The sequence below is a fragment of the Brassica napus genome, chromosome C3 (assembly GCF_020379485.1).
Source record: "Brassica napus cultivar Da-Ae chromosome C3, Da-Ae, whole genome shotgun sequence".
In the NCBI taxonomy this organism is placed as follows: Eukaryota; Viridiplantae; Streptophyta; class Magnoliopsida; order Brassicales; family Brassicaceae; genus Brassica; species Brassica napus.
Window position 1 is genome coordinate 70,593,626 of NC_063446.1, and position 71,289 is coordinate 70,664,914.

General features: G+C 36.2%; 7 protein-coding genes, 1 long non-coding RNA gene and 3 other non-coding genes across 11 annotated transcripts; 8 read left to right on the plus strand and 3 right to left on the minus strand.

The window, feature by feature from the left end:
• The first annotated feature begins 16,013 nt into the window (after positions 1–16,013).
• LOC106388967 (F-box protein At1g31080) lies at positions 16,014–17,219 on the plus strand. Its single transcript, XM_013829145.3, has one exon. It carries the CDS (start codon positions 16,014–16,016, stop codon positions 17,217–17,219), a length of 1,206 nt encoding a protein of 401 aa, XP_013684599.1.
• A 12,371-nt stretch (positions 17,220–29,590) lies between these two features.
• Positions 29,591–31,071, plus strand: LOC106390087 (60S ribosomal protein L28-2). Its single transcript, XM_013830478.3, has 3 exons — positions 29,591–29,844; positions 30,000–30,163; positions 30,792–31,071. Exons 1-3 carry the CDS (start codon positions 29,697–29,699, stop codon positions 30,909–30,911), a joined length of 432 nt encoding a protein of 143 aa, XP_013685932.1. The 5' UTR covers positions 29,591–29,696; the 3' UTR covers positions 30,912–31,071.
• Positions 30,297–30,395, plus strand: LOC125584860. Its single transcript, XR_007321767.1, has one exon. It is a non-coding gene; the product is annotated as a small nucleolar RNA R24 (small nucleolar RNA).
• Positions 30,446–30,543, plus strand: LOC125584858. The gene has a single exon (XR_007321765.1). It is a non-coding gene; the product is annotated as a small nucleolar RNA R24 (small nucleolar RNA).
• LOC125584857 lies at positions 30,601–30,698 on the plus strand. Its single transcript, XR_007321764.1, has one exon. It is a non-coding gene; the product is annotated as a small nucleolar RNA R24 (small nucleolar RNA).
• A 615-nt stretch (positions 31,072–31,686) lies between the features above and the next one.
• LOC106390088 (glucan endo-1,3-beta-glucosidase 12) lies at positions 31,687–37,789 on the plus strand. The gene is made up of 5 exons (XM_013830479.3): positions 31,687–32,056; positions 32,579–33,415; positions 36,746–37,243; positions 37,316–37,358; positions 37,427–37,789. Exons 1-5 carry the CDS (start codon positions 31,999–32,001, stop codon positions 37,590–37,592), a joined length of 1,602 nt encoding a protein of 533 aa, XP_013685933.1. The 5' UTR covers positions 31,687–31,998; the 3' UTR covers positions 37,593–37,789.
• Positions 37,790–38,019: 230 nt separating this feature from the next.
• LOC106390089 (profilin-like) lies at positions 38,020–39,408 on the minus strand. Its single transcript, XM_013830480.3, has 3 exons — positions 39,073–39,408; positions 38,506–38,643; positions 38,020–38,380 (listed from the first exon to the last, which is right to left on the minus strand). Exons 1-3 carry the CDS (start codon positions 39,202–39,204, stop codon positions 38,246–38,248), a joined length of 405 nt encoding a protein of 134 aa, XP_013685934.1. The 5' UTR covers positions 39,205–39,408; the 3' UTR covers positions 38,020–38,245.
• Positions 39,409–42,459: 3,051 nt separating this feature from the next.
• On the minus strand, positions 42,460–45,439 carry LOC125583498. The gene is made up of 3 exons (XR_007320528.1): positions 42,865–45,439; positions 42,752–42,765; positions 42,460–42,687 (listed from the first exon to the last, which is right to left on the minus strand). It is a non-coding gene; the product is annotated as an uncharacterized LOC125583498 (long non-coding RNA).
• Positions 45,440–48,576: 3,137 nt separating this feature from the next.
• Positions 48,577–50,600, plus strand: LOC106390092 (acid phosphatase 1). The gene is made up of 3 exons (XM_013830481.3): positions 48,577–49,147; positions 49,773–49,982; positions 50,281–50,600. The coding sequence occupies exons 1-3, from the start codon at positions 48,744–48,746 to the stop codon at positions 50,456–50,458; spliced, it is 792 nt and encodes a 263-aa protein (XP_013685935.1). The 5' UTR covers positions 48,577–48,743; the 3' UTR covers positions 50,459–50,600.
• A 14,606-nt stretch (positions 50,601–65,206) lies between these two features.
• On the plus strand, positions 65,207–67,111 carry LOC125583311. The gene has a single exon (XM_048749965.1). The coding sequence runs from the start codon at positions 65,207–65,209 to the stop codon at positions 67,109–67,111; it is 1,905 nt and encodes a 634-aa protein (XP_048605922.1).
• Positions 67,112–68,585: 1,474 nt separating this feature from the next.
• On the minus strand, positions 68,586–70,587 carry LOC125583313. The gene is made up of 5 exons (XM_048749966.1): positions 70,386–70,587; positions 70,133–70,306; positions 69,485–70,056; positions 68,765–69,403; positions 68,586–68,720 (listed from the first exon to the last, which is right to left on the minus strand). Exons 1-5 carry the CDS (start codon positions 70,585–70,587, stop codon positions 68,586–68,588), a joined length of 1,722 nt encoding a protein of 573 aa, XP_048605923.1.
• Between the last annotated feature and the right edge of the window lie 702 nt (positions 70,588–71,289).

The following is a 71,289-nucleotide window of genomic DNA, read 5'->3' on the forward strand; positions in this document are numbered from 1 at the left end:
ACTTGTCGTTTTAAATAAAATTGCATGCTGTTTTTTCTCAAAATAAATGGCAAATTTGAGCTTAACTTGGTCCAAAAAGAATAGTCTTACTGGGCCGGAGGCCCTCCACCAAGACCCAAGACCCAAGACCCAAGCCCAAGCCTAGGGGTGGGCGTTCGGGTATCCGTTCGAGTTCGGGTCGGGTATTTCGGATTTTCGGGTATTTCGGTATAGAGGTGTAGAACCCGTTCGGGTATTTCTGTACTTCGGGTCGGGTTCGGATATTTTTAGTTCGGGTTCGGTTATTTCGGATCGGGTTCGGATATTTAGATTTTGAAAAAACAAAATTAAATTTTCATTTCTCAAATTTATTGTATTTAAAAATATAACTTTCACTTAACTAATTTCTTTATTTTTAATAGATTGAATGGTTAATAGATCTCGACATAACATTTTGAAACTAAAAAGACATTAATTTGATTATTGTTTTTAAATTTTTGATATAAGTTTTTGTTAATTCTTGAAATAAAAAGATTGAAATGCATTTTAAGTGAGTAGAAAATCATTTTCTCCGCAATTATATGTATATGATATGAAATTAAAATATGTGTAGTATCAATATAAATATTCTATATAAAATGAGAGATGTAAAATAGAAATATAAGGTTAATTATACATATGTTCGGTTATTTTCGGATATCCATTCGGGTTCGGATATCCAATCTCTCCTAATTCAATACCCGTTCGGATATTCTGCTACTTCGTTTCGGATTTTTCGGATCGGGTTCGGGTGCCACTTCAGATATCGGGTAAAGTGCCCACCCCTACCCAAGCCCAAGCCCAAGCCCAAGCCCAAGCCCACGCCCACGCCCACGCCGAGCCGAGCCGGCCGGACGGCGGCGGCGGCGCGCGCGTGGGGAGCTCTCCTCTCTCTCCAAGCTGTTTAAGCTTTCATGGTAAGTGAACATATATATATTGCTCAACTTATCTTCCTCTAAGCGATGTGGGACAAGTCCCTTTACATCAAAAATAATGATTCTTTGGGCTGTTAAATACGCAGGCCCAAGTCATTTGCTTTTCACACATTTCATTAAAGCCTAATGGCTATTAATGGATCCAACAATCCCTCACATGAATAGAAATGACTCTTCTAAACATATGCATACTCGATAGACTCTAAAAAAACTATACTTATTCTAATCCTTACTAGACTAGACAGACTTATCGAGAGTGTTTACGAAAAATTCACTGTGTTTGAGTTGGTGGCATTTTTAGGCCTTGAATCACTCATAGTTAATATCTGTCGGGTTTACTTTACCAGAAGGTGAACATGATGTCTTGAACCAACCGGTGTTTTATGTAAACCGAGACAACATGCATAACGCAGCTTCATTTTCTCGTAGAACTTAGTTCTCTATTGTGTGCATTGTGGCCCTGAACTATTCCTGGTTTTCATGAGTGAACTTAGAGAATACAGCCTTGCATTCATTCTCCTAGAAACGGCTTCATTTCACACTCATTAGGTGATTGACCATGAAAAGTATTGAGTAATACTCCGCTTAGAAGCTATGGAATCATTAAAAGCTTCTGCTTATCCTTCACACATTCATTAGCACTTTTATCATCTTAGGAGCTGGGAAGACTACTTTGTCTCAAGTGCTTTGGTTAGATTCTGTTTGATTTTGTTTTCCCTTTGAACCTACGTCTTGGGATCTCCAGTCATGATAGGTAGGGTTGCAATCAAGCATCCTCATTCGTTATAGGCTTCAAACCCATTCCTTTTGATGATTTAGCAACAACATCTCGTGGCAAACCTTTAGTAAATGGATCCGCAAGGTTGTCAGCCGATTTGATGTAGTCTATTGTGATTCCGCCAGTTGAGATAAGTTGTCTAATGGTTTTATGTCGTCTTATAATGTGACGAGATTTACCACTGTAGAGATTATTCTGAGCCCGAGCTATTGCTGATTGACTATCACAATGTATGCGTATAGCTGGCACAGGTTTCTCCCACATAGGAATATCTTCCAAAAAATTTCTAAGCCATTCAGCTTCTTCTGCTACTTTGTCTAAGGCTATGAACTCAGATTCCATGGTAGATCTGGCTAACACTGTTTGTTTGGTAGAAAATTTTCGTCGGGTTATTCGAGGAAATGTTCGTCGAAAATTTTCGAGGGTTCATTTCCTCGGAATTTAAAAAAAATTATTATTTTTTTTAAAATAAAATTTTTGAAATTTAAATTTGAAAATATAAAATTAAAATTAAAATTGAAAACATATTAGATAATATTCAAAGTTGTACAAATAAAAATAAAACATTCCGAGTTTTTGAAAAAAAAAACTACAGGTCTTGCACGTTCGGGAACACCTCGTTCGGGTACATCCTCTTCATCATCTCCATCATTTGCTGGTTCAGCCTCATCTGTGCCTCATAGCCCGCCTGTTGAGCCGCCATCTGGGTCTCCAACAAAGATATGCGATCATCCTTGTCGTTCAACTGAGCCGTAAGTACTTCTGGATCAACAAAGGGCGGTGGTGCAGCAAAAGGAGGAACCGACCGGGAGCGACGACCCAAACCGACCAAACGTCCCTTCTTCTTTGGAACCGACTGAAATAGAAAATAGCCAAATTTAAATAATATAAAAAGATGATAAAATAAAAATCAAGAAATAAATGAATTGAACTTTAAAAAAAAAAACTTACCGATTCAACGATTTCGTTGATTCGAACCCGGGACAAGTTGGTCGAAGCCGTCGAATCGTCATCCTCGGTTTGAAGCTGAGACACTTCGTCTTGCACCTGAGTTTGGACCAGGGTGACCACTTCCCTCACAAGACCATCATCAATCTGGCCGGTCTTCTTGTTGGTATACGCCCTCTTCATTAGGGCGAGATCATCAACCGGCTCGCCATCATTTTCTTCCGCCTTGAAAAAACATAAATTAAACAAACATTAGAAATTAGAAGAAATGCACAAAAAATAAAATTTCAAAACTTAAATAATTGAAGAAAAAGCGGCTGAACTTACCATGCGATCCCCCAGAGTGACAATAGATTGAGCACCCAAGTTATGCTTGAAGACGGCCTTCCCTTTACGCTCGCTCCTGCGGTTGGTGGAGTTGGTGGAAGAAGTTTCTTTCGTCTCTTCCTTATCCCAATGCACACACAACTTCGTCCAGACCGTGTTGTTCATCAACTTTGGGACATTTTAATAAAAAAAAATAGTTTAATAAATTAAAAAATTGTTTAATAAATTAAAAACAACCTTGTTTATTTCCCACTTCTTCTTCCACTCGTACATCTGCTTCCCATAGTTGTCCATAACTTTATGGACGAAGTGGTGATAGATAAAGAGCGTATCATCAGAATTCCAGTTGAATTCTTGCTGAAAAAAACACAATTAGTAGAAAATTTATATTAAAGATTAAAAATATAAGTAAAAAATTAGAATACTTACCGCAAACTGACGAAACCACAGATGCTGCTTGTCTGTAGGGAAGTAAGTGAAAGTCGGATGTCCCTTATCGAGGGTCGGGTACATCATACGGTTGATCCATGCGCTGATCCCGTTCCCGGATCGGTTGAACCTAATAAAAAGAACAAATTATTAATAATAAATCAAATTTTAATGAAAAAAAATACGTTTAATTAGCATGTTTGACCCCGTCCATGTGGATACGAAGTGAGATAGGGAAGATGGTCACGACCGGGCTGTCGAACCAACTCCGCAACACTCATCACTCCCGGAGGAGCAGGAGCGGGTGCAGCAGCGGGAGCGAGAGGAGCATGAGCGGGAAATGGAGAGGGAGATGTATGGTAGGAGTTGTGGGGCGAAGCGGAATCCTGAATCTGGCTGAAATCCCGAGACTGGCTCCCCGTACAACCACGACCACGACGCTGTCGAGGCCGGGTCTGATCATCATTAGACCTGTAAATTAAAAAAAACATATTTAAAAATTAGTTCTAATAATTTTAATAAATAAAAAAACATATTTAAAAAATGGTTTTTAATCACAAAAATATAAATAGTTTAATAATTACAAAAAATAGTTTTAATAAATAAAAAATAGTTTAATAATTACAAAAATAGTTTTAATAAATAAAAAATAGTTTAATAATTACAAAAAATAGTTTTAATAATATTAAAAATGTTTAATAAATATTAAAAAAAAAATCTCAAATAATAGTTTTTAATCACAAAAAAAGTTTTATAGATATTAAAAATGTTTAATAAATATATAAATGATTTTATAATGCAAAAAATAGATTTTATATACAAAAAACGTTTTCATATTATATATACATAATTATCAATTAGATTTTTATAACCACAAAATTAATAAAAACTAAAAAAAAAATTCCAAATCAAGTGAATACGATAATCAAACTCGATTTTACACAATCCTACCATTCACCCTAACAAAAATCTATAAATATCATTCCAAAATCATCAAATCTACTTAAAAACCTAACAAATCTAACCTAAGAGAGTGTGATAGGGTTCATACATGATGCAGTGACTGAAATTGAGGAGGATTAGGGTGGATTCGCCGGAAATCGTCGAGAGAGAAGGGAGGAAACGGCGGAGAGGAAGAGAGCTTCGGCGGAGAGGAAGAGAGAAATGGGGAAGAAGATCTGGTTCGACCTAATAAAATGAGGCGTCCGACGGAAAATGTCCGTCGGAATTTCCTCGGAATGATTAAATATTTCCGTCGGAATTTCCTCGAAAATCATTAATTCAATTTTCGCGAAATATTTGGCGGCTTGGTTTACCCGGTTAAATGAAAATATTCCGAGGAACCATGTTTCCTCGGAAAACCCTCGGTAATTACCGAGGAAATTCCGAGGAAACAGGGTTTGGGGTTTCAAAACATCGATTTTTTTGTCTTATTTCATTTCTTATACAATTGTAATGCATACCATTGAGGATTCTTTGTATAGATGATCATAAACCATGAAATAACAAAATTTCAAAAATAATTGTAAGTATTCTCTTTACCGTTTATTAAAGTGTATAAGTGTTTCTCTTATGTTGTGTGGTTTTCGTTCATGCAATCGTAAAAGTGTTTGTTATTGGGTAAAACACCAAAGTTTGACTTCATAATCTGGTTAAGACACTTAATGAAGGTTATATACGTGTTATTCAATCCGCAAAACGTTGTTTTCGGTTAAAAACCCCTAGTTCCTCGGAATATTCTGAGGGAATTCCGAGGAAACCCTTATCTTCCTCGGAATTCCGTCGGAATATTCCGAGGAAATTCCGAGGAAAAAGACTCTATAATCAAATCCCTAAATCGACAAGGTCTATTCTGAGGAAATTCCGAGGAAAACCTATCTTCCCTCGGAATTTCCTCGGTATTTCAATTAAAAAAAAAAAAGTCGATGCTAGTCTGTTTCCGAGTCATCATCACCAGATGAATCTGAATCTGGATCTTGGTGAAACTCTCCAATCACTGGTTCATCCTCTACATGAACGACAGCTTCCTCTCCGAAGTCAGTTAAATCGACTACAAGGCCAACTCCAGCTAAATCTTCTGCTGCACTTAAGTTGCCGGATGTGCTTGGTTGTAGTGGGTCTTCCAGCTCAGAACTTCCCTGAACTCGGCCTCTCGGGTTGAGTCTTGTAACAGTAACCCATGGATCATCTTTGTTCCTTACCCGGGGGTACTTAATATAACAAACCTGTAACATTTAAAAAATTATTAGTAAAATTATAAATTAATACACATGATGATGAATCATTCTGAATAATTAACATTTAATTACCTGATCGGCCTGAGAAGCAAGAATGAAAGGATCATAATATTGCAGCTTTCGCCTTGAATTTAATGATGTAATACCAAATGCATATGTTCTCACACCTCGATCTAGAGTGTTGTCGTGCCAATCACAATAGAAAACAGTACAACGCAATCCAACCATGCCCAAATACTTGATTTCCAAAATCTCATGTATGTGTCCGTAGTATACATCATATGCTGATGCAGAACAAACGCCAGCATCATAAGTCGTACTCGAACGGCTCCTCTTCTGAGTTGTGAATGCATATCATCGACTACAAAATCTCGGATATGACTTCACAACAAAGTTTGGTCCAACGACCATCTCGCGTATCCAATCGTCAAATGTTTCACCTCTGGCCAAACCAGCAGACACCTATTAATAGCACATATATATGTTATATCAATAAATGTGAATTAGTATAAATATGTGATAAATGATATTTTAATTTGTTTAAAGCACTCACATAAGTAAACATCCATCCAGCAAATTCTTTCTGCTTCATTTCTTCTAGTTCGTCCTCTGTAGCGTATCTATATTCGAACCGCTTTTCTGCCATGAAAATCCTGTACATATGATGACAATAATGTAATTAATTAAGATTTAAATTTCAACTTGTTAAAATAAAAATTTGTAAGCTAATTTACTTACCTCTCATATTGAAGAACATCTTCGCAGTTGGTGAGCAAATATGTTTGCAAATTACTGCGCTCCTGCTCAGTAAGTCGACGGTCCTTTGGTTTTCCGCTAAGTCGTCCAACATCTGTGAAAATGTCTGGAACCGTAACATGATATGTTTCTCGTTCACCTCTATCATCATGCCGAGCAGGTCTTCTGTTTTTGGTCTGAACTTCTGCTGGAAAGTAGTACTCGGCAAAGTTTGAAGTTTCTTCATTGATCATCTGTGCGACTATAAAACCTTCCACCCTACTTAAATTTTTCACCATCTTCTTCAAATGGAACATATACCGCTCATACAGATACATCCATCTATACTGCACAGGACCACCAAGTTCCAATTCTCTTGCCAGGTGAATAACAAGATGCTCCATAACATCAAAAAATGAGGGAGGAAATATCTTCTCAAGGTTGCACTGAATCACGGCTATGTTAGTCTTCAAATTTTCAATACCTTCAAGAGTCACTGATCTCGCGCATAAATCGCGGAAGAAACCACTTATCCCTGCAATTGCTTCATGAACATTTCGTGGTAATAATTCCTTGAAGGCAAACAGAAGGAGGCGCTGCATCATTACATGGCAATCGTGGTTTTTCAAGCCAGTAAACTTTCCTTCCTTTCTGTCGATATAGTTACGCAAATTAGATGCGTAACCGTCTGGAAATTCCACATCGTTTGAAATCCAATCAAAGAACGCATCTTTTCCCTCTACATCAAGTCGGTATATGGGAAAAGGAGCCCTACCATTCTCATCAACATGAAGTTCTGAACGAGCACATATATCGACTAAATCCAGTCTTGACTTCAAATTATCCTTTGTTTTACCTTGAACATTAAGGATCGTGTTCATGAGATTGTCAAAAAATTCTTCTCAATATGCATGACATCTAAATTATGCCTTAGCAGATGATCCTCCCAGTATGGCAGATCCCAGAAAATACTTTTTTTGTGCCAATTATGTAGGTCCCCAACAACATCTACCGGAAAACGCTCATGTCCACCGACGTCTGGCGTCCTTTCTGCACCAAAATCTCTTAGTTGTGTCTTCAAATCTTTTCCACAAATTTCCGGAGGTGGACTGTCAAACACCCTCTTGTTCTTCGTAAACAAATTCCTACTCCTACGATATGGATGATCAGGTGGTAGGAATCTCCTGTGACAGTCAAACCAACACGTTTTCCTTCCGTGTTTTAGTTGGAAAGCATCAGTGTTATCTTGACAATATGGACATGATAGCCTTCCATGCGTTGTCCATCCAGATAACATACCATATGCTGGAAAATCACTTATTGTCTACATTAGTACTGTCCGCATTTGAAAGTTTTCTTTACACGAAACATCGTATGTTTCAGCACCTTGAGCCCATAGTTGTTGCAACTCATATATTAGTGGCTGAAGAAACACATCAAGTGATCTCTTAGGATGCTCTGGTCCGGGAACGAGAATCGAGAGAAACAAAAACTCTCGTCGCAAGCACAAGTTTGGGGGTAGGTTGTATGGTGTAAGAATGACTGGCCATAGAGAATACTGTCTTCCACTCTTGCCAAACGGGCTGAAACCATCAGTACATAATCCAAGGTAGACATTTCTTCTCTCATACGCAAAGTCAAGATACTTTGATTGAAAATGCTTCCACGCTTTTGCATCTAAAGGATGTCTGATCTCACCATCTGTTGAGTGCTCCGTATGCCATCTCATTGGTTGCGCTATGCGTTCAGACAGATACAACCTCTGCAACCTTTCCGTCAAAGGCAAATACCACATCTTTTTATATGGCACTGGAACTCTTCCACTCGTATCTTTATAACGAGGCTTCCCACAAAATTTGCATGTAACCCGCTGTTCATCCGCCCTCCAATAAATCATGCAATTGTCGCTACATACATCTATTACCTGATAAGATAAACCAAGACCAGCTACGAGTTTCTGAACCTCGTAGTATGAACCAGGAGCTACATTATCCTCGGGTAGAATACCTTTTACAAAATCAGCAATCGCATCCACACAGTCTTCAGGAAAATTATAATTTGTTTTAATGCCCATCAATCTTGTAGAAGATGATAATGCTGAATGACCATCTCTGCAACCTTCGTACAATGGTTGCTTTCCAGCATCCAACATATCATAAAATCTCCTAGCTTCTGCATTGGATAAATCTTCCCCTCTAAAATGATCATTTACCATCTGCTCAGTACCTACACCATAATCTACATCCGTTCTAATTGGTTCTTCTAATCTAACCGCTGGCTGAGGTTCGCTAGTACTACCATGTCCATAATCAGTTTCCCCATGATGATTCCAAATTTTGTAACTTCGTGTAAACCCACTCAAATATAGATGAGTCCAAACATCCCACTCTTTAATAACCTTTCTATTTTTACAATTAGAGCAAGGACATCTTAACATACATGTTTTTGCTTCCGGTTGTCGCTGAACTAACCCCATGAATTCGGTTATACCTCGTTGGTATTCTTCCGTAAGCAATCTCGTGTTCGGATCCAAATGAGGTCGATCGATCCAAGAACGAAAATAATTTGAAGAAGACATGTTTTTTATGAATCAAATTCGTGTGTAAAGAGAGTAAGAGGGAGGATGAAGATATGGAGTGAATGAAGAGGAAGAGGGGTTCTTGTATTTATAGTTGAAATCCTGCCGACAGACCGAGGAAATTCCGACGGAATTCCGACGCCAACGGCTAGTTCGTCGGAATTTCCTCGGAATTTTTAAAATCCCCCAACGGTTCTCCAACTGCTCTCTAACGGCTATAATATATCCTCGGAATTCATTGGTTTTTTCCGAGGAATACATTTTTCCTCGGTATTCCATAAGAATATTCCGACGGATTGATATTTCCTCGGAATTCCGTCGGTATATTCCGAGGAAACTAAATTTTGTGTTTCCTTGGAATATCCCCGGAAATTCCTCGGGATATTCCGAGGATTTTATTTTCCGTCGGAATGTCCGTCAGAATACCGCTATTTTCTTGTAGTGATGAATGTCTGATATTTTGGATTTATGTACCAGAAATCGATAAGCATTACTATTATGTGCATATCCGATGAAGATGCAATCCACTGTTTTACGTCCAATAGTGACCTTTTTTGGTGGCGGTACCGCAACTTTTGCCAAGCACCCCCACACTTTGAGGTATTTATACGAAGGTAAATTACCTTTCCATAATTCATATGGTGTTTTGCGAGTTACTTTGTGAGGAATTTTGTTGAGGATATAATTAGTGGTAAGCAACGCTTCCCCCACATGTTCTGGGGTAACCCAGATTCCTGCAACATTGCATTCATCATCTCTTTTAGAGTTCGATTTTTGCGTTCAGCAACTCCATTAGATTCTGGTGAGTAAGGAGCTGTAGTTTGATGGATTATTCCATGTTCTTTACAGAATGCATTGAATGGACCATCACACTCGCCTCCTCTGTCGCTTCTAACTACTTTAATAGTTGTTTTAAGCTGATTTTTTTACCTCGAGTTTAAATTCTTTAAATTTTTCTAAGGTTTCGTCTTTGCTATGTAATAAATATACATAACAATATTTTGTGCAGTCATCTATGAAGGTCACAAAGTACTTTTTACCACCTCTAGTTTGTAAGTATTTTAAATCGCATAAATCGGTGTGAATTAAATCTAGAGGTTTATTAGTTCTTTCAACACGAGGTGATGGCGTTTTCGTGAGCTTAGCCTGTACGCATACTTCACATTTTTGTTTACTTGTTTGCATTTAGGAATTAGATTTAAATTCATTAATCTTTGTATAGATTTGTAGTTTACATGGCCTAATCTTTCATGCCATATATTAAAAGACTCAACCAAATAAACAACTAGCCCTTTCGTATTCATTGAAACTTTTGAAGCTACAACTTTCGGAGGGACTGTCATTACATTAAACTTGACAAGTCCACCCTTAACATACCCTCTTCCCAAATACATCCCATTTTTCCTAATCACGAGTTTGTCCGCCTCAAAATTTGTGGCGAATCCATTCTTGCTGAGCAAGGTTCCCGAGACCAGGTTCTTCCTCATGTGAGGCATATGCTTCACATTCGTCAGAGTGACCTCATTTCCAGATGTCATCTTCAAAATCACATTGCCGCGTCCTTCAATCTTGGAGACTGCAGTGTTTCCCATCTTGAGCTTCTCCTCAGTCATGCTATTCTGATAGGTGCTGAACATCGCCCTATCGGTGCAAATGTGGGTGGTTGCACCAGTGTCATACCACCATTCCTTGGGGTTATTGCTTTCAACCATGTTGGCTTCAGTCACCACAGCAACGAGATCCTCCTCAGTGAGATTTGCCTGAGCCTTCTCATCCTTGATCTTTTTGCGACACTCAAAAGTCTTGTGCCCCACTTTATGGCAGTAGTGACATTTCCCCCTGAACTTCTCCACATTCGCATTCGCATTGATTTCAATGCCTTTGTTCTTGAAGTTTTTTCCAGAAGCCTTCAGGGCTGCAGCAGTTTTGAAAGGCCTGACAGGAGAATGGGCGTGTGCCTTTCCTTTGCCTTTGTGCTCAGCCATGTTGACACTGTGCTCCTTAGTAGTGACCTTGTCAGCAATTCGGTTTCTGGATTCCATCTGAAGCCTCATGATGAGCTCCTCAAGCCCCATCTTCTTCTTCTTGTGCTTCAAGTAGTTCTTGAAATCCGCATAGCTTGGAGGAAGCTTTTCAATGAAGCTGAGAGTTGTGAATGTCTCGCAGATGGACATTCCTTCAGCAGTGATTTCATGGCAAATGAGCTGAAGCGCTTCCACCTGATCCATGATGGGTTTTGAATCCACCATTTTGAAGTCGTGGAACTTTGAGACCACATACTTCTGGCAGCCAGCGTCCTCACCTCTGTACTTCTTGTCCACTGATCTCCATAGCTCTTTCGCCGTGGGGATCTCACAGTAGACACGGTACAATGGGTCAATGAGACGATCCAAAATGTAACCTTAGCAGATGAAGTCGGAATGCACCCATATGTCAACAGTTGCAAGACTGTGAACATCATCAATCCCGTACGGAATCAGGGGCTTGTCCTCCTGAATGAACTTGTCCAGTTTCATCGTTGTCAGGAAGAACATCATCCTCTTCTACCACGTTTTGAAGCCTTTGCCATCAAACTTGTCTGGCATCAGTCCTTGAGTGGACACACTAGGGACAGCCAGAGGAGTTTGAACTGCCACCGGACCACTTGCAGTTGCTGAAACTGGACCCGTCTGATAAAGACCAGCACCGAATAGACTCCGGCGAGTGGTTTCATCAGCAGCATTTCCCGCAGGGAGGATAGTGCTTGTTGTTGCTGCAGCGGTTGACGCTGTGATGTTTCCAACGGTTGTCACAGTTGCATCAGTGGCTGCAACGTTGAGTGGAGTTGTTGTGACATCAATGGGGGTGTTGTTATCGTTCGTCATTTTTCTGTAGAGAAAACATGAAGACGGATTAGTACTCCAATCAACAAATAACATATTATTTTTAAGCAAAAAAATAATAGTCTAAAATCGATTTTCATTTTTGGTGTTTGAACCAAAACATATCGATATAAGTCTTGAGAAAAACGTTTTGCAGACTCGCTTAAAAGCGTTCGCAGAAATCGTTTTGTATAGACTTAGAATGTTTCACAAACTCGCTTAAGAAAGCGGTTATTGAAACGATTCATGTAAATAACATTTTGATAATGTATCAAAAACGTTTCGCGATAATGCTAGAAAGCAATCCGCAAAGCGTTATGAAACAAAATAAGAAACGTTTCGCGGAAGGGCTATAAAGCAAATCGCAAACTCGTTTTCAAAAAGAACATAGAAAGGTTTTGCGGATAAGCATATAGCAAATCGCAAACATCGTTTGAATGAAACCATAACAGGTTTGTATGAATCGTATATGAATAAACGTTTTTTTTTTTTTTTGGTAGTGCTCTAGAGCAAAACGCAAACCGTTTATGAGATAAGTAAGAAACGTTTCGCGGAAATGGTACATAGTAAATCGCGAACAGCGTTCTAAAAACTGTTAACAAATCTTTGTTGAACCGTTTTTCAATCCGATTAAACGCTTTAAATAGAAAGCGAAAATAGAGTTAAGATTGTAGAAGTCGGATAACCAGACTGAGATAAACGATATAACAAAATAACATGTTAAGGAAATTGACGATTTGTAAAGCGAATACAAGAACGATAAGAAATCGTATTCGCAAATAAACATGGAGTCAAGATATAATCTATTTCCTTAACTCTAAATATTCGCTCCGTTAGTGAGACGGTACTGTACGAATATCGAGTCCCAGGATACAACCATGGCAGACGATCACGCTTCACTCGTGAATCGCCCTATCGAACTATAAACTCTACGAAACACTCTCGTATTTACGACTTACGCTAAGGGATTTTTGCTGTTGGTTTCGATGCGGAAAAAGTTAAGAAATGAAGGAAGAGGAGAGGCGAAATTTAAAGAGACGGAGAAGACCCACTTCCCGCAACAGCTGCTGCACGTAGGCGAGAATCTCGCGGAGATCGAGGGAAGTTGAGTTCCGAAACTTCTTCCTCAAGACTCTCTCTTATCTCGTTTAAAACTTTCGAGAGGATAAAATGCATGTTGTTTTTATTTTCTAGACAAACTACTTGTCGTTTTAAATAAAATTGCATGCTGTTTTTTCTCAAAATAAATGGCAAGACCCAAGCCCACGCACACGCCCACGCCCACGCCGAACCGGACGGCGGCGGCACGTGCGAGGGGAGCTCTCCTCTCTCTCCAAGCTGTTTAAGCTTTCATGGTAAGTGAACGTATATATATTGCTCAACTTCTCTTCCTCTAAGCGATGTGGGACAAGTCCCTTTACATCATAAATAATGATTCTTTGGGCTGTTAAGTACACAGGCCCAAGTCATTTGCTTTTCACACATTTCATTAAAGCCTAATGGCTATTAATGGATCCAACATATATCTGGATTTGGAAAGAGGGAAGTAAAACTGGCAGGAGACAAACCGGACGTGTTGGATGTGTGCGTTCGGTATTCCTCGATATATCTCTTTTTCCCTGACGTCTACCAACTCTCTGCGGATCATATATAGACTTGAACGTTATTGAGATAACCTTCATTGACATAGCATTCTGTAAAGTAAACGCAACTTAGAAAATTCCTATTCCACCAAACACTCTGAACACATGTATAGATGATTACAACCTACGTTGCACGGAAGCTTCATCGGACGTCCGCTTCCCGCTTCGGAACCGGAATCGGAATCGGAATCGGAATCTTGCGGAAGCTTACGGAATCTCGCTTCCAAAACGCTTCCAAAATATTCTTTTTAAAAACACGTTAGAAGCTTATGATTCCGTTTTGGAATCACGCTTCCGTTCTTTAAAAAAAAAATACAAGGTTGAATATCAATAAAAATATAATCGTAGTTATTAATTTATGCAAAATCAAAATTTTAATAGTAATGAATAGAGAGGATATAAATATATAAATATTAAAATTAATACTATAAATTATCTTTATGTATTGAGGTTTTTATTAAACATATATCATATATTCAAATATATTGTGTCAATTATTTATGAAGCATTAACAATAATTAATATAATAATTTCTTTTAAACTTAACTAGAGATTTTTTCCGCGCTTCGCGCGGATTGTGTCTTATAAATTTATTTTATTTATAATATTATTTGTCGGTTTGTTTCTTTTACATTAATTTTTTGTTTTTCCAATGTTAGTTTTTCTTAATTTAAATTTATATGTTTATAGTTTTTCTTTTTTCTGGTTGTAGATGGAGAATTATATTTTTTATTGATGGTTTTTGTATGTGACATAAACTTTTTGAAATTTTAAAATAATGTTATATATAGTACAATTAACACATTAAAGAAGAGAAACATATTTAAGCACATTTTATACAGGTTTTATATACATAATTTTAAACATTATATATGTATATATTATAAGTTTGAAACATGTAAATGCTTTCTAAAGTTAAATACTTGTTTTGAGTTTACATAACTTATCGAAAGTTTTATCTTTTTTTAAATTTAAATCACAGAAAAAAAATCAAAAAGTCAGTATAGATGGGTTTTCTTGGGCTTTTAAATCAACACTGAAAATTTACATGAATCATATAACAACAGTTTTATAAACAACTCGATAAAATTTGACCGAGCCAAAGATTTTCACACAATATGTTCTTTCTTCTTCAAATTGCAAAGAGCCTATAGGCACAAGAAAAAAATCATAATTTTTGTTTTCACTTATATAACATTTTTTTTCCTTTACACACGGAATTTATTACACTGCTATAAGCAATTGAGAACTCTATTCATATAAGATTCACATCTATGCATTTTGACAAAGAAGAATTTTAGCCATCTTTAGTTTCGGAATGAATCAACTTCAGTCATATACACTATATTTTCTCTATGATTCAAATCTTACAATTTTAATATATGTGCAGATTTCCATGTGAAAAAACACGCACGCCATCTATCGTTCAACCTATTACTTTTTTCCAAAGTAAACACTATAATCCTCGTTTGGTTAGCTCCACAAACTAATCTCTTTGGATCAGTGTAACCTTTCAGAAAATGATAATCTTAACATCTTACAAAAAAAACAACAAATATTGACTTATTTATATGAATATATATTATTTTAAATCATTATAGTGGATGAAGAAAGCACCATAATTTGTACAACAAATTTTCTTAGATTCACTTCATCATATTCACCATTTTACCATTTTAATTACATAATTTTATATGAGCTTCTTCACCTTTTCCGGTTATTTTCTCTTTATTTATAACTACAATATAAAGTTATAAACTATATATATATATTATAAATTAATAATTTATTTACTCTTAAAGTAACGATTAAAAATAGAACATAATTCAATATAGATATATGATTCTATTAATAAATTAGCAGTTACAAATTTGAAATTTTTAGAAATATCAAAAGTTTTATATTAGTTAATTATCTTCTAAATGACATTTATTTTTAATTCTTTTTGGATGAGAATATTTTGGCTGAGGTGGATAGTCTCAAAAGCCTTGAATTTAGTCCCTTTTATATAGTGGGATTTATGTCTATTTTCACAGTTTTAATATGAAATCATTACAAAATTATTACAAATGAATAAATAATTTATTTAAATTTATAACATATAATTTTTATTCCTAATTTTTTTTTTAATCTTATATTTTAATATATATATATACATATATATACATACATATGGATATACGCTTCCAATACGTACCCGTTTCCTAATTTTTCAAAAAATCTCGCTTTTACGCTTCCATACGCTTCCGCTTCCATACGCTTCCGCTTCCACGTACCCGCTTCCACGTACAACTATATAAGAGTGTCTTATCAACCTAACAATTAATCCTCAAAATAAGATAAGGTATATATATATGTTCGACCGGTTATATGACTTTAAACCGATATTGCACTAAATCAAGCGAACGATGCCTGATTTGGTTTCGGTTCGGAATGAATGCCCTAGCTCGAACTCTATATAAGAGTAGAGATTGCCAACAATGGTTTGCATTGCATCCACACCTCTCTCTCTCTAAGTCTGATCATGAATTCAATCCCTCTTGATCTTTTGTACGAGATATTCTCTAGAATGCCAACCAAGTCAGTAGGGAGGAGCCGTTGCGTGTCTGAGCAATGGAGGTCCATACTTTGCAGTGCAGATTTCACCGAGTATTTCTTAACCAAATCTTCCACTCGTCCCAGTCTCTTATTCGCCATGGATAGCTTTAGAAGCAATGAGTTTCTCTTCTTTTCGTCGCCGCCTCAGATTCCGTCGAAGCCGTCGTCGTCGTCGTTGTCCTTAGCAGCGGCCTATTTTAAACTGAACATGCAGCTAGAATTTTGTGGTCATGCCGCTGGTTTGTTCTGTTTCCGTCGTATGCAATTCACAAGGAAGGATTGGGAGAATACAGTGCATGTGATATGTAACCCTAGCTTAGGACAGTATGTTTTCTTACCTACACTGACGACGAGTAGTCGGACCTTTTTAGGGTTTGATCCGATTGACAAGGTGTTCAAGGTATTGTCACCCGATGATGCCTTTTCATCATCTTTTGCTAATATTTTGACGTTGGGAACTGGAGAAAAGAGGTGGAGAAAGGTACACTTTCCCTTGGCCCATTCTCCTGTGTCTAAAGGGATATGCATCAATGGATCTTTATATTACTTGGCCCGAGAAAATACAACTTACTTTATAGTTTGCTTTGATGTTCGGTCGGAGAAATTCAAGCTTATTCAGGGAAGTTTTCTTGATTCGGATGCAAGATTAAAATTGATAAACTATAAGGGTAAATTAGGTGTGATCAGCTTGCCAAGGGAAAATTGGGATAGTAGAGTAGGCTTGAACATTCGTAGCAAGGAGGAGGTGCGTATATGGGTTCTAGAGGATGGCGAGCAACAGGATTGGTCGGAGTATGCCTACACTCTCCCTGGTGATAAGTTCCGTGACGTTGAATGTGATGTGTTAGAGGTTTACGTAGCTGGAGTGACGTCCGCTACAGGGGATATTGTTTTGATGAATCCAAACTATCATCATCACTCCAAACCGTTTTATGTTTTCTACTTCCATCCCGAAAGGAACGTTATCAAACGTGTTGAAGTCCAAGGTTTTGGGAATCATGGTAGAGTTGTGAACGCCTTTGTAGACCATGTAGAGGATCTTACGTTTGATATGAAATCTTGGCAGCTGGATTTTCTTAAGTTTGAAAGCATTAACAAATTCAATGCTCTGTGTCTTTTAGAGGATATATGAAATTTGTGTTCGGTAAAAGTTCTATTGTAATAAAATGCGTGTTCTCTCTCTCTGTAAACATCAAGTTCATCAAAGATATTTAAGTTTTCTTTAATTCATATCTGCTGAAATTGTCTTCCTAATTAATCTTTATAACATGAGCTTCACATTTTCAGGTTTCTATTTTTTTAGGTTATCATAAAACTGTTTCCTCTCAGCTATGAGATATGATATGCTTCTTTCTTTCCGTATGCATTTTATTATTTAGGACCAATGCTTTTAAATCTGACTCGGACGCTGAACCATGTTATATGAATCATCGGGTTACTAGATCGCAGATTAAGCCATGAATCAATAGTTTAATTAATTTTAATATATAATTATATATATTAACTGTTATTCAAAAACATATATATTAATGGGGTTTTTGCCAAAACTAATCCACAACTTAATTTTAACCCCAAACTTATACCCAAACTTGAATCAAATGCAAAACTAACCTAAAAGCCTAGTGAAATTACAGCTCAGCCCCTTGTGACCAAACAAAAAAAACAGAAGTCATTTTTACGAATATAGCCCTAGTAAATCGTCTGAGTCGTCTGAGATGTTGGAAGTCGTCTGGACGACTGAAGTGTAAGTCGTCTGGTACCGGTTTATTTTAAAAATAATTTATAAATCTTGTAAAAAAATATTTTGATGCGTGAAAAATAAAAATCAAGTAATTATAAACAGTTTTAAGTGATATAAATTAAGATATGATAAAATTGATTTGTCTTGAAGATAGATGAGTGGAAGTAGTGAATCATGAAATACTTTGGTTTAGGAGTTTGGCAAACATATGTTGTAGTATTGTATGTATTGTTAGGGTTAGATTTTGGAAAACTAAAATGTTTTTTTCAAAAATTAGTTTTCACCTATATGTGTTTATTTATGTGTATAGTAAACACTTTTCAAGTTTGATTTGATTTTATGAAGTCTTTAATTAGATAATTAAGTTTAGGGGTTATGTTTAGGGTGTGGACGACTTATATTTCAGTCGTCTGTTGAATAATTTACTCGGACGACGTATATTTTAGTCGTCTGTTGAATAATTTACTCGGACGACTTACATTTCAGTCGTCTGGTGAAGAAATTAAAACAGATGACTTACATGTAAGTCGTCCAAATATTCCCGCCTAAAATTTTTTAAAAAATTATTTTCCCGCTTAAATAATTTAAATCAGACGACTTACTTGTAAGTCGTCTGGAAAGTCTTCTATTTTAGTTTCCCGCTAAAAATATTTAATTTCCCGCTAAAAATATTAAACTCTTCTGGACGACTTACATGTAAGTCGTCTGTTTTAATTTCTTCACCAGACGACTGAAATGTAAGTCGTCCAGGAAGTCGTCTGAGTAAAAAATATTTAATCTAATTGGATTTTTTGTCTCCCTATATAAAGAAAAATTTACACATTCTCTCTCCTCCTCTCAAATGGCTGCAACAAAAATGTAATGTTCATCATTCTAAAACTCTCAACCTCTCTCTAATCTCTTTGACTTGAAAACACCAAACTTTATATGAATTTTTCAGTTTTGTCTCATGTATTTCTTACTAATCTATCTCTTTTACAGGTTTTTAATCAAATGGTACTCATCTTCCATTAATTTAAAGGTAAATCTATTAATTTTAGATATGTATTTTTGTGTGTTCTATAAATGTAGATTTATCTAATCTTCCACTCATTTTCTCTATTTTTAAGTCATTTGAACGTTTTTGGATATGCAGGTTTTTCAGATCTAGATTTGATATGCAGGTTTTTCAGATCTGGAAGACTTCTTGGATGACTTACATGTTAGTCGTCTGGAAGTCGTCTGGACTTCTTGGAAGTCGTCTGGACTTCTTGGAAGTCTTCTGACGAAGTCGTCTGGACTTCAGGGAAGTCGTCTGGACTTCCAGGAAGTCGTCTGAACTTCATGGAAGTCTTCTGACGAAGTTTCCCTTACATAATAGATCTGAGCGTTTTGGTAAGTTCTTATGTCTGATTTTTCTTCATTTGGTAACTTCTTGTTGTATAAAGTTCTTATTTTTTTCCCAAACTAAAACTCTCCAAACCCACTCTAATCTCTTTGACTTGAAAACACCAAACTTTGTATGAATTTTCCAGTTTTGTCTCATGTCTTTCTTACTAATCTATCTTTTTTGCAGGTTTTTAATTAGATGGTACTCATCTTCCACTAATTTAAAGGTAGATCTATTATTTTTAGATATGTATTTTTGTGTGTTCTGTAAAGGTAGATTTATCTAATCTTTCACTCATTTTTTCTGTTTTTAAGTCATTTGAACGTTTTTGGATATGCAGGTTTTTCAGATCTGGATTTAATATGCAGGTTTTTCAGATCTGGAAGACTTCTGGGACGACTTACCTGTTAGTCGTCTGGAAGTCGTCTGGACTTCTTGGAAGTCTTCTGACAAAGTCGTCTGGACTTCCTGTAAAGTCGTCTGGACTTCCTGTAAAGTCGTCTGGACTTCCTGTAAAGTCGTCTGGAAGTCGTCTGAACTTCCTAAAAGTCTTCTGACAAAGTCGTCTGAACTTCTTGGAAGTCGTCTGGACTTCTTAGAAGTCGTCTGGACTTCCTAGAAGTCGTCTGGACTTCTTAAAAGTCGTGTGGTCTTGTCTACTCAAGTGGAATCCAAGCTTGTCTTTGTATAGGAATGATCTATAATAGTTTTGTTTGTAGTCTGTTTTGTGAATTGCATGTCTACTCTTTTAGTTGTGAATTTTTTGTAAAATCAGTAATAATGTTTTCCAAGATGTTTTAAATGTGCTAACAATGTGTTTACACATTTACAAATCAATGAAATAATAGACTTCAGTAGCCTTTTTCTTATATTTGGATCTCTCATATGCAATAATAAACTCCAATGGCCTTTTTCTCATCTTAATAAACAAGAATGTTGGTAGCTTTATATTGATACAACATTTTAAGAAGTATTTTAACCCTTCTTCCAACTCATAACAATAGTCATCATTATTGTCTATAACAATAATACTTAAGAGATGGAAACAAACAATAGTAACTAGTCAAAGCATATCATATTTTATTATAAGTTTGCGTTGAAAAACTTAGTCAAATTTAGTAAAACTAAGGGAGAGAACATATTTTGTAAATATGAGTTTTACATATCTTGAAGTTACTTATCACTCTTAAAAATACAAGTTATTCAAAAACTAACGTAGAAGACTTAAAAACTAGCGGAGAAGACGCGGACGACTTCAATCTAAGTTGTCCAGACGACTAAACTATACGTCGTCTGGTCAACACAGAGGTTATTTTTGCAATTGACTTTGAAATCTGTTATTTCGGACGACTGAAAAATAAGTCGTCTACTATTGTTTGGCTAAAAAAAAACTCCAAAAAAGCTAGACGACTTACATTTCAGTCGTCATAGGTTAGTTTTGCATTTGACTGGATAATTTCAGAAGTTTGACTTTTCTGGACGACTTACATTTCAGTCGTCTAGTGAAAATTAAAATAATAATATTTTTTTTAAAGTAGACGACTTACAGTTAAGTCGTCATAGGTTAGTTTTGCAATTGAAAAAAAAAACTTCAAGATTTAATTATATACAGACGACTTATAATTCAGTCGTCCACGAGACGACTGAAATGTAAGTCGTCCAGGATTTACGAGGTTTGACCAGAATCTCAGAAAAAAATCCTGGACGACTTACAAGTAAGTCGTCTCGTGGACGACTGAAGTATAAGTCGTCTGTGTATAATTAAATTTTGAAGTTTTTTTTTCAATTGTAAAACTAACTTATGACGACTTAACTGTAAGTCGTCTACTTTAAAAAAATATTATTATTTTAATTTTCGCTAGACGACTGAAATGTAAGTCGTCTGGGGAAGTCAAACTTCTGAAATTATCCAGTCAAATGCAAAACTAACCTATGACGACTGAAATGTAAGTCGTCTAGGTTCTTTGGAAATTTTTTTGAAACCAAACAAAAACAGACGACTTAACTTTCAGTCGTCTCAGGTTACAGATTTCAAAGTCAATTGCAAAAATAACCTCTGCGTTGACCAGACGACTTCCAGGTAAGTTGTCTACAGCCAGACGACTTCCCAAGTAAGTCGTCTGACGAACAGATCTGGAAAAAAACTCGATGTCATACCTTAAATTGGTGAGATAAGTTCCTTAGCATACATAAGGCTTCTCCAAGCACACAGAATCACAAACGAAAGTAACCCACCCAGAATCGTTAGCTTCTATGACTCTATGAACCATAAAAAATTTAGAATCAAAATCTTGGATTTTTTTAGCTCATTGTGGAGAGAAAGTGAGAGATATGTTGTGTTTAGTTCACAAGAATGAAAAAAGAAGAAGGGTAAATCGATTTTGGGAGCATTAAAAGCTTCAAATTGGTTGTTCATGGTGGTTGTGGTATTGATGACAATGGCAATCTTGTAATTACTTGAAGATGATGAGGGTGAGAGAGTAAAAATGTCATTTTCGAAAAAAAAAAGAAAAAAAAATTGATGGCATTTTCGTAAATTATATAAACTTGTGGGGTGAATAGGGCAAAACCAATTTTCAAAAAAAAAGGAGGTTAGTTTTGTGTTTGACTTTAAGTTATAGGTCAATTCTGCAAAAAGCTCTATATTAATTATGAAAAATACAAGAGAAATTTCACGTTGAGAACTGTCATTCAAAAATAAAACATCTTTTTTTTTGAAACTCAAACTTCATTAAATTCATTACTCAATGTTAGTTGGTGCCATAATGGCAAGCTCAGCTGATAAAACAAGTTTTGCTAAGCCATCTGCAACTACATTCCTCTCACGAGGGATCCACACAAAGGAAATAGAATCAAAAGAGGAGGCAAGCTCTATGATATCTGTCACGACTCCATAAAGCTCCGCCGCAGAGGTCTCCAAATTCAGAGATTTGATGAGGGTTGAAGAGTCCGATTCACACCGGATCTTTGAGATTCCGATCTCCTTACATTGTAAGATAGCTCTCCTCAGCGCGAGGCCTTCTGCCATGAGAGGAGATCGAACAAAGTGCTCTGGGGCTGAGAAAGAGGAACATTACCCATCATCATTGATCGTCCATCCGAGGCCTGCAATTTGATTTACTTCATTCCAAGCTGCATCAGATCTGACCGTAGCCGCACCTGCAATCAACAAACTAAAACCATGTAACTAACCATTTCAATTCCAAATTTTAGCAAAAAAAAAAAAAACAAAAACAAACTAAATAAATAAACATATTATAATTTTATCCACCTTTCTTGCAACCGTAAATATATACCCAACTTTTACTTCTACTGCATGCCTGAATTAGCGATCAATGAGAAAATACATACCTCAACTTCTACAGCATGGCAAAATATACTTTGATTAATCAAAAATTTGAAATTCATGTCTGAACTAGGGATCGTTGAAAAAATATATACCCTAACTCCTATTGCATGCTAAAACATACTTTAACTAATCAAAAATTTGAAATTTATGTCTAATCTTTAGAAGTCAACGCTAATCCTAATTTTGACTTAAACTCTGTTAATTAATTGTTAACGACTAACTAGGATACTTAGTTGGCTAATGAGTTAGGCCTAATCGAAAATTAAATTGAAATGGGTCACATCTGATAATAGTTGGGTCGGAACCCTAAAACAATGGACCATTATCTCTACGAAGTCATTTGTTCTGTGTTTTGTCTCTTCACTCTGCTTTGTCGGGATCCTTCACTCTGTCGCAGAAGAAGAAAGAAAGAAGAGAAGATAAAAACACATAACAAACGACATCGTATTGATAATGACCCATTGTTTTAGGGATTCAGCCCAACTATTATCAGAGTTGACCCATTTCAATTTGATTTTCGATTAGGTCCAATTATTATTAATCTGACTCATTAGCCAACTAAGTATCCTAGTCATCGTCGTTAACAATTAATAACCAAAGTTTAAGTCAAAATTGGGATTAGCGTTGAATTCTAAAGACTAGGCATATATTTCAAATTTTTGATTAGTTAAGGTATGTTTTGGCATGCAATAGGAGTTGGGGTATGTATTTTTTTATCCACCCCTAGTTCAGACATTGAATTTCAAAATTTTGATTAGTTAAAGTATGTTTTGGCATGCAGTAAACGTTGGAGTATTTATTTTCTCAGCAACCCCTAGTTCAGGCATGAATAAGCTATTTTCCCTATGTTGAGAACTATGTCATTCTGCTTTATAAGATCTTTGATTTAAAAAAAAAATATATCTTATTAAAGTATAAATACTTTAAGCTTTTGTTTGGTAATATAGATATCAGTTAAAAAAATATAGTGTTGTTTTGAAACATAGATAGTAATTATTAAGGGGAAAAAACTAATGGACTTATGTTATCAAGAAAAATTGAAAATTCATTATATTATGAAAACTATATATATGGGCCAACTTTAAAATATACGAAAATGGTTGGCCCAATCTAATTACCTAAAAATATCTTTGTCTAAAGTAATCATAAAACAAAATTTACATTTTATATACATATTCAAATCAAAATATTAATTTAAAATTGATTTATATCAAAAATTGATTCAAAAATATACATACATTCAAAAATTAATTTTACTAAAATGTTTTTTAACCATTATAAAAATGTTTTAAATATATTTAAGAAAAATACAATACAAAGGAATTTCAAACACCAACGTCAATTATCATTTTTATATTTCATATTAAGTTTTAAAAATATAATATATATGATTATTTATATGATGGTACGTATAAAATACTATTAATTATATGATTACTTATATGATGGTATGTAAAAACACGATTAATTATATGATGACACATATATGATATTTAATAGTGACATGAAAAAAAAAACAACACAGGCTCTCGAGGTTGTATAGATTTGGGTATTCCTATAAACGCCACAGTGGAATTCGCAGTTCAAAGATATAGAAGTCGGCGTCATCAGGTGGATCTTCTGCTACGAATTGAGAATGAAATTCTAAAAGTTAGGCTGCAGGGTCTATATTCAGAGACTGATATGCGGCTTTGGAAGGGAATGTGAGACTCTTTCAGCCATCCTTCAACACTAAACAAACTTGGCAGATGACAAGATTACAGTCTCCACATGTAAACTGGCATCGGGTTATCTGGTTTCCAGGTGCAACTCCAAGGTACTCTATTCTCACCTGGATTGCAATCCATGATCGTTTGGCAACTGGAATTCACATTCAAAAATAGAGCCCACAAACGGATGCTCACTGTGTCTTGTGCTCAGGCCATTTGGAAACTCGAGAACACCTTTTTTTCAGTTGTGCTTATGCTCAGCAGATTTGGAAGGGTTTAACAAGGAAGCTGTTGGGATCTCGCTACACAGAGGATTGGTTCTGCATTCTAAACATGTTGGCAGAAACTGGAAGGAGCTCCACTCACATGTTTCTTCTAAGATATGCGTTTCAATGCTCTATCCATTCCATATGGCGAGAAAGAAATGGTAAAAAACATGGAGAGACGCATCAGTCATCGGCATTTTTGCTAAAATTCATTGATAAAAGGAGTAAGAAATCAGATATCTTCTTTGAGAATGGGAGGGTGTCGAAAGTTTTCCAGAGCTTTAGAGGTCTGGTTTGATACAAGAAGCTAGTGAGGGGTTAAGTTGTTTTCTAAATTCAGCTTACTCTTACACAAACTCTGAAACAAAGTCACACTTGTTGTAAAAAAGTTTTTTTGATTTGAATAAATTTAACATTCTTTCAAAAAAAAAAAAAACAACATATTTCTGCAATATAATATCTTCTATCTTAATAAAGTAGAAGTACCATTGGGAATGTTTGGAAACAAGAATAACCTAATTAAAAAGAAATATAATATTATATATTCTATCTTATTAAAGTAGAAGCATTTTTAAGCTTTTGTTTGACAACATAGATAGTAGTTAAAAAAAATTATAGTATTGTTTTAAAACATAGATAATAATATATTAAAGAAAAAAAGTAATGGACTTATATTATCAAGAAAAATTGAAAATTCATTATATTATGAAAACTATATATATGGGCCAGTTTTAAAATATACCAAAATGGCTGGCCCAATCTAATTACCTTAAAAACATTTTTGTCTAAAGTAATCATAAAACAAAATTTAAATTTTATATACATATTTCAAATCAAAATATTAATCTAAAATTGATTTATATAAAAAATTGGTTCAAAAATATATATATATTCAAAAATTGATTTTACTAAAATGTTTTTTTATAACCATTATAAAAATGTTTTAAATATATTTAAGAAAAATACAATACAAAGCAATTTCAAACACCAACATAAATTATAATTTTTATATTTCATATTAAGTTTTGAAAGTATAATATATATGATTATTTATATGATGTTATGTATAAAATGCTATTAATTATATGATTACTTATATGATGGTAGGTAAAAAATACGATTAATTATATGATGACACATATATAATATTTAATAGTGACATGAAAAGAAAAATAACAACATATTTTGTAATATTATATCTTATATCTTATTAAAGTAGAAGTACATTTGAGAATGTTTGGAAACAAGAATAACCTAATTAAAAAGAAATATAATATTGTTTGAAAATATTGATAGCAGTATATTAAAAAAAAAGGTTTATATTATTTAAAGAAATTGAGTCCATTATATTTTTATAAATTATCTGTTTGAACCAGATTTAAAATATACGAAAATGACTCAATCTAATTACTTTTTTGTGCAACTGGTCCAATCTAACTAACTAAAAACATATTTTGTCTAAATTAATCATTAAACAAAATTCAAAACAAAAATTGATTTAAAAATATACATGTATTCAAAAATTAATTTTTACTAATGTATTTTCCAATAACCATTATAAATTGTTTTCAATATATATAAAAAAATACAAAGGAACTAGTAGATTGAGTAAACCTTCTTTCTACTTTTTATGGACCACCGAAATAGAATTAAATATACAATACTAGAAATAACTATAATATCTGAGTTACAATATCAAAAAAACAATGACAAAAAAATATTAATATATGAATGTATTAGTATTCCTTTATTCGTATTAGAAATACAATAATAGTCAAACAATAATATATAAAAGGACCATAATTTTTAAAATCTAACAATTACCGATTAGTTATGAATTTATAATGTTTTTACAAATTAAAGCAAACACCCGTGTGGACGCACGGATCAAAATAATTTGCAATTTGTTCAAAGACGCTGCAAGATTCCAAACAAAGAACCACATGATTCGAAATTTGAAGTTTTGTTTTAAGTTCTTGTGGTGATGGTCTATTATTTCCGGAATTGTAAGCTCAATAATTTGGAATTTGACATGTTATTATTGCAATAAAACAGAGAGAATACTAGCTGATGTGGGTTTTTGGAGTTTGGCTAGTGCATGTTCAGGGCTGTAAAGTCTGACTTGTCACTAGTTTAATTAATTTTAATATAAAATTATATATTAACTATTAAAAACACAAGAAGAATTTCACGGCGAATAATTTTTTCTTCATTTCACATAAAATATCAATAATAATCTAAACTATTTAATTTTTGTGAAAATTAATAATTAGAATGTATAGTAAAAATATAAATTTTAAAATTAATAAATATTTAAATGTCTAATGTAAATAATAATATTAAATTTTAAATGAAAAATAAACAAAACAAAACAGCGAAATTTTAATAGTTTTGTCTATAACCAAAAAAATTCTAAATAAATAAACAAATATTATTCTCTTTGTTTCAATATAAGTGATTTTTAAAGTCTTTGCATATGGATTAAAATACAACTTTTTATACAGTTTATTTTGTTTATATGAAAGTATCTCTATAATATTATTTGAGGAGCCAGTTTTTTATGTGTCGCGCTTACGTTAACTCTCACGATGGTTGATTACGCTGATACCCTTAATGAATTTAAAATATTACATTTAAATACTATTATCGAATTTTTTATTTAGTTTCCTTTTAAAAAAATTTCAAATAACATATATAATAAAAAAGGAAAAATTTATAAAGTTTAAAAAACAGAACTAAAAACGAAAATGTATGTATATATAAATAACATAAAATATACTTTTGAAGTAATAAAATATTTCTTATATCTATATTTTCTTAGATGAAAATATATATTTGCATATAATGTGATTTCATAAAACGACATTCACACACATAATCTTAATATTAGAAAAAGAAATATTATTTCTTTTAATACATAATTTTAAAATAACATAACACTATATACTTTAACGAGGTAGATATATTATATTTTTTATCATTATTAAAATTATTTGTTTACATAATATCAAATTTGCTTTTAAATTTTATGTTTTTTTTATGTTTGTGGAACTTAATATGACTAGGATTAAAATACCAAAGCAAATATGAATTCTCATTTTTAAGATTATTTAAATAAATTTTAGCTTACCATTTCAATTTAATTATTGTAAATATTTATATGTGTTCAGGAGCTTCCAAAAAATGTATTAGTTACTTATATACGTAACTTCATATTGATCATCGCTTTATTTCCTGAAATTGTTTTTTTTAAAAAAATCAACATATAATTTGATAAATATTATGAAACTACATTCACATTTAAACGATAAATAAAATTAATTTGATTTTACTTAATTATAATAAACACAATTATACTTCAGTTTGAATTTGAAAAAAATATATATAACTCAATATACTCACAACATGAGTGACTCGACTAATCCAACTTATATCTAAAATTATATATTTAACTACAATAAGAATATCTAATTTTATAATAATAATATTTTTTTTTATAAATGTAAATTATAGGATGACTCAAAACGTATTAACAAATGAAAATAAAATATTAACCAACTGTTATAATTTAGTTATTTTGTAAAATTTTTATATATACATGAGATTGTAGAATATTATCATTATATTAATTTACATAATTTGGAATCAGACACTTTAGTTTATTTTATATTTCATTCTAAGACCAATATATCTTAAGTTATACATAATCTTTCTCAAATATATTTACATGTCTAAGCCAAAAACCAACATAAATGAAAATAAGAAAATTAATCATAATTTTAATATATTTAAAAAAAAAAATATTATTGTTGAATACAGAGAAATAGATGAAATCTAATATACTCAAATGATAACTAAACCGACTCTAAAAAAACAACAAAACCGACTAGATATAACATATCTAAAATCATATGTCTAATTAAAGTAATAAAATATTATTAATATAAATTATGCATACAAATTATAAATTAATTTAAAATTAAAAATAAATAACAATCAATTATTATAGTATTTATTTTGTAAATATTTATACCCGTGCATGAGCACAGAAAGATTACCTAGTCGTTAAATAAAACAAATAGAGCAAATAAGAAAAAAAATTCAGTATTTTGTAATTGGTTACAAATTTCAGATGATATTAAATTCTATTTACAATGTCGAGAATATAAATTATGTAACATCAATTTTGTTGGTCAAACACCACTTATATTGAAACAGAGTTAGTATAATTTCGGTTGTGTTTTTTTTAAACCTAAATATGTTAAGATTTATGTCATTATTCCACTTTATAAGATTTTTTTTTTTTTGATAACCGAGTGTCCTGCCTCCACCGTGGTGGTCCAGACTAGAGACCGAGTCCGTAGCGGGTTCAACACCCAGACAATGGTCTTCGGTCTCGGGCGCCAGAGCAAGTCCGCATGTGAATTCCCTGGTGGCCAGTGGGAATCGAACCCGGGTCCGTATTGGGGCCGAAGCTCCCTCAAGATCACTAGGCTAACCCCGCTGGTTTCCACTTTATAAGATCTTTGAATAAAAAACGCAACTGCGTACTATAATTAGAAATTTGTTCAAAAACACTGCAAGATTCCAAAACAAAGAACCACATGAAGAACATGTTCTAAGGATCGAAATTTCGAACTTTTGTTTTAAGTTCTTAGATTGTAATCTATTTCTTGCTCTGAAATTTCGAGATTTTGGAGTTTGACATACTGCTGAGAGAGTGCTAATTGATGTGGTTCTTTGGAAATCACATCCCGAGTTGTAACTACAACTTTAACCACACTACATGGAACAAAATCAACAAGGTTGAAACAATGCTTTAATTTGAGTTTCATATCTTGATTTGGGAAGGGGAGGCAAAACACGATTTGGATTTGGCTCCCACAACAGAACATTCTGTTTTGCAGGTCGTTATCATTATATATACTGTTATACACAAAAAGGGGCGTTCCGACAATCGAACTCGGGACCTCTCGCACCCAAAGCGAGAATCATACCACTAGACCAAACGCCCAATTGCTTACCTTTCAAGAATAATATAATTAGATCTAACAATATTACAATCAGAGAATTTAAACTAGGGTTTTACAGAGAGTGTATATATATATCACTCATTGTCTTAACCTAACACTACGGCACGAGTCTCCTTCTACTCCGCCGTCATCTAACATAGAAATGACAACAGTGCCAGGACAGCTAGTCTGGGAGATCGTAAAGAGAAACAACTGTTTCTTGGTCAAACAGTTCGGCAGAGGCAATGCTAAGGTTCAGTTCAGCAAGGAGACCAACAACCTATGCAACCTCAACTCTTACAAGCACTCTGGTAATGACGCTAACTCTTGTTAATCTGTTTGATAGAATGTTGCTTATGGACTCAAAGTTAGGTAGTATAAGCTCTGAAGTTTGGATCTTTTGATGTGAATTTTGTTGGTTTATTGATTAAAGGTTGGATCTTTTTTGTTTATTTATTTATTTTAGGTTTGGCGAACAAGAAGACAGTGACCATTCAGGTAGCTGACAAGGAGCAAGGCGTTGTACTTGGAACAACCAAGACCAAGAAGCAAAACAAGCCTAAGCTCTCTGTTAACAAGTCTGTCCTCAAGAAGGAGTTCCCCAGGATGGCCAAAGCTGTTGCCAACCAGGTATAACTCATTTCTTATATTCAATAACTGTTTAGCCGTTGTTACTTTTGGTTGCTTTATAGGTTCATCATGCTCTAGATTTGTTAGCTTTCAATCTTGTGGTGAATGGATGATAACTTTAGGTTTGGTTTCATGAGCAGTGATGAGAAAGCTAACACGTAAGAAGAGACAACTCCTTTGTGGGGTTATCTCTTCTATGAAATACATTTGTTACGCTTGGCTTCTGAGCTAATAATAATAATATCATAATGCATACTCGATAGTTTATTTGTTTTGCAACTTCTATCAGTGATGAGAAAGCTAACACGTAAGAAGAAAAGACTCCTTTGTGGGGTCTTTCTTCCATGAAATATATTTGTTACGCTTGGCTTCTGAGATAAATAATCTTTAGCAGTTCATGTTAATTTACTGATTCTATACTTGTTTGTGACATATGTTTATCTGTGATGAGAAAGCTAACACGTAAGAAGAGAGTAGTCCTTTGTGGTGTCTTTCTTCAATGAAATACCTTTGTTACGCTTGGCTTCTGAGATACTGCTTTTTTTTCTAAGTACTATTTTCATACCAGGTTCGTCTTTTACTCCTTTGTATATCAGTATTAATGGATTTACTGTCTAATCTTTTTCAGGTTGTGGTCAACTACTACAGGCCTGATTTGAAGAAGGCAGCACTTGCTAGGCTCAGCGTGATCAGCAAGGGTCTTAGAGTCGCCAAGTCTGGTCCCAAGAGGAGGAACAGGCAGGCCTGATTTAAAGAATCCACCACTGAATGAACATTTTACTTCTGAAAGAGCTTGTTTTGAAAGTTTCAGACACTGCTTTGTAGGTTAAAGATTTTTTATGGACAGATGAGTGTTTTGCTTGAAACACCTACATTGCTGAATGATATTAGAAACTATTTTAATATTATTTTCACTGGATGCTGAATGTGTCCATCAGTCCAATGCGTGCAAGAATCAGTAGTAGCTGGTCTTGATCATAATATTGTGAATCCATCGAGCCATATAGATCATGTAATCTACATGTGAAAGAAAGAGTGCCATATCTTGTAGCATCTGAAGCCATTCCAAGAACTTGTTATATCTTTTTTGACTCTGCGATTCCTCGGAAGTAAAAACTCGCCTTCCACGTTCGTTATATAGCTTCCACAAGTTAGAACCATGTCCAGCCCAAAACTGCTTGCAAGTTAATTGGAGAGAAAAAGGTGAAGTCACTCTGCGCTGATTTTGTGTTTAGCCAAAAACATCAACAATCAACTGCTCTGAGGTCCCACCGGAGTGGCTTAATACTTGATCGATTAGACCCAAAACATGAATGCTTCAAACTAAACTTCTAATGAACGTATTTGGAGGTTGGAAATTATTTTTGGTAAATGCAATTTTCTTGCATTTGAGTGAAAGATTGGACCGTTAAATAAAAACAAAATAAAAAGCAGAGCACTGTTGTCCGTACTCTCTGCACTGGAACGCATTTGCATTTATACAATTTTTATTCATTATTACTCCAATAAAGAGAGTTTATTCTTGGAAGCAGTAACTCTGCAACAGTCAAAGACAGAGAGAGAGAGAACAAACATGCTTGGTTAATCCACGGGATCGAGACGTTTCTCTGAACCCAATTTTATATTCTCAGCTGGAATCCGAACTCTGATAGAGAAAGCACAACGTTCACTTACTAGAAACACACACAACACCTCTTTCTCTCCTCTCTATTATCTATCTATCTCTAGAACTCTGTGCTTCGCCCCCTACTTCAGGCCAAACAAGTGTTCTTGAGAGAGTGAGGCCTTACATTGCTTGGTAAAAAAAAAAAAACCTTTTGTCTGAGAGAAAGAAAATGGGTACAAGACTGAAGCTAATCTTCTGGACTTTTGTCTCCATTCTTGCCTTCCTGAGTATGTCTTTAATCAAATTCCTCGTTTGGGCTTGCATTTACCTCTGATTCCCTCTTCTGGGTTAACATTGTTTCGTCTTCTTGATGTAAAAGTTTGGTTCTTTATTGGGTTCTAAGTTGATCTCTGCTACACTTTTAGTTCTTGTCTGAAAAATCTCCAACCTGTTAGCTTTGAACTACTTTACATGGTTTGAGATTCTCTCTTCTGGGTTACATTATCTCGTCTTCTCGATGTCAAAATCTGTTTCTTTATTGTGTTTTAAGTTGATCTCTGCTACATTGTTCTTCTTGTCTGAAAAATCTCAAACCCTGTTAGCTTTGAACTACTTTAGATGCTTTGAGACTTGTTATGAGATTCCCTCTTCTGGGGTTACATTGTTTCGTCTTCTCGATGTCAAAGTTCTATGCTTTTCTAAGTTTATCTCTGCTACTACTCTGTAGTTCTTGTCTGAAAAATCTCGAACCGGTGAACTAGTTCTTGTCAGAAGAAGCCTCAAAATGTCTCTTTTGAAAACTGTTGCAGAGCTTGGTGTGGCAAGCAATATAGGGATATGTTACGGACGCAACGCAGACAACCTCCCAAGCCCCAACAAAGTATCCGAGCTAATCCAACACCTCAACATCAAGTTCGTCCGTATCTACGACGCCAACATAGACGTCCTCAAAGCCTTGGCAAACACTAATATCGAGCTCATGATAGGTGTCCCCAACGCTGACTTACTCGCATTCGCTCAGTTCCAGTCCAACGTCGACACGTGGCTCCGCAACAACATCCTCCCTTACTACCCAACCACCAAAATCACTTCCATATCCGTCGGTCTCGAAGTAACCGAAGCGCCAGACAACGCTACCGGCCTCGTCTTACCAGCAATGCAAAACATCCACACCGCTCTGAAGAAAGCCGGTTTGGACAAAAAGATCAAGATCTCGAGCTCCCACTCGCTCGCTATCTTGTCTCGCTCCTTCCCTCCTTCGTCAGCTACCTTCAGCAAGAAACACTCAGCGTTCTTGAAACCGATGCTTGAGTTCTTGGTGGAGAACGAGTCTCCCTTTATGATCGACTTGTATCCTTACTACGCTTACAGAGATTCAGCTGAGAAGGTTCAGTTGGAGTACGCTTTGTTCGAGTCGTCTTCGCAGGTTGTTGACCCTGCGACGGGTTTGCTTTACTCCAACATGTTTGATGCTCAGCTTGACGCTGTCTATTTCGCCTTGACGGCTATGAACTTCAAGACCGTTAAGGTTATGGTTACTGAGTCGGGGTGGCCTAGTAAAGGCTCGCCTAAAGAGACGGCTGCAACTCCTGATAATGCTCTGGCTTACAATACCAACCTCATACGCCATGTCATTGGTGATCCAGGTATATATGATCTTTAGTTACATAGTAGATGGCAAGTGGAGCAGTCGAATAAGATCCCAATGTAAAAATAAATTTTTTGAATTAAATATATAAATTAGGATTTGAAACTTTAAATTATATATAAAGTAGGACCTAAAAAACCTTTAAATTTTTAGATATAGTGCTAATTTTTAGATATATATATATATAAGCACTATCTATATTATTATTTATGAAGTGATTTTACTTACTTATCAGCTTCTCCATAATATTATGTGATTTTGCTTATTTGTCATTGCTTATTGTTTATTTGTCATATTTTCCATAATTTTAGGTAATTTGTTTATTTGTATGTTTTAATGATTTTAGCTTTGCTTATTTGTCATATTCTCCATAATATAGGTTATTTATTTATTTTTCATGTTCTTCATAATTTTAATTGGTAATTTTATTTATTTTTTATATTTTTAAATAATTTCAGGTGGTAATTTTAATTTTGCTTACTTGTCATGTTCTCTATGATTTGCTTATTTGCATATTTTATTATTTTTAGAAGCTTATTTGTCATATTCCATGATTTAGGCTGAGTCATTATTTTTAATAAAAACTTTTTGAATTGTTAGTTTTTAAACATTTTTAATGATTATTTAATAAATATTTTCATTATATTAAGAGAATTATTATTAACAAGTATTATCAAATTATTGCAATAGTCTTATAGTTTTGTTCATCTTATGTTTACTTTAGTAATATTAAATAGTTTAATTTTTTATCTACCATTTTTAAAAGAAATATTTTTCTCTTTTATGTCACCGAATTATCTTACCAATAAAAAATATGAGTCTAAGAGCACCTTCAATGGTGTTCTCGGTGGCTTGGAATCATAGGTAAACTTTTTAGAATTTTTTATTATTATTTTTTTTGTCCGTTTAAAAAAAAAAATTAAAATGGAACCAATCGCGGGTCGCCACGTGTCGTGAGACCCGCGAATAGTGTAAGGATTCACTAACAATCAGTCCTTAATTAAGGATTTTTAGTACCCAATCCTTAACAAAATGTGAGCCCCACCAAATATCTTAATATTATTTTGCTAAGGATTCTAGTCTAAAATCCTCCATTGGAGGTGCTCTAAAGAATATAATATCTCGCCATTATAACTAAAAAATTCAATTTTTACTAGACATATATAATCTATCACTTTTAGTTTATAAAATTTTAGTTAAATAAAAGTATTTTTTTTAATTATTATGGATAATAGGTGTAACTATAAACTCCGAAAAAAGAAATTTCATAAATACAATTAAGACTTTGTTGGGGTCGAAAACGGTTACGACGAAGTTAACGTCCAAATCCCCGCAGAATACAAGTATGTCTTTCCGCAACAAATCATGCTCGGTCAAGAAAACGTCGCAACGTATGTTCCCGAGATAAAGCTTCGTTCGAATTCTATTTAGATCAAACATAAGCCATCACCATCAGAAACATACCCAGACCACCTACGGATAGGTCCGAGTATGACGATCAGAACACGGACGAACCAAGCTCGGTCATTACGCAACTACCACACATGCACGCTGTCCGGTCGCTACGTAGCGACCGAGCGTCCGTTCCGCTCGGTCGAGCGACTGAGCGTCTGTCCCGCTCGGTCGCTACGTAGCGACCGAGCTCTTCCGAAACGTCGATGCGACATTAGTCCATGCTTTCTCGTCTACCCTTCGATGCTATATCCCGAAGACCGTAGCGAACCCATTTCATGTTTCCCGCCATTCTAAGTCATCGAGCAAACTTTACAGTAAAAACCGCGGAAAGTTTGTTCTTTATCGAAAGAAGCCGTAATAAACGCTTCGAGTCAGAAGACGGCCCAAAGGGACCTAAGTCATGACTCGAGGCCCAACTTACGATTTCTTAACCAACAACCCGTAAGCTGCATGACAGTTTACGCTTGGTTCGCAAGGAAAGATAAATGTCAAGTTTCCGCGGATAAATACGAAATTTTGAAGATAATTACGAAGATCGGAAAAAATGGAATATCTCCATTTTTATGCTATGACGACTTAAGGGCAGAAGAGGAAAAGCGTAAACCGACCTAGGAGCCAGTATATAAGGAGTTCTAGGCGAGAGGCATGAGGAGAGATTTTTTTTGGAGCGAACTTAGTACTTAGAGTGATTTAAGCATATTTCTGTTTTTGTTATTTCGAGTTGCGATTCAATTAGGTTTAGCCATCTTAGGGTTGCTGGAACTAGGAATCTCGCCGACAGCTCTCGAGCCCAGGCTTATACCTTGTTGTAACGCTCAAACACGGATTCGGAATAAGATCTATTTTGCTCTATTTTTACGATTTTTGTAATTTGTCGTTGATATCTCGTGTTCTGATTGCTTAGCGTGTGGTATAATAGATCTCCGGGACCTCTGGGAAATTAGGGTTTTCCTAGTTTCCTAATTTAAATGGAAATCGACATTGCGAATTTCGGTTCCCACAGTCTTCGACGAAGAGAGGTTTGATTTCATAACTTTCCGTGATAACTGGTAATTGTGGTTTCTTTTGTAGATTTATCTTTGAAGTTATTTTAAAATATTTATAAAATCTTATTAGGTTATTATGATAATATACTTTTACGTGTGTGGTTTAGTGATATAATAAATAAAAGATTTTGCAAGTAGCAATGATGGGTTGTAATAAAAAAGATAAATTATATCTTCTGTTTAATTTAATATTTAAAACTAATTAAATAATTTAGATTGAAATTAAACATTATGTTAAAATTTGAATTAGTTTGATGTATATTAATCCGTACAAATGTGCGGGTGATCATCTAGTATCTAATAATGTGCAAGTGGAGTGGTTGAATAGGTGCAAAAATAAAAATTAAGAGTTAAAAACTAGATAAATAAATAAGTAAAAACTGAATAAATATATAAATTAGGATCTTTTTTTTTTGGTCAGCTATAAATTAGGATCTAAAATGTTAATTTTTTAGATATAGTGCTTATGTTAGACGGTTAGAGCTTATATTTAAAAAACAAACGTTAAACATATATAAATAGATTACTAACTTTTAAAACTATTTTATTACATTATTAGACCATGATTAACCTCAGTCTCTTAACTGGGGTTCTTAGCTTTAGCTTCGGCTAAGAGACGGTTTTTAGCTTTTCTTTTTTAAAAAGTGTAAAAGAAATTTAAAAAATAAAAAAAATGTCAAATCATGAGTAAAGAACCCCGGCTAAGAGACCGGAGTTAATCATGCTCTTAGATGTATAACTAATATTTTTTTGAACGTGGTCTAAAAAAATAATTTGAGACTTCACTGGATGGAAACATAAACATTAACTTGTTAATCTTTGGTTAGGTACTCCTGCAAAGCCCGGGGAAGAGATAGATGTGTACTTGTTCTCGTTGTTCAATGAGAACCGCAAGCCAGGGATGGAGTCTGAGAGAAACTGGGGAATGTTCTATGCGAATGGAACAAGTGTCTACGCGTTAGACTTCACTGGGGAGAGCGCTGTCCCTGGCCCTGTCTCTCCAACAAACACAACCACAGGTGTTAGTCCAAATCCAGGTGACAAAAGTAACTCAACTGTAACCATTGGAGGAGGAGGAGGAGCCAAGAAATGGTGTGTTGCTTCATCGCGAGCTTCGGTGACTGAGCTGCAGAGCGCGTTGGACTGGGCTTGTGGTCCAGGGAACGTTGATTGTTCAGCTGTTCAGCCAAACCAACCTTGCTTTGAGCCAGACACTGTTCTCTCACATGCATCGTATGCGTTTAATACTTATTACCAGCAGAGTGGAGGGAGCAGCTTAGATTGCAGCTTTGGTGGAGTGAGCGTTGAAGTTGACAAGGACCCTAGTAAGTGCTTGCCTACATACACTTTCCATTGTAGTCTCCTACTTGAGTCTCAAAATGTATATGCTATTGCAGGCTATGGTAACTGTCTGTACATGATTGCTCCATCTACTGATGGGTGAGTTCTCTCTCTCTCACTCTTCTGATTAAAACTAAAGCTGATGTTGTTGTTGTTGTGTTGTGCAGAATGAACAGAACAATGGCGGGTAATATCACAGGAAACATAACTGCCATTGATTCACCCTTGGCTTCTCCTTCGACAAGCAATGAAGGAATCAGACAAATGGTGGTTTCCGTTGATGTCTCTGTTCTGTTGCCGTGCTTTGTAGTTAGTTTGAGTCTATTATGGTGAGAGACACTGGTTACCTTGTCTGTGAAGTTTTGAGTTAGTGTACCAAACCGGAGTTTAATAGAACTTTAGTACCGGTAATTTCTTGCATTGCTTAGCTGGAGAGATGAGCTTAGTGGTGCATGTGTGTGTGGTTCAAATGTAATCAATTCAAAGTACAGACAAGTGATTGATCCAAGACAATTATTTCATTACTCAAATCGATAACCAGGATACATTAAGAAGTAGAGTTGATTGATCATGAAAACTAAGATGTAATAGGGACTCATCAGAACCAAACACAATGTGATTGTTTCTTAGTTCTTTGCAAGATCGAACCTAGAGCGGAAGTTGTGAGACAAGTTTTTTTTTTTTTTAGGCAAGCAAGCACAAATTCTCCGAGAAGCCCAGAAAAAAAGTCTAAGCTGCAGATTCAGTTAAACAGGCAAACTAGTTATATTTAGTTATCATAAGACATATTATGTTTTTATAACCAAAAGTGTCAAATTAATTAAACATGGTTGACAAAACATGAGGCAAACCAAAGAAAACAAAAAAAAATTCTCATAAAAACCAGTCTCTCAATCAGGCTTCACAAACCCAATACCAAATATAAGTTTATAAATAAAAAATGTGGAAGGTGGAACATTCTAATAGGTTTTGAGGATATTGAGGATCTAGAGATCCTGTTCGATGAGGTAATCACCCAACCTCTCGACGACCATGTTGCACTGTCCTGGTGTCACAGGCTCTTCGTAGATCCCAAACACACATGACTGTCCTGTTTTCTTTATGGTTATGCCTCCTGCTCCCTACCGAATCAAACCAACAAAATATATAATGATCTTTGATCATTCATGCACACATACATACATACATACATATATATGAACAACATGTACGTTAATGAAGTTAATAGATGGGGTATATACACTACCTTCTTGCCACGGATTACAGCGCCAGGCTCGCCTTGGATCACCATGTATTTGGCTCCTGCTAGGAATAACCCTGTGGGTGCTAAGTGGCCCGGTTCATCGAAATCTTTCATTATACTGGCGAACTCTTGTCCTTTGAACTATCATCAATAACATCATAAAGAGAATAAGGAATATTACAAAGGAAGTAAATACCATTTTAATGTTCAACAAAAAAAAAAAAGAAGAAAGTGCATAACATTTATCGTTTTTTAACAAAAAGGAAAGAAAGAAAGAACATTCATCTTTGCTTGAAATATATAAATCAAAAGAACGCTTTATACAATTTGAAACTGGAATACATATAAATATAAATGTCCATGACAACAAGAAATGCTTGGTTTTGTATCAAAGCGGAAACATCTTTTTAATAAAAGGACCTTCTCATGAAATTTTCCTTCATTGTTTATACAATAACATAACACTCAAGAATAACGATTATACCAACAAGATAGAGATCGATCGACTATAACCATATATTATAAACAAAACAAAGATCAAAAGGGAATCTTCATTCACAATGAAATTACCTGAGGGAAGTTGGCGCTCTGAGCCCAAACACTACCGTCATGACCGAAGATTGCGGCTGCGGCTAGGTGATGACCCTGACCATCTCCGACATCACACATCAAATGTTCATCAACGTAAGTTTGCCACGACATCTTCTTCTTTTCTCCTAACGTTTTCTTTCTGCGTTATGATATGTTATGTTCTGCGTGAGGACTTCTTCGTCCTTCAGATAAATAGGGGAGCAATAAAGAATACACTAAGAATGATTTTCAACCGTTTGATCGCGTAGACGAATTCTCAGCCGTACGTCTTAATTATTCAAAAATATAATTTCAATTAGTGTTTGCTCACATCTCGCCTTTGTTATAGCTCCATCATTATTTCCATCCCTATTAATAACACCAACGGAATTTCCAAGCAGTAAATTGCTTTTACTCGTAATCAGTTACAATATTTTTATTTTGGTCAACTCATTACAAATCATTATTGTTCCGAGTTCCGACCAAACTCTTGTGTTGTGCTTGTGTCACGAAATTAATCATTGAAATTCCAATCAAGTAGGATATGTCATATATTATCCTCTGTGGTAGTGAAAGCAAATGCGTGAGCCGTGAGGATGAGGTCTCTATTATCATCTGTGATTTGAACCTGAGTCAGTTTTAATTAATCATAAGAACGAGATTTTGATTGCAAACAAGACATATTCACTTTCTCTTATCTTCAAACTCTGTAGATATCCATAGATAATGAATGACGGAGTTTAGAGTAGCATGCCCATTTCTTACCGGGAATTGTAATTGCAGCGACTGTTTGGCGAAACATTTCATTTCATAGGTAAAGGGAGCTTGAGATTACTTCATTAAATCTTCTAATATACTTTTTTTTAAAGGGATGTACATTGTTGTTTAATGCGTTAAACATGTTTGTTTATCAGGGATACAACTCAATGACACATCTAAAAAACCTTGAGAAGAAGTTTGCTTCTGGAGCTTCAGTTGTTAAGGTTTGTAGAAGATAGATTTCAAATACGAATAATATAGGTTATGTGCATACATATATAATTATATATATATCAGTGATATTGAGTCCTGCTGGTCTAGTGATCAGTGTGGGAAACATATATGATCTAAGTTGTAGCTTATGGTTTTGTAGAGTTTGTTATGCATTAAAGTTTTGGGTCTCTAGTTTCAAAATTTTCATTTACACAACTATTGACCCCTAAGGCCTAAACGCATCAGAACGTAACCACTCAGTTTAATATAAACGAATTTTTTTTTTGATCTGCTTTGTCGCTAACTAACTAACTCATTAAACACTTTATCGAACCTCACTCTCAACATTCTCTCAACAAATACTTGTTCTCTCGATCTTTTTTTGAAATTATGGTTTTGATTGGTAATATTCTTGTATATTACTCTATGTTTTGTTCAAATACATGTCAATCAGAGTAGCTAAACTGGGAAATGATTCAGCAACATTAAAGAAAGATAGCTAGATAGGTCAAAAAATTTATTCTTTTCCGGCACGGTTTTATATATAAAGACTAGGGCCGGCTCGCCCTACGGGTGGGATTAAAATTGAAAAGTAATTTAAATAGTTAGAGTAAATATTTAATATAAATTTAATTATTTAAAATAGATATATAAGTTAAATTTTGTAGAGCAAAAATGAATATAACTTTCCTAAGTGACCAATAATGTATTCTGAAATTAATTAAAATAAATTTGGGATAATTTTCAAATTAAGTTGATACTTTCGCCATAAATATTTTCTGAAATATATATTGTTAAAGAAGTTATATAGAATATATTAGCTTTTTTTTTTTCCTTTTGGTTATAACAAAAATCACAATTATATTATTATATTTTATATATTTGGTAAAAATCCTCGCCTTTCTTTTTTTATATAGTAGTAACATCTATTAATAGATTAAATATTTAGAAAACTAAATCTTAAAAATTTATTGACTATAGACGTGAACCTTCTTTTAGTTAACATATTTTATATCTATGTTTAAGTGTTAAGTTAGTGGAGTGAAAAATTTATATCATTTTTTCTATTATGCAGTTTGCTTTTTTTTTGTAACAACAGCTTGCTAAAGATTTTATAATCAAACATCTAAGTCTATTGATAGACTTGAGAAAACAACGTTTGATAAAAAAAATTTTGTAATGTGATCAGTGTAATCAAAAGCGATGACCATATCTTAAGAATTTTATGGTTTTATTATGATAATTTTTTTCAGACGGACACACTACCAGCCACAAAAGTTTCATTAACTTATTCGTAAGATAGTGTCTTCAGAATTCCTAATTGAAACAACGTGTTGAACCATGTACGTGCAAAGAAAATGAATTTTATATTTCCCTAAGATGAACGCACATAAAAAAAGAAGAACCAAAAAAAGTTTAGAGGATCGGATTATCAGATCATAAAGAAACAGAACTTGTTGATAAGAAGGTCATATATTTAACGCTTCATTTTAATCTGACGTTCTTTGTCTACCTGGCTTTTACTCTTTGGTTAAAACTATAATGGACTTTGTAGAAGATTGAAAACACCTTCGGAGTTGAGACTAAACAAAGATCAGTAAAACAACATAGAAACATATTTTGGTGATATTCACTGTTTGGTAGAAGAAATAAAAGAAGCAACCAATGGAGAATAATAAGAAGAAAAACTATGTCTAGGGGGACTAAGGCGGGGACATTTAAGTTTTTTTGATTTTTTCTACTCACTCCATTAGGAGTTGCCTGTGGCGGATGAGTTTCTGAAGATCGCACGCGTTCACAATAACCATCGCTCATTAACATAGCTTCTGCTGCAGTTCAGCTGGGCCGTCTTCTCCATGCACAGCTGCACCTACTACACAAGAAACTCGATTTAGAACCAAACCAATACAGACAAAATATCGGGGTTTGGCTAAAGGTTTGGTTTATATAGCATACCCGGTTCATGTCGTCAGGTCGCATTGTGGCTATATGAGGAATGCACATTAAAGCTGTTGTCCTCACTCGTTCCATCTCTGTTTGATCAAAATCATTTCCTCGCCGAGTATACAGAAAATGTTTAGCAAGTGTAAGGAAAAAATGATCTCACCCCAAAACTTTTGATGATGATTTGTCTGCTTGCTGTATCAACAGCTCTACGACTGGTTCTGACCTCTAAAAGCAATACACCGTCACCGAGGGCGACCTTCTCATCACATGTCGTGTATGAAGTACCTTGGTGATCCGCTTAGCATGATCCTCTACTCTTTTTGCCATTATTTCAAATATATTCAGACAAAGAAACATTTGAATCAAATTATAATCAAACGAAAGTAGTTGGAAACATGAAAATGTGGGGTTTTACCTTTAACGGGGTTTGACCTTTAATCTATGAAGTTTTCTTTTTTTTTTTCCTTCTTATACGCTTGAAAACATCATCTCTAATTCATGAGTATAAGCTTGGTCAACACACATAAAAGAACAGACACTAAACCCGCAAGTTTGTTTCTACCTTCAGCATTCTAACCATGTTTCATAGCAGGTCAAGATGCGGGCGATTCTCAGTTATTTCATCATCCTCTTTTGCGCCCTCTCTGCGGCCTTTCTCAACAATCTCTCCTCCTGAAGGATCCCTTCCTCCCACAGCTATTAAGGATTAAAAACCTTCTTATCCATCCACTCTTCAAGTTTGATAAATATTTAGACTTACCCTTGTCTTTTAGTCTGAACATTTTGGACAATAACATCAACTGGTAAGTATAATACAGAACCGTAAAACATATTGGTATGAGAAAGCCTCATTACAAAAAGGTATTCATTTACTTTTCCTTGTACAACAGATTCCATGCTGCCTCAATGATTCTGTAATTTCCTTAATTGGGTCTCATGCTGGACCAAAACTGCATCAATCTCTAGTAATTTGCTTACGTATTCAGAGAAACTGCACAAAACTGTAGACAACACAATGCTATGAAAAAATCAATATCACATGCTCTAACAACCCATGAAATAACAAAGTTCGACTGAAAGATTTTAGAATATAATATTTGGAGTAGGGAATCAAATCAGAAAGCAGAACAGAAGAGTTAGTCATCTCTGGGAAAAAGTTTACTTTGTTATTTTCACAGATTGAGAGGATGGTTTTCAAGAGAGGAACGCTAACCTTTTTATAGTCGCAGATAGACCGCCTTGCAGAGAAGAAACTTTGCATTGAATGCTAGAAAGGGGTTGATGGAGTTGAGAAGGCGATAAAGACGTTGAATCCGAAACTCAGAATGTTTCGGTTGATATGAAAGGAATATCAAACGACGCTATGAAGCCTTACTGAGAGATTCTTCACGTTGATTTAAGCATCTCAATCTTTCGGATCTCCATTGTTGATGTTGGAGAACATGTTAGAAGATCGTCGTTGTCGGATATCAAAGAGTACGAAGAACCATAAAATTCGATAGGACGCATAAGAGGAAGATAAAAGTTTCGCGTTATAGGACTGTCAGGTTTAAGTAATATTTTGAGCCCATACACACAACGTAGCCCAATAATTATATACACATCACTTTAATGAAACGCCGAATTTGATGTAGAGGACACGTGTCGCGCTGTGGATTAACAAATTTGTGACGTGGCATCCTATGTGGATAGTCTAGGAGTGAAGAAAACCCTTCTTTATATATATAGATTTTTTATATATATAGGAGTGAAGGAAACTCTTCTTTATATATATAGATTTTTTAGAACGTGACGATAATGATTTCAGATCTAGTTTAACATTATATTCTAGGTCGACAATCTATTTCTCCACAAAACGATGATATAACATCAGATATCTCCCGAACTATGACATCATTCTATATATTCCCGAAAACAAAGTTTAAGATCTATTTTTACCACAAATTAAAATTTTAACACTCATTTCTCCATAAAATTAAAGTTTGAAATCTGAAAACCCATAGATCATAATTAAAATTGTTTACTGATTAGAAATCAAACCGACACCATGTAAAGTTGAAACTAAACCGAATCAAAACCCAATTAAAATCAAAATACATTTAACAAAACCAGAATCGCCGGTTTAATATCCAGACCAAATTAAATCCCTAAAATTTATAATTCTTCATCTATAAAGAACCCTAAAACTAAAAATCCCCAAATTGAAAACATATCATCATCTCTTTCTTATTACTTCAGCTATTACTTATGAGTTTTCTTCAGAAACACACCAAACATCTCTAGCATACTCCCATCCATTCTTCTTCTTCTTTAGCTGTCCTTTTTGTTCTCTTGTGCTCATCCACAGATTAAAGTTCTCATTCAGCTATTACTTCTGACCTTCATTCCCACAACGCCGTATATAGCTCATTCCTTAACCGAATCGCCGTTTACATTGACCCTTAAAAGCTTCCCTCTCCATTCAAGTATACAGATAAAGCTTAAGTCTCTCACCTCTCCTAATTTTTCTAATTAATCTGATTTAAATCAGTCTCTCATATCTCCCACATCTCTCAGTTTCCCATTGATTTCTTGATTCTCGTGATGTAGACAACTCCATGTAAGCTTTGATTACGCATCATTGTTCCAGACCCAAGTGAAATAACAAATATTAAAATAGAGAATTCTCGGTGATGTGAATGATTTTGCCGGTGACAGAAAACATTGAAGAGGACTTAAGCCGTAGTGATTCAGTTTGATTTGGTTTAATATCGGTTTAAGTGGGTGTTTACGAATCTGTATTATGTTAGATCAAATATTTAGTTTGAGCCGTTTTTCGGTTCAATTTTCAGGCTTAATGGGTTTTAATGGTTTTTTTTACTGGTTTTCTAAAAAAACAAGATTTGTGGGGAAATAGATTTTAAACTTTTCTCCAGAGATATATAGAACGAGATTATAGTTCGGGAGACATCTGATGCTATATCATAGTTCTCGTGGAGAAATAGATCGTCGACCTTATTTAAATATATACTTTAGGAACAAAGCAAGAGTTCTAAGTAAGTATATATTATTATAAAAATGAAAGAGCATATATTATCTGAAAATGATTAGTTGAAATGTTTTATATATAGATGAACATTTTTGCCATGACGTGTGAAAAAATTAGAGGATTATGTTAACACAATGATTATTTGATTGTTACAAATGTTTTGATACTGAAAAATGGGATAGAGCGTTTATATTGATTAGAGAAACATAGAAAGAAACTCTTTCTAGGACACATATCTGAAAACTATCATGTGAATAAGATCAAAATAATTAATTTCCATAACCAATACAGTAAAATATCATACATATTTCTAAAATCTACTAAATGTTAGAGAAATTACTTTTTAAATATCTTGATTGGGTGATATATACTCATTCTATTTTAATATAGTACTGATGGTATACTCCTTCTATTTTAATATTAAATGTTTTAGAGATCTTTTCTTTTACTTTACCTATTTGATGTCCTGCATGGCTTTTAAATATATTTGTATTCTATACTAGTCTATTTTGGCGGTTAAATCAATAACTTATCCGTTTCTTAATTTACGTCTACGTGCTTTTGCACAAAAAAATATTTTCTAATAAATTTAAACGAAGGAATTAAAAGATAAATAAGAAGAGGTGGTGTGTTCTTCTAATTGGATAGGAACATGATCAATGAAATGCTGACCAGAAGAAGAAGTGGTGTGTTCTTTAAACTGATAAGAATAGGATAGGAAGAGGTGTTGTGTTCTTTTAACTGGATGAAACATGCAGTCCACTAAAGCAACTTATTGTATACGATACTACGAACTTTATGAACTACGTCAAATAATCGACAAAATCATTAATAATAAATATGTTAAAAAGGATGATCACAATAAATACCGGAAATCGGTGGTTTGAAGTCCAAGACCGAATGATATATAGAATCCTCGGGATCTATGAGTTTATGGTCTAACAACAACAAGAACTCACAACAACAAAAATTGCCATATGGTTTAGGCCATCCATCTAATTTCTTTTAATGTATTTTTATCTTTTTATCTTAAGTTTGATTAAAAATACGTATAAGAAAAACAATATTTATTTCATGAATTATGGTAACTTAAAATTCTTTTAGCATAATTATCTTGGTTTAACGGTGCTTTTTGGAAATAATTTGGGTTGGTGATACCTTTTCTTATAAACCCTGGCTAATGTTTTGACGAGTTGAGCGAATTGGAAGGCAAATAATTATATCTTTCACCCACACATACTCTCCAGTGAACATTTCTATATTAAATTAATAAGAGCTAAATACATTTATGATTCATTCATATTACGATTCTCACATATGGACAAGTATAAATGCAGATTAATGGTTGGATTTATAAGTGCCACCAACCCAAGTTAAGATGTGAGAAAAACATGCTTCAATTCGTGACCATTCGTACACATAAGACAAGAGTCACATGACTACATGTAGGCCAGGGCATTTATATATGGTTGGATGTATCCTACAAAGTAGCACTATTCTTTCTCCATTCAGCAAAATTTAAGAACAGAGCATGGGAGTAATCTCATAACTGTTGGGATTTCTACGGCCCATTTCCAATTTTTTATTGTCCGATTAATACAATACCGTCCAATTCAGGTTTAAAAAATATGCCCGCATGAATTTACTTTTGAATTCATTCACAAAAAGATTCGTACTAATTAAAGTAGAAATCTTACTATATTAGACATTATTTGACTAAACTTCCGATATAAGACTTGGATTGATATCTCTTATTCTCCTCCTCAAACCAAAGATCACATTCATCTTATGTTTCTTTCTTTCAACAAATCATTTTGGCACCATCTTGTACCTTTAATCGCAAGGCTACTTTGAGCTATTTTGAGGATGCTCCTCTCACAACTGAACTTACAAGAACTTTTGACTTGATCTGTAAAAATCTGTAAAAGGTTTACTTGAGCTGTAAAAATCTCTATCACACAATGGTAACATTCTTATTTGAAGGGTATTTTGGTATTTTTGCACATTTTCGTTATCCCGTTCTTATACCAATTGTTATGATTTCTACAGCTCATGCCCACATAGATATATTTTTGGATTCATTCCCAAAGGATTTCGTAATAATCATATTAGGATATCTTATTATATGTTAGACATTATTTGTCTAAATTTTTGTTAAAAGACTTGGATTCACATCTCTCAATAACCAACATAAAGCTTTAAACATAACTCATTTGCATGAGTTATGTAATTTCCCTCGCCTATTAACTTAATAAAGTGGTGGGAGAGGGGGGTGAGGGGAGTTGGATTTCAATATTTCAACGGAATATATCGGAGCATTTACATTGCTAAAATACTCTAAAGTAAAATTAGCATTTAATATAATGTAATAATTATCTGTGGAAGCCTTCTTGATCCAATGGTTTGACGAATGGTTCATTAATGTTTCTACACCATGAGATGTGGTTTCAATTCCAGGAGAAGACGGAATTATGCGAATTAAAGGAGAAAAAACTTACAAGAGATCTACAACATGACGCAAGGAATACCGTTAAGCGTGGATCCGATAAGACGGCTCAGGTGATGCAGTCAGGCGTAAATCCTCATACGGCAGGTAGAATTGTCAGCTGTAGAATCGTCTGTAATATTTCTCATACTTGTAATAACATAATTATCCAGTGTTAAAAAAAATGTTAATTATCTAAATAATTTTTTTCTAACAAAGGAAGTTGAGCAATTTAGTAAAAACACATGTTCATGACTTTTAACAAAAAAAAAAAATCAAAATTAGATATGGTAAGTTCACTTCATTACAACGAATCTGTTTTCTTCTTGTTTTCTTTCATTACATTGGTAAGCTGAATTTAGTCCCGACTGATCCAAAAGATGAGAAATTCCCTTCGCTTTATCAACCCATTAAATTAAAGAGTTTGGACCAAAGCCGAGACACAGAGTGGATCACACTCAGCTCAATTGTTCTTAAGTACGTTCAACCCAATTTTTTTTTTTTTTACAAATATACTTCTTCAGACTCTAAAGCTATTAACCACCGTACCACCATAAAGCTGGTTAAGAGCACTAACTCTAGCAACATGCGACGTGCAGGGCCGGCTCAATACTGTTAGAGGTCCTAGGGCAAGAAAATTTTTTTTTACCTTCTAAAATTTATATACAGATAATGTTTTAAATATTTTTAAAATTTAATCAGTAATATTTTGTAATGAAAATAAAACTATATACATATCAAATAATTTTGGGTCCTTTTTAATTTTATTTATTATATTTATAAATTTTTTATATATATAAAAATATAGATTTATAAAAAGATTGGACCCTTTAGTTAGTATTATACGGAGGACACGTCCGGAGCGGTCGCACTGCTTGGTCTCCAATGAGCCGGCCCTGGCGACGTGTTCAAGGAAGATAATAAAAAATTAGAGTGGACAGAAAGAAAATAACATAAACAAAAGTGACATATTAAGTTTCCATCAATTGTATTATAATATACTTTCTAAAACGTCCTTTTTACCCAAGACATTACAATATCTATCTACTCTAGCCAGTGTTATTGTGGCAACGCGACGTGTTCAAAATAATGCATATGGGGACCGACGCGACGTCTTCAACTAACATCACGTGGTTTAATACAAAGAGGTTACGTTGCATTCCCTTTAAATTCCTGGCCAACCATCTTCTTCTTTCATCTGCAAACACACAATAACTCGGGGAAAAAAGCCTCTCTCCAATGGCGTTTCCTCGTAGCAACTCTATTTTTTTCTTCACCTTCCTTCTATTTGCCGTCTTAATCAATACGGCCATCTCTTCTCGCGTCTCATCCTTCATCAAGCTCCCCACCTCCGTCGACGAATCTGTCTCTTCCTCTCTTGAGTCCTACTGCGCAAGCTGGAGATTGGCCGTCGAGACCGACAATGCCGGAAAGTGGACGGTGGTTCCTTCCCAATGTGTCAGCTCTCTTGAAACTTATTACGATAAAGGCCAGTTTGACAAGGACTACAGTGTAGTCGCTGGTTACGCCTACGCCTACGCTAAAACGATCACGCTAAAGGGAGACGGCAAGGACGCTTGGGTCTTTGACATAGATGAGACGCTCCTCTCGAACCTCGAGTATTACAAGGCTCATGGTTACGGGTAATGATGCTCATTGTAGATTTTAGCTATTGGATTTTGTTGTCTAGTGGCTTGTTTCAGTGGTTAGAAGGTTATTGGCAGAATTGGTCACTGACATAGTCAATTGAAACATTAGTTTTTGGATCCCAATTTTTTTTCAAGTTAATATCTATGAACATAGATATCTAAATTGTCTGAACAAAATAAAAAGATATCTAAACTGTTAAAAGAAAAATTCTCTATATTTCTTAGTAAATTGTTTAAGGTCCCGAAAATATCAGAAACTGCATTATTTTTGAGTAGGCTATGGACTGAGTTTCCAGGCTACAAGTTAATATCTATGAACATAGATATCTAAATTGTCTGAACAAAATAAAAAGATATCTAAACTGTTAAAAGAAAAATTCTCTATATTTCTTAGTAAATTGTTTAAGGTCCCGAAAATATCAGAAACTGCATTATTTTTGAGTAGGCTATGGACTGAGTTTCCAGTATCTATGCAAATTTTTGCTTTTCCTTTCTTTGTCAATATATACACATCTAGATAGATCTGGTTCCCTCTTTAAGATTTTTGGTGCTATTTTAATTGTTGGTTTTTCTTGTCGTACCAAGCAGTTTGGTTGAATAATGTTTCTTGTCGATTTAGGTCTGAGCCTTACAACTCGCTTGCTTTCAACGAGTGGGTGCTACAAGGTACAGCCCCAGGGTTTGCTGCGAGTTTGAAACTGTTTAACCGTCTCAAGAAGCTTGGTTTCGCTCTCATTCTGCTAACTGGCCGGGACGAGGTTCAAAGGAGTGTTACCGAGCAAAATCTCCTGGACGCCGGTTATTCCGGCTGGGAGTATCTCCTGTTGAGGTAACCTATACCAAACTTATATCTCGTATCTTTGGTTTAAAACTCCAGGACTCGTCTGATCTAGTTCTGTCACTTTCAAACCTTAAACCACTATATCTTTGACTATGGATTTAAACTTTGGTGGTAAAAGTTGGTTGATCTTTGATTATTGATTTAAAATTTGGTGGTCAATATGTTGATGGTAATATGTTACTACTATCAACATTTAAAAACAAAAAGAAAAAAATTGGGTTACTAATGATATCAAGATACTAAGGTTTCTTCTTCTTCTTTTTTTGGGTTAATGTGATTAATTTAGGGGTCGCGAAGATCAAGGGAAGGCAGCTGTACAATACAAATCAGAGCAGAGATCAAGAATGGTTAAGAAAGGCTACAGACTCCATGGAAATACTGGCGATCAATGGAGTGACCTTCAAGGTTTTTCTGTGGCCGATCGTTCTTTCAAAGTCCCAAATCCAATGTACTACATTCCTTGATCATTGGCTGTTGCAGGAGCTTTTAATAATTTATGTTTTAATAAGAAGTTACGAAAGTCTTTCGTGATTTTGGTCCGAAAACAAACCAGTCTAATAATATGTACCATGTTCCTTTTCTAGTATGATTTTAGTTTCAATGCTTCTTTTTTTGTTTCAATGCTTTTTACTTATTTTCAATGCCAGACCTCTAAAAACGTGACGAATATTTTTAAAAATATTTAGATAATAATACTTATTGTAATAGATAAAAAATAATTTATTAATATATGATTTCTAGAAATTAATAAATTATAATAATAACATACTCGATTAAGACTGCAAACTCGATATCTGTATAAATTGTATTAATTGTAAATCATGATATTTAATCTAATATTATATATATATATATATATATATATATATATATATATATTTAGTATATGTTATAAATCATATTGTGGATGTCCATAACCGGCCTGGTCCATAACCGGTCTAATACCTAGAGAGAGAGAGAGGCGGCCGCGGCAGGAGAGAGAGAGGCGGCTTAAACTTAGAGAGAAGGGGAAACCCTAGTTTCCTATTCTTTGTATTTGTACACTTTCCATATTTATGTCTTTCCATTAATCTCTTTGTAATTCTCATATATAAGGGCGCCTTATGATTGAGTAATAATGAGAAGAACTTACAGATTTCAATCCTTAAGTTTACAACACGTTATCAGCACGAAACTCTAAATCCCTGAGCTAAGAAACCAAATCTAAAAACCCCTAAAACCCTAACCCTAGCCGCGACCCGACGAACCCTAATTCCCGATCGCGTATCTTGTATCCCAACCGAGGCGTTCCCGATCCGATAGCCTCAGCTCGTGATCCGTCTCAGCTCAGCACTCAGACGACCTCAGACTCAGCTCGCATCCCGGACGGCCCGCGTTCCCGATCCAACGTTCGCGACTCGATAGGAGCGACTCAACCCATTCAAGCTCGTGTGTGTCCAGCTCACAGTCAGCACGCATTCGATGATCAAGGCGTTCCCGATCAGCTCGTGTCCAGCTCGCGGATAGCTCGCGTTCGTTCATGTTCGTATTGCAGCTTGCGGTTCATCCTTCTTGGTGGTCCGGTTTCAACAATCATCTAGGTTAAAAGGTAATTCGAAATCTAAGAACCTATGACCGAATTTGGATTGTGTGATAAAGAATGAAACCCTAAAATCCTAATCTTTATGATAAAAGCCATAGGATAATAGATCAAACCCTAATGAGTAAATCGAAGCTCAAACGTTCGATACCCCAAACCCTAAATCGAGATTGATCTATTGATCAATTAAAATCAAAATCTTTGATGGTTTCGAATCTCAAAACAATCTCCTTTGATCTAAGATCAAAATCGAAACCCTAAACCCTAATTTGAAAATCGGTTTTGATTGTTTGAATTTGAATCTTGATTGATTGTTTTGATCACCTAGAACTGTTGCTAAGATTATTTAAACTCGATTTTGGTATTGAATTGATTGAAACCCTAATATTGATAGCTTTGATAGTTTTAAATTAAAATCACTAAGACCATATCATCTCGTGGCCGTGCGGCCTTGTTGCATTCATACCTAACTTGATCACATTGATTGATTGCAATTACACTTAGAACCTTATGCTAGGATGGTATTAAATTGAAATCAAATAAGTCGTGTGATTGTTCTTTGACTTGGCCGAGAAGTTTTGATTGCATCATGAACTGATAGAAATCATCTATGCTAGGATTGCAATGAACTTAATGCATTAAACCGAACTGATTGCATTCATAGTTGTGCGGCTTGTTATCTGTCTTGGCCGAGAGGCTTCATTGTTGGCCGTGAGGCTTCCTCGTTGGCCGTTAAGGCTTATTGCTTTGTTTGATCATTAGAATTGCTAAATTATGTAATCTATGATTTGAGATGTCGAAAATCAACCTGGATTTTGCTGTCCTAAATTTCTCTGGAGATAATTATTTACAGTGGGCATTGGATACAAAGATTATCCTAAAGTCAAAACGACTTGGTGAATGTATCATAGAAGGCAATAATGCCAAATGAGAAAGATTGATACATGGCAATATTAATTATTCACCATCATCTTATTGAGAGTCTCAAAGATCAGTATTTGACAGTTGAGAATCTTCTAGACCTTTGGACAGAATTCAAATCGAGATATGACACCAAAGAAAGGTGTTATTACCAAAAGCTATGGAGGAATCTCAGAATCCAGGACTACAAGTCCATGGATAAGTCTATTGCTAGCTAAGCCTGCAATACTAATGAGAAACAATGAATTGAGACCTCCTGGATCAACCCCATTACCTGAAGCCAATAAGGCCGCAAAAGAAAAAAAAGAATCCAAAGAATCTAACCACGTCCAGAATGATAGACCACACGGCCATGGTGTGGAGGGTAGAAAGGACGTGGCCATGGCCACTATTATACATTTGGCCGTGGGAACCACTATGGCAAAGGCCATGGGTATCAACCTAATTTGAAACCATGGTCGAGGCAGAGACCGTGGTATATCCTTTAAACCACAAAGCTCGACCAAATCAGTGTGCCATAGATGTGGAATGGGGAACCATTGGGCTAAGATATGTAGGACTCCCAAACATCTTTGTGACCTATATCAAGAGAGTCTGAAATGGAAGAATCCTGAAGCCCACTTGGTATATAAAGATGATAAAGATGATTTTGATCATGAAAGAGATGATCCTTCGGAATATGAAACTTCTGATTGCCTAAAAGAATAATGTTGATTTCGACTTCTGTGTTTGTTTTGCTTTTATACTTGCTTTGTTTTATCACTTTGAATTTATTTTATTGCTTTGTTTGCTCCTAACTAAATAAAAGGAATGAATGATTTTTCAAATATATAAGTTTATAAGAAATATAGTTGCGGGTATAGCCATTCTCATGATAAGCTACGACCAAACTAAAGAAATTTAATGATTTATATTCACTCATAGAAGCCCATTGAGTTTAAAAGATATAAGACTGGTTTCCATATTGAAACAATGGGCAAAGGAAATAAAAAGTTTCTTTTCTTTTAGATATATAAAATTTGCCCAAGACCATAGAAAAATGGTCGAAACTATACATGCATTCTTTACTGGTCTTTACTATGCCAAGATCAGGATGATAGTGGCTAAATGCCTCCGAAAAATATTCACTTTATGGCATAACCGGATTGGCCATTCTGGTTCATACATGATGATAAATTGATATACAAATGAGCACACATTGAAAGAAAGAAAGAGTTATCCCAAAGAATCTCACGTATGTAGCATGTACACAAGGGAAACTCATTGATAGGCCATCACTAGTCAAAGAGACTAAGTAAATAATAAACTGGTGAATCACATGTCTCAAGCATATAAATGATTATGGTATGTCCATGGGGGTAAGTATGGACAATTCCGTGATACATGTCCATACCAAGTACGGCTTGGCCGAAATCTTTTATTAAACACATACAACTGATTGCTACACCATTACTTATGAGGTCAAAACTACCAGTCACAGCTTGGGCCACACGAAATTTACATGCATCTAAGTTAATACGCATCAGGCCATTTAGTGAACATAGATATTCCCTATCGATTAGATAACGGGTCAAAAGCCAGACATATCCCATCGTAAGACATTTGGATGTGTCGTCTATATACAAATTACTCCACCACAGAAAACTAAGATGGGACCTCAAAGGAGGATGGGGATATATGTTGGATATGATTCTCCCACGATTATTAAGTACCTTGAGCCAAATATGAGTGATCAGTTTGAGGCCAGGTACACGGATTAGGGGGAGAAAGTAATAAGCTGGTAAAAGAGTAAAATAAATTACATGAAATCATACATTCTTATATTGGCAAGATCCTCGGACTCAAGAATGAGATTTAGAAGTCCAAAAGATTATACAAAAGCTAGCTTAAACAATTGCCATATTCCGTTACTGACCCGAATAGAATGACTAAGTCATATATACCAGCTGTAAATGCACCAAATTCGAATTGATGTTCAAGAAGGACACAATCAAGTTGCTACTGAGTCTAAGGCACGTTTGAAACGTGGTAGACCAATAAGTTCCAAAGATAAGATCCCTCGGATATTAAAGAAAGGTGCTAATAAATCCGTGGACGAGGGAATCCTAGACATGGTCGATCCTAAGATGGACAAAATTAAAAGCCACGGCCGTGGATGAGGAAACCATAAACATGGTTGTACCTAAGGTGCCTAACAATGAGGCTTGGGACGCCAAGCTTTAGGATACTGAAGGTCATAATGAAACCTCAATAAATTATGTCATGTCCGGGACACAAATGGAACAAGAGAAAGAATATCGACATTGATGATATATTTGCATCAGTGTAGCACTTGAGATTATGAAATGAATGAGGATCATGAACCCACGTCCATACATGAGTGCACTCAACAAATAAGATTAGATCAAATGGAAAGGGGATGTGGAGTTAAGTTCATTAAGAAAAGAGAGGTTTGGTCCCACAGTTCGGACACCTCTAGATGTGAAACCAGTTGGACAAAAATGAGTCTTTGTGAAAGAAATGATACATGGCGAGATAGAAAGATATAAGGCAAGGCCATATGCACAAGGATTCCACAAAGACCAGAAATCAATTATGAGGAGACATACTTCCCTGTGGTGGATACAACAAACATTTAGATTCCTAACAAGTCTAGCCATAAAAGAAGAAAAATAGACTTGCGGTTAAAGGATGTAGAAACCGCCTACTTGTATGGTCCACTAGATAATGAGATATATATAAAAGTCTCAGAGGGTATTGAGTTGTCAAATGCAACAAGTTCTCGAGAACTAAAGTATACAAGCATATGTTAATGATCTAAACTATCCTAGGAACCTCTGGAGAGACTTTCAAACGATTATCTAAAGAACGAGATTGAAATGAAAATTTGGGACAAACAAAGTTTTGTTTAGGATTACAAATTGAACATCTTAAAAGATGGAGTCCTTGTGCATCAAAGGACTTATAGAAAGGTATTCAAATGGTTTTAACATGGACCAAAGCTCACCCATTAAGTTGTCCCATAAGGTCCCTTGGTCCGAACACAAACCCATTGTAAGTCCAAAGAAGGACATGGTCGTGAGTACCCCTGACTTGGACACGGATCCTTTGGTCCCAAGAAGGACAAGAAATATGTCCTTGGTCCGGTAAAGTCCCTTACCCAAGTGTCATTGGCGCCTTGATGTAATAGGCAAGTCATACTAGGCCGGATATGTGTTCTTGCCGTGAATCTCTTATATATGTTTAGCTCATGTTCGACCATGAGGCACTGGAAATAAAGACATACACGTCCCTTACCTTAAGTACTATTGGCACCTTGCCTTGATGTATTTGTTATGTCATAGACATCCGGACATGAGTATTGATGTAAACCTATTGTCTAGGTTTAGGTCATGTCCAAACATAAGGGACTAGGACAAGATAAAATACATCCTATGTTACCTATAAGGAACTAAAATTTGAGATTACATTATACTAACCAAAACCCAAAGAAGGGTTAATATGTTTTTGATTGATACAGGTTATCTCTCGGATCCACAATGATAGATCACTGGCAAGTTATGTCTTTGCAACGCGGTAGCACTACTTTACCTTGGTATTGAGACCATTAGTCATTGGCGTCCATGAAGCTCAGCCATCAGGTTGGGATGCGCCAACTTGAAGAACATATACGGAGGTACAAATCAGGGGGAGTATACGTGTTGTACTCTTTTTCCTTCACCATGGTTTTGTCCTACTTGGTTTTCCTGGTAAAGTTTTAATGAGGTAACATCCAAATCGTATTACAATCCCTGTATGGTTATGGCATCCAAGGGGAGTGTTATAAATCATATTGTGGATGTCCATAACCGGCGTGGTCCATAACCGGCGTGGTCCATAACCGGCCTAATACCTAGAGAGAGAGAGAGAGGCGGCCGCAGCAGGAGAGAGAGAGAGAGGCGGCTTAGACTTAGAGAGAAGGGGAAACCCTAGTTTCCTATTCCTTGTATTTGTACACTTTCCATATTTATGTCTTTACATTTATCTCTTTGTAATTCTCATACATAAGGACATCTTATGATTGAGTAATAATGAGAAGAACTTACAGATTCCAATCCTTAAGTTTACAACAGTATATTGTTATTATTACTAAATGCATATACTAATAATCTAAGTGTTTGATTAAGCGTTCTATATGCTAAGCTGAGTTATCGGTCGCTTAGCGTTTGACGATTTCTTAACCACTACTTATTTTATCTACTATTAAGAATAACCAACATTATTGGTTGTCCCTGACTTTGTGCATGTGAATCTCTCATCACAATATTTAATTTTCAAATATTAATAGAAATCTAGAATTCTTCAATAGCATCTTCAAACCATCTTCTCATTAACCCTTCCACCTTATGATTATGCTTGTACTTGAGAGAGCTAATCATGTTTTCATTGCCTTACAGATTAGCTTTCGCATATTATCTGTAGAAGTCCTAGGCTTTTGGTGTCTTCTAGCATTCTTCTCTCCAGATATGATAGATTGTGGTCTGAAACAAGAGTCTGGCCAGGCATGAATCAATACCTTGCACTCCAATTCTTTGCAACGCTGCATCGTCCACTGCCAGTCCGGACTGATCCTGACACCTACAAGTTTCCGAGCCAAACTCTCCCAAATCGTGTAGGAGTAAGGGCAAGCGAAGAAGAGGTTATCTCATGTTTCATCTCTCTCCACATAACTCACAACCTTGAGTCATTTCTCATTGTCTCATCCGATCGCCAAGTAATGAAAGAGTATCTAGGTACTCCTTGCGGGAACCAGACTACCTTGCTCCATTCCACCTTATTTCTTTTTTATCTCACTTGTTCCCATGTCCTTACAGCCGAGAAGACGGCTTTAAAGTCATCGTCTCCATGCTTCCACATCACTATATCCTCACCCTTCTCAGGTTTAGGTGGTTTTATTGCCATTATACAGTCGTATAATTCATGATAGCGACGGCTTCGTTCCCCCCGAATTCTCCAGCTCTCCTCTGCTGATGCATTACTTACCTTAGCATGCCTCGGAACACCCAGATAAGTGGTTCCAACAGCTCCTGTTACATCTATCAAGCGACTCTTGCCCATCCAATTATCAAACCAAAAACGACAAATACGGCCATTTTTAACTTCAATCCTGAGAAACTGATAAGCTACATCCCGAAAATTTAGCAATTTACTCCATATCCAAGACCCCTTACTATCATCTTTGACGTCCCAAAAGGAATTATAACGCAACAAATAGTGTCTCACCCAGCTTACCCAAAGAGAAGATGACTGTGTAAACAACCTCCATATTAGTTTCAAAGCAAAGACTCTTGCAGATTCACTGAGCTTCCTAACTCCAAGTCCACCTTCATCCTTTGGAATGCAGAGATCCTCCCAACTCATTTTGACATATATTTTATAAAATAAACCACATATAAATCTGCCGGTATATAATATCATAAATGTAAAATGATCTTAAACTTGCCAAACAGATTGTTTTGATTTATTTACCAATAAAAGTTAGAATATTAATATACCAAAAACTATTAAAAAAACTATTTTAAAAATCCAAAACAATCAACCTCTTAATAATTCTAAAATGCAGTACAATGTCCAGCTTAAATATAATATACATAATCTAAATTAGGTAATTTGCTCATTTTAATAAATATCTCATCCCATCAATATCATTTAAATTTAATTATATATCATATAAAATAAATAAAATGATTGTTTTGATTCATTTACTAATAAAAATTATTGTTAATAAATAAGATGAATTGTTTTGATTTACATGCTTACTTCAATTTAATTATATACATAATAGTTTTTCGATTTTCAATTATTCTATATATTTATTATTTCATAATACGTAAATGAACATAAAATTAATAATGGTATGTAAAATTAATTTATATACATAATGTTTATTTTTACATTAATGTGTATTTTTGTCTTATTTTGTTAAGAATAGTAATGATTAACTATTTTGATTACTTTTTGGTGTAATCAATTGTTTTTAATAAAAAATATATTTTTGTTAATTTGTGAGTTTATATTAAAACACAGAGGGAGTATAAGTTTCCCATATAAAAGTACATTTTCTAGAGACTATGTTTATGGTTGTAAAACGATGTCCCGTAAAGGAAGTTACCTTGATTATATCTACAAAAAATTTGTGTCGACTAATAATAAGAACGTTGATATATATTAATGATACTTCTGAAACTATGTGCTACAAGACGAAGTAGCATAATCCAATGAGCAAAGTTTCCATTCAAATATTAGACAAAAGTACGGCTGCCAAACAAGTGAATGTGGGAGAAATATCTAAGCGAGTAGACATCAAAAGAGAGATACAATTTATATAAGTTTTTGAAGTCCGTCTTTCTATACGACTGCATTTGCAAGTTGATGGGGGAAGCATTAATGTTTAAAGAAGCATTAATGAGTAAATTGTTGCATATCTATGGTCCCTATTATGTACTATATAAATCACTTTCAATCATATTTGTCTTCCTTTTTACTTGTTGAAGTTATACAATTCAACACGAAAGATAGGCCATGTTCGTTTACGTGTTACGCGACCTGCGACCTGCGATCTGCGACTAAGATTACGTTCGTTTACGTGTCGCGCGACTTGCGACTTGCGACCTGCGACTAAACCTGCGACCTGCGACCTGCGACTAAAACTATGTTCGTTTACGTGTCGCGCGACCTGCGATCTGCGATCTGCGACCAGTCGCGCGATCAAAATTTTCTTAATTTTTAGTCGCTGTTTTTTCGGGCGACTTAATTGGAAACCCGCGACACCAAAACAAACAACAACCTGCGACTTGCGACTTGTGACCAATCGCAAGTCGCATGTTACGCGACAGCAAAACGAACAACAACCTGCGATCTGCGATTAGTCGCAGGTCGCATGTCGTAGGTCGCAGGTCGCGCGACATGTAAACGAACACGGCCATATTTGATCCGTACATACACGAATGTGTTAAACGGTTCAATGAGTATGAAAACGATGGCGTTATGTGTAACATCTCATACTATCTTAAATATACAATAATAATCGCTGCGCTACACGTTTTTTGATGTTTGCAACTTGTACTAGGTCTAGAAAATATTGATGTTTATAAAAATATTTTTCACATTGGAGTTAGGGACACGCTTTGTATATTAATATATGTAAACTGTATAAAGAATAAAAACAAATGTAAAAAGATGTGCTACATATGTCTTTAAGTTCGAATACCATTTTAGAATCTGAGATGTGTTGATTAACCAGGGAGGAGACCTGGGACGGATCCAGATATCCAGAAACTTTAAGGTATCCGGATCTGGATCCGAATTCGTCGGATCCGTAGATTTACTATCCGGATCCGGATTCGTGGTTTCCGGATATCCAGATTTCGGATATCCGTCTCGATATTCTATTATCCATAAAAAAAAAAAATTAAAGTACTAAAATTTTAAAAATATGTAAATACATATTAAATATTTATACAAAATTTATAAATAAATATATATATGTATATAATATTGTAAAAACTAAAATATAATATTATAGAATAATTTATGTATAAATATTAATGAAATTTAATGTGTTTTAAAAATACAGATATCCGGACCTAAAAATTAAGATATCTGGATCCGGATTCGGTTTAGACGGATCCAAAATTTTACTATCCGGATTCGGATTCGGATCCGGACACCCTGTATATTCTATTTTCATAGCGGATCTCGGATCGAATCCGGATCTCGAATAATAAATTTAGATCCAACGTATATATTAAATTTCTTGCTTTAAAAGTTCATGTCTAGTATAATACAAGTTTTTGGAATACATCTGATATTATGGAAACAAATCATCAAATAACTTCTCTAAGCTACCTGTTAAAAAAATATAGTATACAATGTTTAAAGGTCAATTCTCTCAAATAGCATTTTTTTATTTTTTGTCACAAAAATAGCACTCAATGAAGAAAATGACTAATATAGCCTCTTTTTATTTTGAAAGTTTTAATATTAATTTTTTATTTTTAAAAATTTGAAATTTCTATCTTCAAAATTACACCCCTTAACTTTAAACCCCTAAATCTAGATTAGTTAATCATAGGATATAAATATATTTTTACTCTTTAATAAAACTTGTTTTGATTATTTAATTTCTTCTTTGAAAGCTATTAAAATACTAAAAGGGAGATATAGTAAGCAATTAGGCTGTCCACGTCATCAAAAATAATCGACCAATCAGTTCATTTCGTTTTCACACATCAGACGGGCTTCAGTCACATGGGCTTCACGTTTTTATTTCATTTGCAGTGGGTTGGGTACGACAAACATTTACTTCCGTAGTATCTATAATAATATATAATAACTCTGCCACATGATACTTATGTAATATTGACTGTGACGTATCTATAAACCTATGCATATTGTAAATTGAGTGCATTTATATAATACAAATATTCTAATGTAGTCTGATAATTTGATATCTATTATAAAATAAGCATTGAAATGATCATCCACTTCTTTACCAAACTCAAGTACTATGATCATCCACTCTTTTACTTAAAGTTGAGAAAATAAACATGGTAATAAAGAAAAGAAATTATGAATTCATCTGAAGATGAAAGAAAATTTATTGTGTGTACAATACAAGGTAGTAAAAACTTATAGAATGCTTAAAAAGAGGATATATATGATGCTCCAGAAGTATACATAGTATTACTGCACATAAAAATTTAATTTAAAGTTCTTAAGAATGCAATTTAAAGTTCTTAAGGTATTGTATTTTTATAAGTATCAAAAGTTAAAAGGATCTACGAAAAATACATAACCCATGTAGGATATGTTGTTGATTAAGAAAATGAGATACATTCGAGATTGATAAACCTGTAGTATTATAATCTCGAGGGGAAGAGTTAAAGAATCTCACTTTTTATGATAAGTCAAACATCCAGAAGATTATGTTTACACTAAAACTAAGATTGATGAATTTTTCTCAAAGTAAATCCGTAAGATTTTGAGACACTTATGTTGAGACAATAAGCAAACGAAATGATATATACATTTCAATCAGAAATAATTCTCAAAGCAGTATAAGTATTTTAGAGAAAATATCTACAGCCTCTTATATATTGTACTACACAAAGATTAGTATAATGAAGATAAATGTATAGTAAACTAGAAGTTTACATTTGGCATGAATCAGTTAGACCATTTTGGTTCATTAATAATGCGAATATATACTTAAAGGTCATATGCATAGTCATATAAGAACCAGAAGATTCTTCCGAATGATTTGACATATGTTGCTTACCCATAAGATAAAAGGGTAATATGGTTTTCACCAGCCAAAATAAGATATTGGCATAAATAACGAAGATGTTAGTGGACTGATCACCCACTATGCATTTTTATAATATTGGTGAATTCACTTCTTAAAGTCTTTAACGACTATAGCACATTCACTGAGATAAGTGCTAAACATTTTGAGCAACAATGGTTCGCATCAAGCCAATAAATATTCACTAGTTCTCCCCATCATTGGTATAGAATCAGAAACCAATCATTTTCATCTAAGAATGTTGGATGTTGCTCGGCCACAGAGCTTCAAATGAAGATGTGTTTTCAAATGAGGTTGGAAATATATGTTGGATATAAATCTCTATTGACACTTAAGAATCCAGAGCCATCCCCAAAAATATAAGTAAGGCTATACATGAATTCTAAAAGTGAGTTAGTACTTCCAACATAAGGGGGAGAAAATAAACAGCTGGAAAAGAAAATAAGTTGAAATGAATTATCATTGATCCTCGGGCTAAACACAATGTGAAATAGAAGTCCAAAAGATAATTCATTTCAAAACTTACTAAAGCAGTTGCCAGACACGACCCATATAAATATAGTGATCAAGTCACATATACCAGCTGTAAATGCTCCAATAAGAATAAATGTTCTACAAGAACAATATCAAACTGCTAGTCACGCCTGCAGCGTGGTAGACAGATTGGTTCCCAAGATAAATCCTCGTAAATGAAAAGGAGCATATATTGATAATGGTCAAAACGAGGCAATATAGTTTTGTATGATCTCCAGAAGAGAAATTAAACATGACTGAAGAAAATTCAGGTACCTGATGTTGGACCCGAATATGACCCTCAGGTGAGGTACCGATAAGCGTGAGCTAGCATGTGGGTTGCGATAAGCCCATCATAACAAAGGGAGCTAAAAGCCGAGCTGACGACTCGACCTGGGAGACATCATAGCAGAGGTCACGACAGAAAGTGAGCTAACACCTTAAGAGACTCGGTCAAGAGGAGCCTAAAGCGAGTTCCGTAATTGAAGCCGAATATCTCGGAGAACAGTTGAAGGGTTGCCAACGAAACCTAGACTATATAAAGACGGAGAAGATAAAAGACAAGCCATCTCTTTTCCATATATCAACTTTTGTACTAGATTAAAAGCATTACGTATTCTTGAGTAATCATCTCAAGATACATTCCTTTGTATTCATCATCTTTCAACTCATCAATAAAATCATATTCATTCTTCAAGTTTATTTACGGGATTCAGCCCACGATTCTCATTCATCTCTCTTGACCTAACCTAAATCTAAGAAGTGAAACCTTGTCTCTCACAATTGGCAACGTCTGTGGGGACAAATAATCGAATCTCTTTCTCTAAAGCTTAAAGGATGAATCCATTAGACGGAACGAATCCATCTAACCCCGATCAATCGAACCAGAGCAATAGCTCACCGAATCGCACTTCTCCGGGGGCAAATAACCCGAGAGCCTCCGGAGGGACCAACTCTGGGTCCTCAGCCCTCAATAACCCATCGCATCAATCCGCTCCGAACCAAACGGAAGATCAGCTTTCTGAGATCCGTCGGATGATGCTCCAGTTAGTGGACAAAGCTCAAGAGACCGAGCGAACGGTGCAACAGTTAGCCGAACGGCAGCAACAGTTCGAAGAGATAACCAGATCTCAATCCGTAACGACCCAACCGTCCGTCCACCAGGGAAGAGGAGTCACTTTCCATGAACGGTTAGCTGACCCTTCCTTCCCTAGAGAGCGCCTGAACTTCTCCCCTGATAGCCCAGGTGCAGAAGGGCAGGAACCTGCTTTCCAAACGCCTCGCGCTAGGACAGCTCCTGCGTTTACCCCTCCTATCACCAGCACCATGGGGAGCAATGTAGCTACAACTAGCTCCATGCCTGATCGAAACACCGGTGGGAGCACCCGTTTGCCTCCACCGCCACCTCCTTCCGGGTCTGGAGCAGGAACCAACATACCGTCCGGGGCCAGAACATCAGCTTCAGTGTTTCAAGCTAGGGTTTCAACCCCAAGCACAGACGAATACCAAAGGACGGATGCTGATCCTGCAGCTCTCCGCACTAACCTCGCTCGGAGCCTAAGGACCAATGAGCGACCTATTTCGCCAGCTAGCTGGGAAGACGACCGAGCTCGGTTTCACCAGGAACCTGCTCGCCGAGTATCTGATAATGACCCAAATGTCCTTCCCTTCGAGGGACCTGACGCAATTCGCAGGTACATGGAGCGAACCCACGCAGCTCTCCAGAAATTGGGAGCTCAAGTTCACAAGGTAACGAGCTCAGCTCCCGAAATCGAGAGCTTAATTGAGGAGACTCGTGGAACTCCGTTCACCGATAGAATTGCCAACTCTTACATAAGAGATACTCGAAAAATTAAGATTCCTGAATACGATGGGAACGCAGACCCAAAGGCCTATTTAAGAGCCTTCCGATTAGCTATCGTTAAAGCTCACTTCACAAAGGAAGAGTGTGATGCAGGATATTGCAGAAAATTTGCCGAAAACCTGATCGGAACAGCTCTCGAATGGTTCTCCAGCCTCGAGCCGAACTCTATAGACAGTTTCGATCAATTGGCTAACGCCTTTATGAAGCAATATTCAACTCACATCCTGAAACAAGCGTCTGAGGCTGACCTCTGGAAGATCAGACAAGGACTGGGAGACTCACTGCGAGTCTACATCGAAAAGTTCAGAGCAGTAAGAACTAAACTCTCGAATCCCAACGATCAGGTAGCCATTGAGGCTCTTAGGAGAGGTCTCTGGTATAAATCAGGTTTCTTCTCGGAGCTAACGCTAAATCCCCCTCCAACTATCGATGACGCCCTCCATAAGGCCTCTAGATACATTACCTTGGAGGAGGAAATGGCAGCATTAGATAAGCTCCACAGAAAACCCCAGAGTCACCCGAAAGGCGAAGCCTCCGATGGAAAGGGACCTCACAAAAGAGGTAGCTCCCGAAATAATCAGACCCAGGGAGAACATTCTTACGTAGTCATGAAGACAAGGAAGAAAAACCTGTCGCCGCGACAGCTAAAGCCCTGGTCCAAAGGTTATGACAAGAGCAAACATTGCTCTTACCACGATCGAAAGGGACATTAAACCGAAGAATGTTGGGACCTCCAACGACAACTGGCTGCTAAATTCGCTGCCGGAGAAATAAAAGATGTGGACCTCAAAAAGCCACAACCTTATCAGAAGAGAGGTCCCAGAGATAGCTCTCCAAAACGCGAGAGGTCACCTGAAAAAGAAACAGACTCACCACCCCCAGCTCCCAAAAAGAGAGTCGATATGATCCTTGGAAAGTTTCCACAAGGAAAAAGCCTACAAATCGAGGCCCTCTTGCGACCTTATTTCCAATCGCACTCGATCATCGTAATGACCTCACAACCACTACGGACGATTCTGCATAGCCCTAGTCAATCCGGACGATTAGCAAAATGGGCTATAGAGCTCAGCGAGTACGACATCGAGTACAGACCCCGAGCAGCAGCAAAAGCTCAGGTCCTCGCCGATTTCGTTATTGAGCTAGCATCCGAACATCTAGACCAGGAAACAGAGGTTCCGAAATGGAGCCTATACGTGGACGGAGCCTCGTCAAGGCAAGGCTCCGGTGTCGGTTTAAGACTAACCTCCTCAGCCGGAGAAACCATCGAACAATCCTATAGACTTGGATTTAACGCTTCCAACAACGAGGCCGAGTACGAAGCACTAATCGCTGGATTAAAGCTCGCCCTGAGCCTCGGAATTCGGGAGCTAAACGCCTACAGCGACTCGCAGCTGGTAGCTAGCCAGTTTCACGGGGAATACGAAACAAGGGAAGAAAGAATGGGGGCATACCTCGAGGTCGTCCTAAACCTCACAAAGCAGTTTGACAAGTTCGAGCTAACGAGGATCCCACGAGGGGAGAACTCCTCAGCAGACGCGCTCGCCGCATTAGCTTCCACATCTGACCCTCTCGTAAAACGAATTATACCCGTGGAAGGAATCGAGAAGCCAAGTATCGACATGGCTACCAAGGCTGAGATGGATAGCAAACCAAAGGAAAAAATAGAGGATAACAGCCTCCCGACGGTAGCTACCCAAGTTTTCACGACATTCTGGTTCCCGAAAACTAGAACACGCAGCTTTAGAAAGCACACCTCCAGGAAAGCAACCCAGAACCCGGAAAACAACGACAAAAGTGAAGGTACTCCCCGAAGTTCAGACTCCCTAGAGCCTAACTCTACGAGTACCTCCGGGGGCACCATCCAGACCTCGGAGCCACTTGTCTATAAAGTCCAAACAAGAAGCCGCACCGCTCTTAAAAACGCATCTAGGAACGCTACACAATCCACAGGGGATAACGAGGAAATTGGAGATATTCCTCAGAACCCAGAACCTACTCCAACGAATATCTCCGGGGGCACCACGGCACCAGGTCCCGAACAGGAATCTCCCTCCTCTCTTCACAACAAAGTTGTAGGGAGAGAAGACTGGAGAATACCGATCATGGATTACATCCTAGAGGGAAAAATTCCACCCAACAAGTGGGAGGCTCGAAAACTCAAAGCTTTAGCAGCAAGATACTGTATAATCGAGTCAGCCCTCCACAAACGAAGTGTCTCCGGACCTTACCTAAAATGCGTTCACGGCCTAGTAGCTATGAAACTCATGAAGGAAATGCACGACGGTTCCTGTGGAAACCATTCCGGAGGCAGAGCCTTAGCCATCCGAATAAAAAGACAAGGCTACTTCTGGCCTACCATTATCGCAGATTGTGAGGTCTACTCCTCATCGTGCGACAAATGCCAAAGGCATGCACCGATCATACACCAACCAGCGGAAAAGCTGTCTAACATATCAGCTCCCTACCCATTCATGAGGTGGTCTATGGACATTATAGGTCCATTAGTACCTTCAGGGAAAGAAAAGAAGTTACTAAACCTCCTGGTCCTAACCGACTACTTCACGAAATGGATTGAAGCTGAAGCTTTCCAACAAATAAACAGATTCGAGGTCGAAGGATTTGTTTGGAAAAACATCGTATGCAGGCATGGCGTCCCATACGAAATCGTAACCGACAATGGAGGACAGTTCATATCGCACGACTTCAAAAGTTTCTGCGATAAATGGAACATCCGCCTCACCTTCTCATCACCTCGGCGACCTCAAGGGAACGGACAGGCGGAGGCTGCCAACAAATCAGTTTTAGCAAACCTCAAGAAACGCCTAGGAGCCCAAAAGGAGCTTTGGTCGGAAAAACTACCCGAAGTACTATGGGCCTGCCGAACCACCCCATGAAAAGCTACAGAGGAAACTCCCTTCTCCTTAGCTTATGGGATGGAAGCTGTCGTCCCAGCAGAAACCACCGCAGGTAGCCTCAGACGGGAGCTCTGCACCTCAAATCCCGCAGCTAATAACCAGCTCCTGATGGATAGCCTCGACTTGATCGAGGAAAGATGAGACCAAGCCTTGCTTCGCATTCAAAATTATCAGCAAGCAATGGCACGACACTACAATTCCAAAGTAAGGCCCCGACAGTTCGCCGTAGGGGACCTAGTGCTTAGGAAAGTGTTCGAAGGAACAAAGGAACCGGGAGCTGGAAAGTTAGGAACCAACTGGGAAGGACCCTACCGAATTATCCACATAGTACGACCCGGAGTTTACAAACTCCAGAAGGTACGAACCGGGGTACCTGAAATCCGATCGTGGAATGCCACGAACCTCAAAAGATACTATCATTAGGTACCTAAAACCCCTGAACTACGTTTGGCTTGATCCCTTGACTGGGTACGTAGGCAACTCCGTCATGAGTGCAGCCCCAACCTCTTCTCACCAACCTCCTCACCTAAGCCAAAGGGGCAGGTGTTACCAAGAACACTTAGCCTAAAAATAGTTACTGTGTAAATAATCTGAATCATGTATTCTCTGATATCTGATATTAATAAAACGATTGATTCAGTTTCATAAACATCAAAGGTCTTAAAACCCTCCAAGAAAATTTAGGTCCCCCTAAATCGGGACCTAAGCTCAACAATCTCGAATACATTCAGGTCCCTGAAAACCTGAACCTAAGGTCTTAAAATCCTTAATACACCCAAAGGTCTTAAAATCCTTAACATAAACTAAGGTCTTAAAATCCTTAACAATCAGCAAGGTCCTAAAATCCTTAACAATCAACCAGGTCCTAAAATCCTAATCAAAACCAAAAGGTCTTGAAACCCTTATCAAAATCGAAAGGTCTTAAAATCCTAAAGAATCAGGAAAATCCCGAAATTCCTCAATTCCATCCGTTAAACTTCAAAGGCCTCGAAATCCTTCGAATTAACTCAGGTCCCTATGAATCTAAATCCAAGTTCCTACGAACCTGAACAACCAGGTCCCAGAACCTTTCGAATCGGACTCAGGTCCCTGAGCTAAAATCAAGAACTTTTCTTTAAGGTTATCACGACCGAATATCCATTAAGCTAAATGCTTATCATAAATTAAGACTAAAGGTCCTAATCCGACTCAACGATGACAGCACACAACTCATCTGAGATTCGCAATCACTATGATTAAATGAAACGAGGTTAAGTTCAAAAACTTAAAACAGAAATAATAGCCACGATTTAAACATAAGAAAGGGTTTAAGAGCCTCCCCAGGCTATTGAAATCCAGCAAGTGTTAAGGTTTAAAGACCTCCTCAGGCACTAAGTCATAATGCATAACGAAACAAAGCCCTTAGGCCGAAGTCTTAAAAACACAAAACATAAAGCTAAAAGAGCCGTAGCTCTCAATCTTCCTTCTCTTCCTGAATCGGATCACCAGCACCGGCAGGAACTCCCTCATCGACCACATTGCCATCACCTCCTATTGCTGCCTCGACTGGAGCTAAGTCAGGAGCCATCAAACCCAAATTAGAGCCATACTCCCCAGAAAAGGATGGATTAAACATGTTAATCTCGAAAGTACCTGAACTCTCCGAGATCTGGGAAGAGGAAGCTTGCTGACCGAGAAGTCAGAGACTTGAGCCTTCTCATACGCAGTTGTCGCTTCTGGTAATAAGGCCACCAATTGGTTGTACTCCTCTTCAACGTTTTGGATCTTGTTGTTCAGCATATCCTTCAAGAGGTCGGCATTAGCTTGGAGCTCCTGAGCGTACACCAAGGCGTTGACCTCATCTTTCTTCCTAGCAAACTTCTCCTTAACACAGACCAGGATCTTGCCGTAAGCTTCGGCGACTTCTTTCTTCCCTTCCCTGACAGCCAGCTTGACTTCAGCTTCCTTGTCCTTCTGGCTATCCTGGGATGAGGAAATGAGCTCACGTACTTGATGCTCAACTATCTTTCGAGCAGCCTCCAAATCATTGATCCTCCTGCTCTTCACCTGGATATCGAGCTTTTGACTCTCGATCTCTCCTTGCTGAGCATCGGCCTTCGAGCCTAGCCTCGTCACTTCGGCTTCGAGTTCAGAAATTCGAACCCGGGCTTGGTCAAGATCGGCTTTGGCTGCCTTAACCATCTCGGTAACCTCAGCAAGTTCACCAGCATTGGGGGCAGCACACAGAGCATTCTCAAACCTGAGCTGGGCCCTGCTAACAGCCCCAGCCAACTGCAATAAATCCAAAAAAAAAATATATATATATCATCGTCTCCAAAGAATGTAAACAAAGTACAGATAGAGATCACGTACCTGACCCATACAGTGGGCAATATCGAGATACTCATCTCGGTTAGTCAGGTCCTTGAGCGCTGGAAGGGGACATCCCACGCTCTTCAGGTGCCTCATTATCGCAGCTAGGCCCCAAGAGTCGTCCAGGATCGACCCAGGCTTCGAATGGGTAAAGCTCCACCCAACAGTCCCTCCTCTAGAGGACGAGGAAGAAGAACGGGTGGGAGCTCCGCCCTGATCGGTCCTGGGCCTCTTGTGTCTCGACGGCTCGACCTCAGAGGTACCCTTCGGAGCCTGGTAGTCAGCCTCCGGCACCTGGACCTCAGGGAGAGGAGCAGCATCCTGAGCTACAACCTCAGTTGGAGTAGTCTCGACAACAGGTTTGGATCCTCCGTCGTCCAAAACTTCCTTCATTGAGATAAGGAACGATCCTCCTTGGTTCCTGTCGCTTCCACGAGAAGCACTGGCAGCTTTAGAGGGGTTACCCCTAGAACGGAATGATGGTCGCAGAGTCATGTCACCTGGCTGAGACTTTTCAGTTCCCGAAGCACTAGCACCAGTTGAGATCGATACAACTGAATCGCCTGCCAAAACTGGAACAATGGAAATCCTTAAGTTTAAAAACTTCAAAGCGATAAAATCATTAAAAAGGTTCGAACAAGAACTTACTCTCAAGGTTCTCAGCAGGAATGGGATCTTGGAAAGAGGCGTTGTAGGTATCTGGGAATCTGGCTGCACTTATTCGAGAAGTGGTGTAGGTTACCCAGGTACAGGGACTCTGCTGCAACTTGCGGTATAGAGCCCTGGTGAGCTTGGTAGAGAGCTTCGGAGGATCTTCGATTTCTGCAAGTAAATCAGAGAAAAAAGGTTACTCGGCCATAAATGAATAAAACGGAAAAAGCATATCCCTAGAATTCCTAACCAGATGGATTAGTCCAAGTGACCCTAAGGTTCCGACCCACAGGAACCGTCGAAGGATCAACTTTAACGTAAAAATACTTCTTCCTCCAGTCATCATCACTACTAGAGAATCTGAAGATAACATGATTGGGACGACTAGGGAGGTAGTAGGTCCCGGTACCACCCTCCTTAGAGGCGCTTTCCTTCAGGGAAAAGAGGCTCATAAGTTCGGTAAGACCGACGCTAACCCCCTCCTCTTTGGACCTAGTGATAAAGCCGTTTATCACCCGGATAACCGAGGGACAGAGTTGGGAAAGGGCTAACTGATAATGATCTAGTAGATCAAGCAGTAGGGTCGGAAGAGGAAATCACAAGTGAGACTTGGAGATGTACTTCTTGTGAGAGACAAGGTTTCACTTCTTAGATTTAGGTTAGGTCAAGAGAGATGAATGAGAATCGTGGGCTGAATCCCGTGAATAAACTTGAAGAATGAATATGATTTTATTGATGAGTTGAAAGATGATGAATACAAAGGAATGAATCTTGAGATGATTACTAAAGAATACGTAATGCTTTTAATCTAGTACAAAAGTTGATATATGGAAAAGAGATGGCTTGTCTTTTATCTTCTCCGTCTTTATATAGTCTAGGTTTCGTTGGCAACCCTTCAACTGTTCTCCGAGATATTCGGCTTCAATTACGGAACTCGCTTTAGGCTCCTCTTGACCGAGTCTCTTAAGGTGTTAGCTCACTTTCTGTCGTGACCTCTGCTATGATGTCTCCCAGGTCCAGTCGTCAGCTCGGCTTTCAGCTCCCTTTGTTATGATGGGCTTATCGCAACCCACATGCTAGCTCACGCTTATCGGTACCTCACCTGAGGGTCATATTCGGGTCCAACAGTTGCCCCCAGCTTCCGAATAAAATCC

What these genes read in the sequence shown, in the direction of transcription:
- LOC106390092 (XM_013830481.3), top strand. Translation starts at nt 48,744, where the DNA reads ATGGCGTTTCCTCGTAGCAACTCTATTTTTTTCTTCACCTTCCTTCTA. An exon ending in TACAAGGCTCATGGTTACGG is followed by an intron (nt 49,148 to 49,772) that starts GTAATGATGCTC and finishes TTGTCGATTTAG; the next exon opens with GTCTGAGCCTTACAACTCGC. An exon ending in TGGGAGTATCTCCTGTTGAG is followed by an intron (nt 49,983 to 50,280) that starts GTAACCTATACC and finishes TGATTAATTTAG; the next exon opens with GGGTCGCGAAGATCAAGGGA.
- LOC125583311 (XM_048749965.1), top strand. Translation starts at nt 65,207, where the DNA reads ATGACCTCACAACCACTACGGACGATTCTGCATAGCCCTAGTCAATCC.
- LOC106390088 (XM_013830479.3), top strand. Translation starts at nt 31,999, where the DNA reads ATGGGTACAAGACTGAAGCTAATCTTCTGGACTTTTGTCTCCATTCTT. An exon ending in CTCCATTCTTGCCTTCCTGA is followed by an intron (nt 32,057 to 32,578) that starts GTATGTCTTTAA and finishes AAACTGTTGCAG; the next exon opens with AGCTTGGTGTGGCAAGCAAT. An exon ending in TGAAGTTGACAAGGACCCTA is followed by an intron (nt 37,244 to 37,315) that starts GTAAGTGCTTGC and finishes ATGCTATTGCAG; the next exon opens with GCTATGGTAACTGTCTGTAC.
- LOC106390089 (XM_013830480.3), bottom strand. Translation starts at nt 39,204, where the DNA reads ATGTCGTGGCAAACTTACGTTGATGAACATTTGATGTGTGATGTCGGA. An exon ending in AGAGCGCCAACTTCCCTCAG is followed by an intron (nt 38,644 to 39,072) that starts GTAATTTCATTG and finishes TATTGATGATAG; the next exon opens with TTCAAAGGACAAGAGTTCGC. An exon ending in CTGTAATCCGTGGCAAGAAG is followed by an intron (nt 38,381 to 38,505) that starts GTAGTGTATATA and finishes TTGATTCGGTAG; the next exon opens with GGAGCAGGAGGCATAACCAT.
- LOC106388967 (XM_013829145.3), top strand. Translation starts at nt 16,014, where the DNA reads ATGAATTCAATCCCTCTTGATCTTTTGTACGAGATATTCTCTAGAATG.
- LOC125583313 (XM_048749966.1), bottom strand. Translation starts at nt 70,587, where the DNA reads ATGAGCCTCTTTTCCCTGAAGGAAAGCGCCTCTAAGGAGGGTGGTACC. An exon ending in CACTTGGACTAATCCATCTG is followed by an intron (nt 70,307 to 70,385) that starts GTTAGGAATTCT and finishes ATTTACTTGCAG; the next exon opens with AAATCGAAGATCCTCCGAAG. An exon ending in CCAGATCTCGGAGAGTTCAG is followed by an intron (nt 68,721 to 68,764) that starts GTACTTTCGAGA and finishes TTTTCTGGGGAG; the next exon opens with TATGGCTCTAATTTGGGTTT.
- LOC106390087 (XM_013830478.3), top strand. Translation starts at nt 29,697, where the DNA reads ATGACAACAGTGCCAGGACAGCTAGTCTGGGAGATCGTAAAGAGAAAC. An exon ending in CAACTCTTACAAGCACTCTG is followed by an intron (nt 29,845 to 29,999) that starts GTAATGACGCTA and finishes TATTTATTTTAG; the next exon opens with GTTTGGCGAACAAGAAGACA. An exon ending in CCAAAGCTGTTGCCAACCAG is followed by an intron (nt 30,164 to 30,791) that starts GTATAACTCATT and finishes AATCTTTTTCAG; the next exon opens with GTTGTGGTCAACTACTACAG.